Source organism: Medicago sativa, chromosome 8 (assembly GCF_051527215.1).
Source record: "Medicago sativa cultivar Bolivia chromosome 8, Bolivia_mono, whole genome shotgun sequence".
In the NCBI taxonomy this organism is placed as follows: Eukaryota; Viridiplantae; Streptophyta; class Magnoliopsida; order Fabales; family Fabaceae; genus Medicago; species Medicago sativa.
The window spans coordinates 5,052,380-5,124,468 of record NC_140756.1 but is presented as its reverse complement, the minus strand read 5'-3'; the positions used below and the strand labels follow the sequence as shown (position 1 = coordinate 5,124,468).

The window sequence follows — 72,089 nt, the reverse complement described above, 5'->3', positions numbered from 1 at the left end:
TAGTCATTTATCAAATTGTTTTGAATTTTTTTAAAATAAGTGCATTTAATGTCATTTTTCATGATTCATTTCGGTGCAAGGAGGCAATAGGATTAGTATTTCAGATTTTCTCAAGAGTAAGTTTAAAGATTTAAAAAAATTACTCCACATCCACACCTTTATTTTAGCTCGATGGACTAAATTATGTCTTAGCAACCATTTTATTTGAGAGAGTGGATTCTTTTGATCGAAAAAAAAAACTTGAGGAAATAATGTGGAGATTTTGACCATCAATGGTTCAAACCTACCATTAATTTTAACCATTGATAATGTGGAGATCAATGGTTAGGATCTCCACATTATTCTCTCAAACTTTTTTCCCAATTGAAAGGATCCATTTCCTATATTTGAACACACATAATTCTCAAATACTCGTTCAACAGTTCGTTTAATTTTTTCTTTCGATATATCTCTTCCTATCGCAACACTCCTTATTAAATGCGAGAATAAAGGAAAACAAATTCACTAATTGCTCTTTATAATCTAAAATATTAAAGAAGTTAATACAACTTACAAAACATGTATAATCTAAATTAATGGTCATAATGATTGAATGAAAATAATATTCAATGCTATATGTTGGTATTTTAGTTACTCAATATTAATGTAATTTGTCAACCCTGAATCCAAATTGTTATCTTGTCAAAAAAAAAATCTAATTGGTTATGTTTTTTAAGGACCAATTGGTTACGTTTGTTTGTCGTAAGAAAAAAAAATGGCCATAATATTAAAGAAAAGTAAATGTTTTATTGTTTTATAATGGTAATTTTTTAAAATTCAAATTTACAGATGGGTGTGTGTCACAATTGACACCGCGAACGAATCAAGTACGAACAAATGGAATGATTATGCTTCATGATCCCTTCACCAGTTTGATCTTAGAGGTGTTATCAGATCATGATGTCCATTATATTAAATATTATTATTTTTGGATATTAACAACACTATATGGAAGATAAAATAGTCGAAAAATGTTGTTTGATAAGATCCAAGATTTACAGCAACACCAAAGTTACTCATAGAGTAGCCTTACCCTCCTTCATGTCTTTTTAAAATTTGTAAATCAATGTTCTTTGCATAGTGGCATGAATTTTGTTTCCCTGAAAAATCAAATAATTCATTAAAAATACAAAACGAAATTTTCATTAAAGAAAACCTGAAAAAAAGGAATATGCTCACAAATGCATCCATCAGAACCATGTCAAGAGAAAATAAAAATGGGAGAAAATTTGTATCTTTGGTTCACTTTTGTTGAGATTAAAATACTAAGTAAGAGGATTTGTCAAATGTACCTTTTATTATTTTGATCGTTTTTATAAGCCTTATTTGAACGGTTATATTTCATTTATTCATGAATTTTCACTGTCATTTAATCCTTTCTTTAATTTAATTATACATTTTATTTGATGATATAAAATTTTCATTCCAAGCAAGAGAAGTCAAAACACGTTGGTTGATTAATTTTTTTTTTACATTAATGGTCGATTCATATTTAGAAACAACGGAAATGGAACATGTTATATCATTCATTTTTTTAGGAGATATTATATTATTCATGTATTGGTTTCTTTGACAATAATTAGTTATAATGTTATATGAAAATGTAATAAGAATCATGAATTTATATCTTTATTCCACAATAACTCGATATAGAAGGATCAATGTCATGTTGAACATTTTTACTATTAAGAAAAAAGGAACATTCTCAAATCAAATCAATTAAGATCATTATCCTAGCAATGTCTACAAAACCAAATAATATCTATTATTAGGTATGGTTTGAGTAAGCCAATTCACCTACTAACTCAAGATTATAGCATTGATGTTTGGATGTCAATGTTCTAAGCCCAAAGCTTTACCAAACTTCATCAACATGAACATGTCGAAGAAAAGTGTCCAACTTTTTGGAATAACGTTATTTTCTTATTTGAATATTTATGAAAAACAAATCTAGAAAGAAATGTCCCAAAAAAAAAAAAGCAATGTTATTGTTTAATGACATAATCGTAAAAATTATATAGAAGAATGTGATAACAATTGATCAAATTACTATTCAAAAAGAACATGAAAAGCATGATCATAAACTCTACTTGATCAAGTATTTTATTTTGATATTTGATATACAATAATAAGCATGGTTAGTGCCAATTTACATGATGTTCTTGTTTCACATAACGAACGAACCAAACACGTATAATCCGCGTGACTATGCTTCATGATTCTTCAACTGAATTGATTTCAAAGATGTCATCAGATGAAGTAATGAGATGAAACTGATGCAAGTTTGATTAAATATATATAGGGGAAAAGACAATCAAATTACTTTTGAGCCCCTAACCATAATTACTTTTGAATATATATATATATATATATATATATATATATATATATATATATATATATATATATATATATAGGGGAAAAAACAACAAATGTTAGAATTCGGTTGGCTTAAAATATCACCTGACACGTGTTATGATTAGATTGGTTTTATGATCAGATTGAAACATATGAAATAGAAGGTGTATATAGAATATCTTCCTCTGTCTTGTTTAACTGTGATATAAATCAAAAAAGGTATTGCTAGTTAATAGCATTTACACACCATAAACAATTCATTTTTAGTCAACAATTTTGTTTGGTTTTTTTTTTAAATGATAATAATAAGAATAATAAATTTTGATGAGAGGAATATGATGTTAGAATAATATTAAATGAGTACTATTGCTTCTATGCAAGGGAAATCTTTATAATAAAGATAATAAATAAAAAAATATGGGTATCAAATAAAGGCAAATAAATATCATCCATGTTGATGAGTGACTCAAACAACCATAAGTATGAGTTTTATCATGCAATTTGTAAAAAAAATTAACAAAGAAGTTTGAGTATATGTTGATGGCAGAAATAAATAAATATGGGGAAATAAAAATGGAATGTTTTGATTAGGTGTTAAAGAGTATTAGATGCATGTGAAATAATTTATCAAATGAAATGAATGGATGGGATTTGATGTCAACATAATTTATCTGAATGATATATATCAACGCCATGTTTAGTGAAAATGAGTGATTTTTTGTTTTGTTTTGATATCATAGACACACCAAAGTTTGACAATAGAAACGTAAAAACTTCATAAATTAAATCAGTTTTTTTTTTAATAGGAGCCATTGAAAATAATAAAGAAAATATAGAGGTTTAGAGAAAATTTATTGAAAAAAAAACTAAAATACTTTTTCTACATTTTCTTAGGGGTCTGTTTTATTTTTGATTTTTTGATAGAAGAAATGTAGGAGGAGGAGGAGATGGAGTCTGGTTAAACGCATGAAAGACATTCATACATAAAGAATGTTTAGAAAATATTTACATTTACATTTCTTTAAAGGAATTGTTATATAAGGAAAAGTTGGAATACGATTAGAGACAAAAAAATCATAAGTAGAATTTTATATTAATTTGATTTTAAAAAATAACTACAAAAAGAAAACGTGAAGTAAACTTTTTCAAAAGGTGTAAATATATATAGGAACGAAAACCCTAAAATTAACAGAGATGAGTCGACAGCTGAACCAATAAAAGTGAATCAAAATTCGGGAAAAAAAGGGGGCCTAAATCAATTTGATAATAATGAAATCAATAAAATTGAATTGGCCAGAAGGTCGAAATATTTGCATGATAAATAAATGATATTATAAACAATTTGTATGAAAGGGAGATGCATATACAAATGATGAAAGACAAAGTGACTATATAGGAAAAAACTCAAGAGTGGCTAACCCTTTTTTTTTTTTTTTTTCTAAACCAAAAGAGGTGCAGCAAAGGACTGCTACCTTAAAATATTATAGATAGAGAGAAAAACACAAAGGAGGGGGACATAAAACCTTCACCTCCTAAAAATTTACAACCCTAAAATTGGGTAACCCAAGTCTATCTTGTCTTGACCATGAAAGCTTTGAATGCAGGCAGGGAAATAGTGATACCCTGAATATTCAGACTTATTGAAGCAAGCTTATCAGCACATTTGTTCCCTTCCCAATAGGAGTGGCTAAATTAATATGATGTGGTGTTGATGAAAGACAAAGTGACTATATATATATAGGAAGAAAAAAAAACACATTAATAATGCTCAAATTCGATTGGTTGAACTTTAAAATCATGTTCATGATTGGTTGATGAAACGTTTTATTTTAACAATGAAAGCAAAAACGTTTTTGTTTTTAATACACTTATTCACACGTTATTATATGTTACTACTATTGTTTTACTCAATTAAATCATATGATTCACTATTTTTTTTTGAACTATGATTCACTTTTATATGAAATCAATACAATTTAATTGTATTAAATTGTGAGTTAAGCAGTTTCATCTAAAAGTAAGCATATTCTACGTGAATCATGCTATGAAAAATTGAGGTGATGAAAGTAAGCAAATAAATTTGTGCTGATATGGATGCAATTAATGAGAGCAATTAATGAGATTAAGAATAAAAGAGTGACACGTGTACTATCAAGAAAAAAGAAGGCAAATATATATAATAGAGATTATAGATCAACTATCAAGTATAAGCTATCTATCCGCTATTTTTTCTAAACGAAGCATTATTATTTCCCTTCTATCTTTATATAATATTTAATTTTCACAATTTTTAATTCGTGCCAACCCCACCACGGCTATTCTATTCCACCGCCGGGCGTTGTATATCCGTCCTCCTTATCATTTCATCATTTATTATAGCAACTTTAATTAGCTCCTTCTTAATCTTATTATAGAATGTTTAAAATATTTTTCACCATGCTGTGATCATGCCAGTTCTGCCACTACTATCACACAGGACCACAACGACGTACATGTTCCACCGGCGGTAATTGTATCCACATAAGCCTAACCACACATATTTGGAATTAACTGTTTGGTTATAGAATAATCCATGTTAACTTAATCAGAACAGGTGAACTGAAACAACTTTAACATCCAAGACAAGCATATCTGCGTGTTTAACACTAAGACAACTTTAAATAATGGTCGCGGTCGAGTTAAGGATTTTGCTATTATAGTTGTATGTTGTGTTATAGATTGCAATCGTCGTGTGAATTAATCACAACATTGCATAAATTTATTAAATGATTTACACTATCATATAATGTATTACCATAACTTAATTTCTTACTGTTTCTTCGTAATTTCATAAGTGCAAGTCTTTTCATAATTTTGGAAGAGACAAGGGCATACATAAAAATCAAATGCGACAATAAAGTTGTTCCTTACCGCTTGCACGATGTGCAGCTGTAACGATATTTCATCGAGGCGTAACGGTGTTTTATCGCGTTTGTTTCTGTGATTTTTGTTTGCTATGCTCAAACACAGAAAAATGGTAACTACCACAACCTAATACTTTTATGTCGCGATCGTTTTCACATTAACGGACCCGTAATTATAACCTTGCTATAAATATTCATTTAACAATTTTTTAACAAGTCAAAACAAAATTATATACCACGAAAATGTTCCCACTAACACAAGACAAGATGTTCTTTTAACACATTTAACACATTTTTAGACAACATTTTACCATTCTCCAACCATTTTAAATAAGTGTCAGTTTTTTTCTTTTATAAAAAAGTGTTGTTTTTTATAAACAATTTTTTTATTAACAAGAGTACAAGGTTTACTCCAAATTCATTACGATAAATCAAATCACCCAAATACAACGAAGAAATGTGTGAGCTAATCCATCAATTGGTGTGAAATATAGCCATATGTAAGACTCAATTACTCATATTAGGATAGCGAGCGGTTAGCTTAATACATACAAGTTATCTCGGGTAGCCCCGAGCAGGGCCGTCCCTGAGAATTCGGAGGCTCGGCTCTGGGAATGAAAAGAGGCCAGTGATAAAATCAAAACGTATTTTTTTTAAAAGAGCAATCTATTTATATTTTTTAAAAGATAAATACAACGTGCCGTATATATGCGGTACACCCATAGGTGAAAATAACTACCGTATACATGAGGAATCCCCACCTAACACCAAAAGCAAGAGGAAAATTAAACCTGCACAAAACAATCAAAAGTCATGCACTGTTTGCACCCCCTTTATTGCAGGATAGTATACTACTGGATAGTATACTACTGGGTATAATATTTTTTTTTGAGGCCCATCCTTGGGGGAGGCCCAGCTCGGTTGAGCTGTTTGCACCCCCTCAAGGCCGGCCCTGGCCCCGAGTATGGGTCGGAGGCCTAGGGGCGGACCGATTAAGCCACTATTTTTTTAAGGGTATCAAAATTATTATTTTTATTCAGTAGTTAGTAAAACATACATATATTTCTTTTTAACTCGTTTTAATTAACTCTATTGAATATATTTTTTAAAACACTTTATTTATGAATGACGTTTTTTACAACAAAAATAAAAGAATAAATACGTTTTAATAATAATATATAATGGAACAATAAGACCGGTCCCACAAACTATTATTAGCATTTGTCAAATATTTGGAGTCATTGCTTAATTTTGATATTTTTATCATGGACCCCATGTATGCCTATAAATACCCTTCTCACTTGGAAGGAAAAATGCAAGCCCTTCCAATTGTGTTCTCTCTTGAAACATAGTTAGTAGTACACAATATATATATAATGACTCCTTTCCTTTTATTTGTGTGTGTTTTGGCTAGTCAGGTGATTGGTGGATTCAATACAAAGCTACCACCCCCTGCTTATGGAAATACAATAAGTATTCTTAGCATTGATGGAGGTGGTATTAAGGGAATTCTTCCTACAGTTGTTCTTCAGAATTTAGAAAGCGCTCTTCAGGTCAATGACCTACTCATCTCTATTATATATATTTGCCTTAATTTTTTTGAAAAGTACACTTGGCACTCTTCTATGTTAAACTTCATTTAATGTATTACACACCTAAGCATCACTAATACACATGTGCACCTCATCATCTAATTGTAGCTTGATTATTGGCTATTGATAAATCATTGTTACAAATTAACACATGTTTGACCTTGCCATTTATCTCTATCTCTATTATATATATTTGCCTTAATTTTTTTGAAAAGTACACTTGGCACTCTTCTATGTTAAACTTCATTTAATGTATTACACACCTAAGCATCACTAATACACATGTGCACCTCATCATCTAATTGTAGCTTGATTATTGGCTATTGATAAATCATTGTTACAAATTAACACATGTTTGACCTTGCCATTTATTACAATTGATACCGATATGAATGCCAATACAAAAGTGGCATCCTATAAGAATATGCTCTCTATTGAACCTACAACCATTTCATTTTGTATGTGTATTTCCACTAATCAAACAATCACCCTTTAATGTCCATAAATGTCTTATAATTACCTGTGAAAAAAGTTCTAATTTAAGATCTGCATCAACAATTGTATTGCTCAATTTTTCTCTATAAATATTGATTCAACTTTCACCATTTCATATCCATTCAAAGAATTCAGAATTCTTTCCAAATATCGTAACGAAAGTTGTATATGATGGTGGTTCGGGTAAAAAGGTGTTTTCATTTATAGTATTTTCTGTTAGTTTTCTCTCATCGTATTGTTTTTATTTGATAGTATTATCTATCATTTTTTTTAATTCACTTATAAATTCTAGACTTCTTTATCAAAGTCCAGGGACTATGGATCTAATATGTAACGTGGAGGCTAGACCTAGCAATTAGACATCTAAATTTTGAACTCACACCTTTCAAGCGATCATTTGATATCAGGATCAACACGTAGTAGCAGTACAATTTCGTCCAAGAATTTTTGAAGAATATTAAGATTGGGAAGGATTGATAAGAATCTATGAAACATGGAGTTTTTTTTTTCTTTCTATGAAACATGGATATAAACACGTAATAATGTTCTTTTTAGTGTTTACTGGCATTATCATCAAATTGTTTGTTGATAATTTATTTTTTTTTTGGCTGAAATATATAATTTAGTTTTTTTTTGAAGGAATAATTTAGTTGTTTCTCCTTAGAAAAATAATTTGGTCGTTTCAAATTATAATTTTGCTACGTTAATATTGTTGGTTTTTTTTTTTGAAGGAATATTGTTGGTTGGTATTTATTGTCTTTGTTTATTTTTTCATATTTTTTAATTATATTTTAAAACAAAGCAATGTGATTAGATGCACCAATAAAACAAAGTGATTTGATATATCAATAAAAAAATTGTTGGTATATACAAGTTAACTCATTCACTATATACGAAATTACGAATCTATCTCTATTATATATATTTGCCTTGAAAAATTGTAAAAGTACACGTGACACTCTAAATTGTTAATCATCATTAATGCTCTAATACACCTAAAACTTCAAATTTCAACTTGATATTCCATTTGAAATTCAAATTTCAAGGCTTAGCGAAATAGGTAATGACAATCTGACCATTAAAAAAATTAATTTCATTTAAATTGTTTTAAGGTATGACTTTGATATTATTTTTGTAATTTTGAATAGAAATAATATTAATAATAATAATGATTTATCGTTATAACATTATTTAGATATCAAGTGTCTATATGCACAACAATTATTGAATTTGTTTTAATGTATAAAACTTATAAAAAAAATATGAATCTTTACATTTTTAAAAAAAAAATTTACTTTCTTATATTTTTTTGTAATTTAAAAAAAACCCAAAATAGAGAATAAAAAAAATAGTTTGCTTTAGAAGTTTATTAAAAAGGATGATGAACAATATCAATCAATATAAATGCTTGATGGAATTAGCACAAAGAGAGGTTACAAAATTAAAAGAAAAAGATTTCTAATGATATCGTTATAAAGACTCCTTTTTGAATGTGCTTGGTATGAAACAAAAATACTAAAATACCCTTGCAAATTGTCTATATAAATGATATTCGAAAGACCATTGCAAATTACATTGCTTCTTCCATGTATTCTCTTTTTCTTATTAGTTTCTTTGTTTCTTTTTTTTTTTGTCAATCGTTGGTTGCTAATTTTTTTTTGTGTGAATGAGAAATATTTTGTTTGCCAAACAATATTTGATTGTTTATGCAATTTATTTATTTTTGAAAAAATATGATCTTTAGTAATAATCGTTATTATAATAGTTTCCGTATTGTTGTGTTTTTTTGTGTCTTAATGATTATAACTATTTTTCTAACTATTGTGTTTTATTTATTTTTTTGAGAAAATCCATGTCACTGTTAGAGAACTCTCATAGTATGATAAGATATAGAGTTAGGATGAGAAGATTAACGACACTGTAATGGAAGATTATACATTTGTATTTTAGTTGTCATCTATTTTCATATTCAACCAATTCATTTTTTTGAAGGATCCAATTCATTTGTTTGCTTTACATGTTGTAGTTTGTAGCTATATTTTGTTCTTTTTTAATATGTGTTAGATACACTTTGTTTTTTCATATCATGTTAGAGAAATGAGTGTCATCTTTATAAACATCAAAACTCTTTTGTACATAATGTTTTGTATTATTATTTATTATTTAATCAATTCAATATATTTGTTTATTTTAAAAAATGCTTACCTTAAAATAAAATATTTACCTTATAAACTTTTGTGGTCAATTTAGTTTATTTGTTTATTTGATTTCAATATTGTTTTATCATATTACTCGAATTATTATTTTACAAATTTAATGATGATATTGTTTAAAAGAGGAACTTATATAATTACAAAACAATTTGAAAAATATATATTATCTAAATTTTATTATATTTTTACACAAAAAAATTTATGTATATTGCCTTTTTTTTGGTCACATATGTGTTTTTGATTGAAGTTAACACTTTTATATTGATTTATATTTAGAAATATCATAATAAAAAATCATTAATGTATTTGTTCAAAATAAAATCTGTAATAAATGTTTGTAAACATAAGGTCATAAGTTTCTCATTTATTTTTTTTAAGGAAGTTTCTCATTTATTTATTAATAAGTTTTTAATTTTTTTTTTGTTCAAATATGTTTTTAAATTTATTTATTAATATGTTTGTAAACACAAGGTCATAAGCTACCTTTTCATAATTTCACATTTATTTTTTAATATGTTTTTTTTTTAATTTAATGAAACTAAATATGCAAAAGTACATGTGTATTGTTTCTCCCTAATTAACTGCTTACGTAAAAAAAAAAAAAATCACAAATTAATATGACCATTAATACGCACATTAAACACAAATGGTATTCTTTTTATTTTTTTTTATCCCCTATTCTTTTTATCTTTAGTAAAACATATTCTTCATCACACATTCAAATTTGTCAATGAGATTATATATTTTAAATGTCCATCAATTCTTAATCTTTATGTTGCATAAAAAAGACAATCTTAACATTTATGAAATATTATACACTTTTTCTACTCAAAACTGAATCAAATTGTTCAGCGCAAATTATTAATGCGCTAATTAAAACATGAATCATAAGCTCCGGTAAAAATAAAACATGAATCATAAGCATTCAAAATTAAAACCAATTCAGAACGTGTATCAAAATTATTCAAAATGCACGTATACGGACCTAATCATTAAGGGGAAAATTAAGGTAATTTCTTTTTCATCAATCCAAAAAAATCGAAATTACTAAGTTAAATAATCTCTTAGCCATGAAAGTTGACTCAATTGGTAAGTAATTGACTCATCCAGATGGTTGAAAATTACTTTTGTAAGCGTTCTAGGAATCCAATTCACTTATATTTATTTCCAAAAAAAAAAATTTGATGTTAAATTTGTAAATTCATATGGTATAAACATAACTTTTTTTTGTATGATTTAAAAAAGACAACAGTATAATGTTTGCTTATATTTTTCCCTAATAAATACATTTGCTTATTGTGCCAAAACAAAATACAATTACTTATAGATCGTTTGTCAAAAAAAAAATTACTTATAGATCGTGACATTTTTTACTATAGGTAAATGTGTAGGTTCCAAAATTTTATACAATTTACTCATTTTTTAATGACATGTTTGGTTACCCGTCTATAATCATCCTTACAGTTTTCAAAATTTTATACAATTTATTTGTGATTGACTCATTTCCAATTATAAAAAATTTATACCTGTTATTCAAGGGTATTTGGATGGGATGGTAAGAGATTTTCGTAAGCTTCATCAAAAATCATATGTTCAAATATAGCCTAAAATATACATCAATGTTAAATCTCCTAAGAGAAACCTTTCCCATTCATTGTGGTCTTACTCGACTCCATTTATGCTTAAAGGATACACGGTAAAAAAAAATAGTCAATACTTTCTTGATTAATTTCCATGAATGGTAGTTACTATAAACATTGTTGTATGTTTGGAACATTAAAAAGTTGTCATCCAACAATAGTGCCTACCAGTTGGGTGGTTTATTGCCTATTGTAGTAACTTTACATTTTTCAATTTTTTTTTTTGTAAGCCGGGAGAAAGGACAAATATCAAGAGGAAACAACGACATCTCAACTAGGTTCGCATCCCGTATCCTATGCCGCCAAACTCAAAAAATTATTAAAAAAAGGGGAAAATATATACACAAGAGGGGGACTAAGCCAAAACCCTCAAAAGCTGAAAATAAAAGAGAATGAAAAATAAAAGGACAACAATTTCTGTTAAACTTTTAGCACGAGTCTCTGGAATTGCAAAAAGTCAACATCACCAGCAACATAGCTTTGATTTTCATCAAATCCACCAAAATCATCAATAAACATTCGGAACCTGTTCGACACCGCGAAAATCAAAGATTCCGCAATAATAATTAACAATGGTTTATGAGACGGAAAGCAACTCCTGTGTCCGAGTTGCCAATACCTTAAGCACTCCAATATAGGACAATCATTGGACACTTGGAGATGAAGCACCCCTTGAGCGGGTTCTATACGGCGGTTTCCCAAGTACATGTTGTTGTCTCAATTTCTGTTTTTGCTTCTTAAACAAAACCAGTGTGAATAGATATATATAAGTTTACATATATAATATATATTTAAAACAATTTTATAGTTTGAGAAAATTAGTCCTAAAAATTTCTAACTCAAATAATAAAAATGTCAAAATTGTTTCATCGGATGTTATGATTGATATTCGATCTCGGTCTCTTTCATGGTGTACACAATTTTTTAGGCGAGTGAAAACATTTTACATCCACAATAGAAATCCCATTTTATGTACCTAAGTGGATCTTAAATGTATACGCCGTCTATTTTATAATATACATCTAACTTACAAGAGTTTCAAAGTACAGGTTGCACATAATCTTGCTTTCTATCATTAGTTGCTTTCAATTATTTTTTTCTAATTGCTACCATTTGTTCATGTCTTTATTGCTTTAGTGGTCTATTTCTTTTTTGGTAATGATATCTTTGGTACTAATATTTTATAGAAGTTGTCGAAGTCAATGCAATTTTTTTTAATGTCTTCCCTTTTCACATTAAACGTATTGAATGCAAATAAAAACATCTGACAATAATTTTGCATTGATTTTGGGTACCTATTTTGTATTCAAATTTATAGTCATGTCTTCACTATATATACTCACGTTACTCGAATTATTTCTGTACTTTTTCTTTACTTAGTCTCTCTTCACACACATCCAACGAATTTTTATTTTTAATTTACAATTTTTTTATAGGTACAAAACAAGGAGTACACTTATAAAAACAATTTTTATATTCATGACATATGCAGAATTAAATAAAATATGCATAATTATTTTTCTTGCACATTATTAAGTATATTTTTTTAATCTTGGAAAATGTTTTGATAACTTTTCTAATTCTCTTAGTGTTGAATCATTCACTACACGATAGATTCAGCCACTTATCGGCGTTCACTCTGCAACTGATTCAACCACATATTAGCTCCTTATGTTTGTTTTGATTCATGTTGTGCTTGATTCTTAAGCCCGTGTGTGTGTGTGTGTGTGTGTGTGTGTTATTTTTTTCGTTCAACTTTTTGTGTGTATTGAATCAATTTATTTTGGTTTTTCCCCTATGTTCAATTGTTTCATAAGAAGAATGACTACAAACGATTGATACGAGTAATGATGAAATTAACACTGTTTTTCAACTATACAAAATTCATGTAAATTTATTATTCATTTCATCAATAAATTCTTTTAAGGTTATTCTACTATCTTTTGATAATATGCATATCCATGTAGAAGGCTCTTAGACCATCCACAATGGTGGGTGCTTCACCTATTTAGCACCACATTAAATAGGCACCCTCATTGTGGAGTATAACATATGGGTGCTTAATTTCTAAAAAAAAAAAACATATGGGTGCTTATGGAGGAGGGTGGTTATGGAAGCACCCTCTCTCTCTCTTCATTTTTCATGGGGGTCCCATTTAATAAATCTTAGTAAAATGAATAAATTTTGTTAAAAATGTAATGATATAGAGTTATTTGTAAGGGCCTATTTAATAATTCATTTTGAGGTGCTAGGTTGGAGAAAATTGGTGCTTATTAAGTATTACCGTAAAATTGGTGATATGGACATAGGGGACCCACTTAAGCACCCAATGTTGGGTGCTCTGTTGTGGATGGTCTTACATTCGCAAATATGGAATGAATTTCGATTAGAAATTTCTACCTCAGGTATGGGTTAAAGGATATGAATAAATATTTGTTTTTTCTAGCATTTGTTCTTCTACTTCTTTTACTTCCTTTTTTTTCAAAGCATTATAGTGTATCATTGATGAAAAAGTTCTTGGATGGTCACAAGGATTTAGACACTTCGTTTGGTCGCACACAAACAATGCTTATGATATAATCATTTAAAAACTAATGATTCTTTAATTATTATTTTTCTATTATTTTTGTTCTTTTTATGTATGTGATATCAAATGAAGTGCCTAATTCTTTATGTTCACACAATAATTCTCTCATAGATGTCATTAAAAAGCATTAACATGTATTCAAGTCAAAATTCAAAAAAAAAAAATTCATATTTACTTTCTATACCTTTTTTTCTTTCTAAAATATATTTTGTTGTCATATTTACCTTTTTTATGTTGATTTATTCTTTCTTTTATATAAAAAAAAAAAAAGAGATTCATTCTTCTACCAAAAAATAAAAGAGATCCATTCTCATATGTTTTTATCTCTTTCGATTATTCTTCGTTATCTATACCTTTTTTTACACAATCAATTTAATAAAAATCACACCTTATGAGAAGGAGAATATTACTAAGTGTTCCTGTTTTCTTGAACAATTGTTCTCTTTTACATGTTAAGGAGCAACATATATTTTTAATAGGAAATGACACTTCCAACCAACTGTTTTGTTCTTCATTATAGGATTGGTTGAATTTTTTTCTCAGTTCACTATTAACTTCCATGTGTATGATGATTTTGAGATATTTTGTTTTTAATTTGTTTAATAGTGTATATTTTTAGTTTAAATTAGTAGCTTAATGGATTTGGTTTTGAATCCACCTTTTTTTTTTGGGATTTCCTTTTTATTCGGAGTAAGTTGGTCTAAAAGAAGCTGTATTTATCGGATAATGTTAAGTTGTGTGTCAATTTTACAATCCTATATGATAATCCCTTCATGTATATTTGACTTCTTCTAGATTCTTTTTCACAAATAAAAGGTCTTTTGAAATTAGGAATTCGCCTCAAAAGACAACAAATAAGATGTTGATTTCAGGAACGAGTGAGCGATGATCAACAAAAAGTTATAAATGTGGAAAATTATCAAGTTACAGCAAAATTTTACTTTTGCAAAAATTTGCATCAACAAATTAATCAATCTATATAATTTGTTTTTTCTTTTTCATTGGTAATATTTTTTAACATATCTTTCTTAGTGTGAGACTATCTACGTTTGTGATTTGATGACATAGTCAAATAAGGTCAAGCGGAGGCCTAATATGGTAAAAAAATGTGGGTTAATGATGGTTTGATAGAGGTAGGTTTATGTTCCTATCCTTCATGAAAAGAGCAAAAGGAAGTATCAAAAATAGAATGAGTTACTGGTAATTTTGTAAGTTAGTTGAAGGAGTTGGAAATTTATGATTAATTATTTTATTAAAAAATAGACTTAATTAAAAAATGCCACGTTATTTTAAAAGAGAAATGCTTCTTAGTACGGAACGAAAAGCTAAGGGAAGAAAATGCATTACGTGGCAGCCAATTTTTTACCCCCATACTGCCTTTATTCCATCCAATACGGAATTATAATTCTCCCAGCGTGAAACACCTATGAGTTTCGTCTTTTTTCGTATGCAAAGCCCCGTACTATATAGCATAAATGATTTTAAAAATGTCTAATTAGCATGTACTTTATCAATTCAGCATAACATATCTACATTTTTTCATTGTTAGACCCCACCAAAGATCAAAAGTGAAGATATTTAAAACATGGAGGTTGGATAAAAAAATTGCATGAAAGCGAACAACATCCAAAAACTTATATTTAATATTATTTTTTTAGCAAATGACATCCATATATTAAGTAAATGGATCATCACACTTAAATAATAGAAACCCCACAAGTGAAATTAACATCATATATTCACCCAAAACATTAAGACATTAAGTGTATTGGAAATCTCACTTATATGTTGCACAATTTCTACTACTGCATCAAATGTAGATGTTTAACTCACACATGACACATTAACATCTTTATCTTAATTGTGTGACTCTTTGTGTCTGTGATCAGATGAGATAGCCAAATAAGATCAAAGAAACAACATGATAAAAATTATGGGTTGGTGACGGTTTCATCATATAGGAATATTTTTGTTCCATTTGTTCTTGCAAAGATAGAAAATAAATTAAAAAAGAAAAAAAATGAAAAAGTAATTTGAACATGATATCAATGATAAGGGAAGAATTTAAGGGGTGTGTATTTTACCTATGATAGTATATGGAATAATGAGTTTCTGTTAATTTTATGAATTTGTTGAAGGATCATTGGAGATTATTGGGTAATTATGTTACCAAAATATCATACTCATTTAGAAAATGCTAGATCAATTTAAAATGTCTAATAACTATGTATTTTTTAAGGATAATAATCATATATTTTGTCAACTTAGCAAAACACATATATATTTTTTCATTGTCTGATCCTACCAAAGATCGACGGTAAAAGAATTCAAAATAATAGAAGTTGAATTAAAATGAATGATATCCAAAAACTAAAATTTAAGATAGAAAATTAAACTAATGATACCTAAAAACTAACCATATAAATCATCATAATATTGAGATTTATGTGGGAGCGTACATTGAATTGCATCATCATATTCGGTTAAGAGTAACCACATAACTGAGGTAGCCATTACATCATTATTCACAGTCTTAAAACATTAGGTATATGGATCATCTATTTTCAAAGCCTTAAAAAATATATGGGTCATCTCACTTATATATTGCTCAACATCTAATCTTGCATCCAATTTAAAATTTTAACTCGACACATTAACATCTCTCCGCTAAGTGTTGAACTCTCCGTGTGTGTGGTCCACCACCAAGAACCACTCCTGCTCCCCCACAATGTTGAACTGGGATATGATACAACTGTTGGGCCTTCTTGAGGAGTCAACACTGTTGTGGATCAACACGTTGAAGAAAGAGAAAACACACAAGTGAGAATGATGCACCGTCTTATCCAAAATTTTAAGGCTTAGGTATGAGTTTTTTTCGCTTGATTTTGGTTCGACTTCCACTCTTTTATCCATTGTTGAGCTTTATGTGGCACTTGATAAATCACAATATTCTCTACCTTGAGTATGGCAAAATTCTAGCCCGTGCTTGGCACGGGTCTACATACTAGTTAATATAAAAATTAAACTCATTTATTTATTGACTAAACTCATAATGTTTCTTATGGAGTCCAAGCAAACTTTGCATTTTGAGTAAAAATAGATGCTTTAATTAATTGTATTTTTTATTTTTGGTTTGATTCATTAAGAGGAAAAATTGATGGACACCCCATCCTCCCAACTCACACCTCTTCTCTCTTAGTTTTGTGTTAAAATGACGAAGTTGATTTTTTTTTCTTTTGTGAGGTTTAACATAATTTTTTCTCTCTCTTAATTTTACATTTTTTTTTCTCTAGTGGTGATGGTTCACAATTCTCATAGTCCAAAACCATTTTGTTTGTGCATGTTAAACAAAACCTCATAAATTATATTAACATTTTGATTTGGTTGTTCAGAATGTTTCAAAAGATAAAAAAGCAGCACTGGCAGAATATTTTGATGTTATAACCGGGACTAGTACTGGAGGACTCATTGCTACAATGCTCGCTGCTCCTCACCCAAATGACACCAATCGTCCAGCATTTTCTACTCAAGAAATCTTAAAATTCTACTTTGACTTTGGTCCTACTATATTCAATATAACTACTCCTAGATATAGGTATTTTACTTAAAACAAAACAAACGAATTTACATTATTAGATCAATATAAACTTAAAAATTTGGTTCTCTTAAAATCACAGACATTGGAGTAAATATTTCCATTGGACGAAGTTTGATGGCGTGTTCTACCATAACAAAACACGTGAGATATTGGGAGAAACAAGATTAAATGACACATTGACCAATCTTGTAATCCCAACCTTCGACATCAAGAAAGCCCTACCAATTATTTTCTCAAGCTTGAAGGTCAGTATATTTTCTTAAACATATTTAAATAACTTTTGTTAGATACAAGAATGAAAGTCAAAAAATGAAAGCTTATATCTATAACCGCGTGATAATTGATTCTATTTATCAGTGTGTTGTGAAACTTTTTTGTTCATACATGCAGCTTCCGAGCTTAAATGCTAAATTGTCGGATATATGCCTTGGGACTTCAGCTGCACCATCTGAACTACCACCCTATTACTTTAAGGATGGTGATGACGAATTCAATTTGGTTGATGGTGTTTTGGTTGCAAATAGTCCAGTAAGCTAATTAATTACTCCATCTTATCTTATAAATCTTATTATAAGGTGGCTAATTTGAAATTGAGTCATAAAAGATTCTTATACTTTGTTGTGGTTTATCAATGCATTTCTTTATTTTATTTTTTTTTTTGGAAAAAAACATCATTCATGTTGTATATGAATACACATTAATATTCTATGAATTTGCACATGATAAAAAATGTATTTTCAGGCATTGATAGCAGTGAGTGAAGTGATACAACAATTGAATGAGAAGAATCCTAAGTTCGTTAATTTGAAGGCAAATGAGCCTACCAAAATCGTGTTGTTGTCATTAGGAACTGGAGGTACAAATGAGCCTCCAGCAACTAGTATTAATGCTACCCAGGCAGAAGGCCTCTCGTTGCTTGAATGGGCTCCCTTTATACTTGGGGATTTTGCTGTTTCTATTGGAGCAATGAATGACTATCACCTTCAATCAGTGTTTTCAGGTCTTCCATCTTCCGACAATTATTACCTTCGAATTCAGGTATATATATGCCTTAATATAATACTCTATTCGTCCCAATTCAAGTGAGTTTTTTGCTCATTTCATATACTCATTCCATTTCAAAATACATGTCGCAAGCACTACACATATACTACATTATCAATCTATAATATATCTTTTATCTCTTTCTCTCTCACGGTATATACACCCACTAGTGTGTAGTGTGTACACAACATTTTCCATATATATAATAGTATATGTAATAACGCGCAGGAGTATAACTTGGACCCATCCCTTACCCCTGAAAACAGTACCAAAGAAGGCATGGACAGTCTTAAAAAGGCAGGAGAGGACTTACTGGAAGAAACTGTTAAGGTCATGAATGTAACTTCTTTTCTCCCATACGAAAAACCAAGTGAGGGTACAAATGCTGAGGCTCTTACAAGGTTTGTACAATTTTATACATATGCTTAATTAATATGGTAGATTAATAATTTGGAGTTGTCTAATATGAACCCGATCCAACCATAGGCCCTCCGTTTTTTTTCCTCGTCAAGATAATTTTTCATTTAAAAAATATAAACATGTTTTACACAAATTAAACTAAGTTAGGCAACGTGTTAATGTGTATTGATTTTTTTATTTAATCAATAAGAAATGTTAATTATGTTATGATATTTTATGAAGGTTGGCTGAAATTCTGTACGAGGAGAGGCAGTTGCGTTTGAAAACGAAATCAATGGAGAAAATGAGACGACCATTTATTGAAGCTGTTGTGTCTGGAATGAAGTAAATGTCAAGTTCGTGCATATATGATTAAGCAGGCTTGTACTATATAAGTTGCAAATTATCTATATATGCATGGTGTGAAATAAATAAAACAATGGATATGTCTTTAATGAGTGAATATTTCTATTTTGTTGCTTTTCTTTCAAATGTATTCGGTCTTCTTATGTGTTGTGTGGGTGTGACTTTGTTTTACTAGAATAAGAGTAAGGATTCGACTACAATTTGTATTCCTTGTAATACTTTTCTTATAAAAAGAATTTGGTTATTTCCTTTATCTTGTGTGTCTTTTATTCAAGAGGTTGTGATATTTGAACGACTATTTACATAACAACTTAAAAAGCAATCATAAATTTACAAATAAAAATAGATATTAACACAAAGGTGACAACAATTAATATAAAAGTCCTTCAAAAAAAAAACAATTAATATAAAAGAATCATCCAACACCCTGAAAACCGGAAAAAGGCCAAAGGTGGCAACAATTTTGTCAAAGAAAAGGTTTTGTAAAGTCCAAACAAAATCAAACCGATAAACGGCAGGTTGGTTTAGATCAAATTGATCGGGAATACTAGTACTAAGAAATAAATGTATAAAACCTTTGAGAACATATTTGAATATATAAAAAAAAAAATCTAAACTTAATATACTTCAAAAAACTAAATCTCGCATCAATTTTTTTTTTTTTAAAAAAAAAAGAGTACAACCAAGTCTTACTATGAATTAGGGCTGACAATCAACCGAACTAACTTAAAAAAAGTTCGAGACTCGATTCGATAATGGATTCGTCGAATTTGGTTCACGAACCAAATGAGTCGAACTTGAGTTGAAAATTAGGTTCGTTAAATATAAATGAATTGAACTTGAGATATGTAAAGTTCGATTCATTTAGGTCATGAACCAGCTCGATACACACACACACACACACACACACACATATATATATATATATATATATATATATATATATATATATATATATATATATTGTATTTTTTATATATAATAAAATAAACGTGGAAGTAATCCTTCCATATACATAGCACATTTACATTAGCGAGGTTAGCTAGCCTTCAGAGTTAAAAAAAAAAATAGCCGTGAAAGGATTAGTCCCACATCGAAGAGTTTGAGAATTGCAGGGAGCATAGTGCCCATAAAATATGAGCTGTGACTAAACGTCTTGAGTAAAAATAGATAGATTAATAATGCTATGACAAATTCATAGTATAGCTTTTGTTTGTGCTATGACATAAGTGGTGTATGGTCTATTTTTGTTTGTGCTAGGTAAAATATAAATTGAATTTTTGGTTTTTTTTTTCATTTGATTCTAGCTATCGAGTCGAACCGAGTTTTTTACGAGCTTGAATCGAGTCGAGCTTGAACTAAGAAAAAAGTTTGTGACGAACGTGAATCAAGTTTTGAGCCGATCCAATATTTAAGGAAAAAATTTCATCATGCATGCAAAAATTCAATTCTTATTGTTCCTAAACAAACTTAAATTAAAAGAGACTATAAAAACTAATGAAGAATACAAATAAAGTCAATCTGCCATGCTTAAATTGGATGTTGTCCTCAATGTTTAAGTATTAAAGCTCACGAAAGGGGTTAAGAAAACTCATAATTTAAGTAACATTCATCATTTAAATTAAAGTCATTTAATTTCCAAGTAAACTCAACCTTAAACCTTTTTTCAGTCAATTTCGATTAATTAGTGAGTTTGCCTATTAACTTGTTTGTCCCACAGTTGCACTAGTAATATTTATTTGTGTTTTGAATTTGGTTGACTTTTCCTAGTCCAAAAATACTCGTTAACAACAATCTATCTATCTATCTATCTATCTATCTATATATCTTATCTTTGAATTTGAAACCTGCTTCATTCCTATACTTGGACTGTGCCTATGTGGCACATCTAGAAAAGTGATGACATGTTGTCATTACGTAATTTTTAGGACTTATTTTGACAATTTGATAGAGTTCTCAAGCAAATATAAGGATCCAGGAGTGTTAAAGAGCAAGAAAACATCAAAGTATCAAAGGCTTACAATCGTGGCGCGTTTGTTCATAGCGTGACGCGATTTGGAGGAACAGAGAGACATGATTTTCAAGCTAGTCAAATCGTGACGCGTTGGTATCTGGCGTGACGCGATTAAGAAGAAGGATCCAGATGGACTCGAGGTTTTCAAGTCATCGTGACGCGATTGGAAGGCAACGCGGCGCGATTGAAGCTTCAGGAAATATTTCCTATATAAACAGAAGTCAGTCTAAGAAACAGGGGTTACGATTTTGGAGAACAAAAGTGCGATTTTGAGGCCTGAAGACTGCTGGAAGGGCGATTTCATCATCCTTTACTCAGTTCATGTATAGTTTAATTATTTCATTGATTATGCTATTTGTAAACTCGATTATGAGTAGCTAAATCTCTCAGAGATTAGGTCAGAGATGAATCTATGTAACCCTAATTGTTCCATTTTGCTGTGAAACTCTATTCGTTATTAATGAATTTCTAGTTTTTATTCAATTCAATTGTTCTTAATGCTTTTTATATCTTGATCAAATATAAACATGAATTTGTGAGAACGAATGACTACTGACCATAACTTTCGACTTAGACCTAATTGAATTGTTCTAATAAACATGGTTAGTCTAGGAATGGATAATCGTTTGTTAGTGATATTAGGTTAACGTGCTTAAACCTTTGATGATTATTAGACAACCTAAGGAATTAGGGGTTGTAGTTTAAAAAGAGGGTCCTAACTCAAGGGATTGATTAGGGCTAATTTGTTAACTAGCGTGAAACTAGAGAATCATTAGTAATAATAGGTGCAGTAACCAATTAGGGGAACATAGAGGATTTGACGGACCTAATCTCATCTCTCTCCATATTTTCTTAACCAATCTTTATTTTCTGTTATTTGATTTCATAAAATCAAACCAAATCTACTGCCTAGTGGCAAATCAAAAATAACCTTTATACATCCTATTTTTATAACGCAATTGAATTATTGAGATTAAAACAGTCCTTGTGGGATCGATATTTTTACTACTTCGATAGTTATTGGTACACTTGCCAATCTTCTATCAAAAAGCTTGATTTCTACTCTCTTATTCTATCTATCTATCTAATCTAATCTAATCTAATAATAATAATAATAATAATAATCTAATGGTTATAGTTATAATAAAGTATAAATAATGTGCAATTAAGTTTAAGTTACATAAATATAAAGATAACTTTTCACATTATCTATATATCTTTGAATTAGAAACTTGAACTATTCTTAGGCCTCCATTGTGATGATGTGGCATCTCTAGAAAATCACATCACTCTGTGCTAAAACCTTACTATCATCTCTTATATTAATTAATTAATTAATTATTAATATCTTTCACTAAATAAATTGAATGTTTATTCATCACTAATTCAATAATTTGCCCGTTCATTTTCCATCGGTTTTCAAACTATCCAATATCTTCACTTCATGTATGTTGCATATTGAATCAAGTCCATTTTCTTAAGATCAATGGGTCACTTTAATGATTGCCACTCTATTCATTTTCCCTAAAAAAAAAAAACTATGCAACGTTTATCAATGGAACATTTTATTTATATAGGCCATTTGTTACATATTATAATATTTTATTAAAATACTATAGTTACGTTTGTTTTAGTGATTATTCATATATCTTTATAAGACTCTATTGTTATGCTATAAAAGAAGGAATTCATTCACCAAGTTATGCATCACTTCGCTCACATTCTGTTTTCATTTTCAGTGGTAAAAATTGCTATTGAACCAAAGCTATTAGTTCTTGCATGGTGAATTACTTTAGTTGCTGATATTGAATATCATCAATCTCAAAATCCATCACTGGTTTTTTCATCATCAACTTTTCTAAGCAAGTTGATACCTCTTCAATTTTGTCCCATGGTTCCCCCACCCACCACCACCACCTTTTTACTCTTCATCCCTTGATTACTCATTAGTTTCCAATCTATCGGTAGAAACTCAAATTACTTTTAGATTAAGAAAAATATTTGAGCTCTACTTTTCTTTATTGATATAATATTTATTAGTTTTCATTTCCATTCCTTATGTTATGCATCATCTCCCTTGCATTCTATTTTCACTTTCAATTGTAAAAATTCCTATTGAACAGAAACCGTTCTTGCATAGTGAATTGCATTAGTTGCAGAGGATTGTACCTATTTTATTTTCGCTGTGTTTTGTGAAAAAAAATAAAAAATTGATAGTGGTATATAGTATTAATATAGAAACCAGTGGCATCTTTAGTTAAATGCTATGCTTATATTCATATTCCATTGTTGTTACATAACTACACATTTAGTTTCAGTTAAATAATATAATTTTTAACAAGCAACCCATATACACTACAATTATACCTTTAGCACATATTATTTTAAAAACATAACTTTAGCACATCAATTATACCTTTAAACTACAATTTGATTCATATTCTTTAACTTCCATTCCTTAAATATTACTATTCATTCACTCATTGTATTAATACAAAATTTTAATAATAAGTTAGTTAGTTATAAATGCATATTCATAGTCATGATCATTGTGTGTACAAATACGCGCTAAGACTAAGATCTTTTCATCTTACCCTTCATCCCAACAAAATGAGTGTCCATAAGAAATTAGAAGAAAAAAAATAGAGCAGGAAAAATGGGCTCAATGGTGAAGTTTTGGATCATCATCACTTTTTCCAAATGATTTTTGGATGATACTCTTAAATTTTGGATGATAGTTTTTGTTTCTCTTTCTTACTCTTCACATATTTCTTGACTATTTACTAATTTTTATGGAAAACAATTGTGACTCAAGTTACTCTATTATATAGATATAGATTTACCAAATATTTCACTTTTTTTTCTTATTGTTGAAATAATATTTATTAGTTTACATTTCTATATTCTTTCTTATTTTATTTTATCTTTTAATATGAATAATTGTTTTGTGTAGGCGAGGAGAAGAGAATAAAAGAGACTTATATTCATGTTTTTGGTGCATCAATTGTATTCACGCCAATTTAATTTGAATAATTTTTTCGTGTAGATGAGGAGAAAAGGATAAAAGAAATTTATGTTTGAGAAGCCTATAAAATTACAACTCATGTAAGTGTATATCTTTAACTCTAATATTTGCACCAGTTAAAGATCAACTTCAATTTCGTTTTTAATTTTAAAGTTTGTTTATATTCGTGTAGTGTTAATTGTTATATTTTGTTATACATTAATTTTCACATTTATATTTTCTATCTATTTATCCATTTTATATTTCTCTAATTTAAATTTATTTATTCAATTACTTAGTTTACTCATTTTAAATTATAGGTAGTACTTTGAAGTTTCACTATGATTCAAAAGAAAATAGTTGTTGGAGACATTCAATCAAAAGAGAACAATTTAATGAGTTTATGGATATAGATATGTATCTTATTTTTATTGTTAAGTTATCTAAAAGATGTTAATGATCTACTTGGATTTCATGAGAATGATAGAAACAAAGTCAAAGTCGGACATAAAGATTTTGAAGTTTTCACATAAAAAGAATATTATTGATGTAACTCAACTTAGAAGTTGTCCAAATACGTTACATTTGTACATGTATTAAGGGCCTAATCATGGTTGGTTTAGTAGAGTTTATATACCTCCATCGAATGATTGTCGAACAATTTTATCTAATATAAAATACTACTTACACATGACAGAGTTGATTCGAAAAGCTCTTTAAACATTAATCTATTTCGCTTATTCAAAAGTTTGGATGTTGATTTCATATATTTACTTTTACTTTTACATTTTACTTATTTGGCCTAGATAAAAAGAATTTTATTTTCTAAAAGATGTTAAGATTCAACATGTCATCTTATTCTTAGAAATATCTGGCTCTTGCATTTTAAATTGTGAATCAAACATGATGTCTTATGTACTTAATTTTTCTTATAATTACATTATTATTCAATTAAAATTCTATTGTGAGAATATTTTATTTAAACCAAAGAATATATGAAATTTGTATTATAATTCACTATTCAACTACAATTTTATTGATTTCTATATACTTATGTCAAAAGAAACTTTTTACTAACTCACTTACTTGACAATGACAACAGTTTAAAATATTTAAATGGTCATTTTTTTAAATTAAAAAATTATTCATGAACTACCAAAATTGTTATTTCCAATAAATTTATAAAAAATTCTAATAAACCCGTGCAACGCACGGGTTATATACCTAGTATATATATAAAAAAATGTAACATCTCACCACACTAAATTAATATGTAAACCAAAGAGTTAATTTTACGGTTACTCTACATAAGCTTAATTTAAAGATGCTTTTGATATTTCCCAAAAAAAAATGCTTTTGATATGCTGTAATAATTCCATATGTTCACATAAAATACTTATACACTATTCAAATTCTTTTTTGTTTGGTTCTACAGACTAATCAAATTCTATATCTAATATAATATAACATAATATATACACGTCAAAATGAAATGTTTTGGAGAAAAAAAAAATGAAAAGAACACTAAAAATGATTAATGTGCTACCCAAATAAATTCCATTCATAATATTGGAAACTCTAAAATTGAACGTTCTATTTTTTCTACTAAAATCTTGCCCCATGTTATATATATGTATGATTGCAAACATTTGCATATCTATGATCGTTTATGTGTTTCTCCTTTGCTAAGGTGAGGTGGTTCTCCTTTTTCCTTCCTTTCCTTTTATTTTTGTGTTTGAATGTACATTTTCAATCCATAAACTGGTTGATATATTCTCTAAAAAACAAGTTGATGTATGCCACATATATAGTGTAGAAGATCATATCTAGAGAGCACATTGTTTTCTTAGACTAATGCAGTTTTGTGTTTTTGTTATTTTGTTTTCAGGTTTTATCCATAACACTAGAGAGAGACACGTGATTACTAATGGTGTCAATTTTTTATGTCAGCGACGCTTCTCTAAACTATATGTATTATTTTATCTTTTTTTTAATGCATGTCTTATGCATAGCATACATGCATGCAAACATTTTTCACATTTTGTCTTCATTTTCAATTAGTGCCAAATAAAATTATCAATCAAACATTGCAAAAATGGAGCGATATTTAGCAAGATTTTTGTCTAAAATAAAAATTCATCACCTTGAGTCAATCATCTCTTCAAAACTCTTACTAGAGTATATAGTATATACACTATCTAATCATAAATATTTAATTTCAATTTTTCCTATTGTGCTAAATATTTCTATTATATATAAATTTTTATTTTGAGTTATCATCACTTTATCCAAGCACCTCTTGAATGATGCTCTTCAATTTTGTAGTATGATCTTTGTTTCTTTTCTTACTTTTCACACATATCTTAGACTATTCATTGGTTTTTTAGGAGAATGGAGATTGAAGTTACTCTACAATAGAGATTTCTCAAATTCTTATAGCCCTATTCTTTTAACACCATCTTGCAAACCATCTATCTATATATCTTTGTAATGGAACCTTGGATTGTTGCTAAACCTCCATTGTCATGATGTATCGTCCTTTAGATAAGCTTTTTATCCCTCATTTAACATTATGGTTAAAAAAAATTAAAAAAATTCGATATTATACCATCAAATGTCCATTCATGTATACTGATATATATATATATATAGTTCCAATTATGCTTTTTTTTAAAATAAACTTTTTTGTAACGAAGCATGAAGGAAGTTCAATGGCAATTTGTAAGTCACGAATAACTTAAATCATTAATGGTACAATTTTTTTATCACTTTAATTTTTTCTCATGAAAAATGAAAAGTTCACTCTCTTTTTTTCCATGAGAGCTTAATTTCATTTGTATGGTAGATTTTAATTTCACATCAACTTTTTAGTTCACATATTTATTGCACTAATTGAAAACCAAAAGTTGTGATTCTTATAGTGTTCTATTTCTTTCACCTATCTACCCTCCATCTTAAGTTGTTGTATCTTTGTAGAAATCTACAAATAAGCAAATAGACACAGAAAGACACCATAGATCAGACAACATTATTTTAAATTGTAAGATAAGCAATCACGAAGTCCTTTGTATTGTTAGCTTTGTGTTATAGGTAAGGTAACTTTCATTTCAAGAACAATAAGGTAGCTTTTGTGGTAGTGATAACATAAATTACATTTGTTGCATGTTTTATTATCTAAGAAAATTCCTACCTCTCTTGCTCTATCTAAGTATCACAATGTATAGACATTCATACAATTGAAGAGATATACAAATATTATGTAAAATAAAATACAGAATGACAAAATAATTTTTTGTAGAAAAATGTTACAAATGAACAAAATAAAATGATCACTCAAATAATATATATATTTAGCCAAAAAATAATTATATTTCTTAAAATATCAAGAACATTTGAATAAAGGTTAATGAAAGGTTGTAAGTTATAAATTAAAATAATTATATCAATAAACTCATTAGTTACATTTTTATTAATTACTAATGTTTTATTATATTTTTATAAAGACTTTGTCACACCAACTTTTGAACTACTACTTTTCATATTCCTTAGCTATGATAATTTACTCACTCATTATATTAATGAAATTTTTTAATGAATAAATTGGTTAATTAGTTACAAACTTACAATTGTTTAGTAAGTTTCTATTTTCATTTATAACTCTTAGATTGACCACGTATTCTACCCCTACTTTTTTTATTGATGTAATGTTTATTAGTCTACTATGCTAATTTTCTTATTTCTTTTTGTTACTTGATTTGGATGTGAAAATATTTTCTTGTGAATTTGGAGAAGAGGAAAAAAAATTGAAGGAAGGAGAAGAGGATAAATGAGACTTCTATTTATGAATTAAGTATAATATATTCAAAAATGAAAACTACAATATATTTAAGTAGTCTAAAGTTAGAGTCTTTATGTAAATATCAATAATATAGAACATGAAGTAAAAGTTCAATTCATTTTTATTCAAATATTTTCAATTGAATATGGAAGATTGTATCTTACATAAAAACAATATTTTAGTTTATAAAGATGAAGACACAAGTGTCTACCATTTTTTCGTTTAAAAACAATAACAAAGATATTATAATATAATTAAGACATGAATAGAGAGAACGCTAAAGGATATGATCCAAGTTACACATTTGTAGCATTTGCTTATGAAAAACACTAAATGAATTTATACAATAAAATTTTAAATTTATTGCACATAAATTTAAAACAATTCATTGAGAAAAAGGATTCAACAAAAATAAATTTAAATCATTAACTACAATTGACTTGAAAAATTCATATATATGAAGGTGGTTAAAGGAAAAATAGGATCTCATTTGCACGTATTATAGCTCCGACTAATGAAGAGATTGTGCTAAAATCTTATTCCATATGTTTTTTAAATTCAATATTTTTATTTTAATAAAAAAATTGTTTTGTATTTAGCACCAAAATACTAAATATAATATGCATCCTTCGTATATGCTGAAATTAAATAATGAAACTATATTATTCAAATTAAATTTTAATAAATAAATTATTTGTAAAAGGGAGGAGGAGAAGATGAATAATTATTTTTTTTTTATCTAAAAACTATGTTGTCATGAAGTGTTTGAATGGTACATATGAAATGAGTCATTTAATTAATTTATTTATTAAAATTGAGTTATTTCCTTCTATTTTCTCTAAGTAAGATAATTTCATTGACTCAAGTTAGAATATAATTTATAATTATTTTTTTCTTTCTAAAATCCACAAATGTATTAAAATAAAGGTAAACAAAGAAAATATATTAAAACAAATTTTTATTAATTTCTATTGATTTCTAACGAGGTGAATGACACACTGTTTATATCAAAAGTAATTTTTATCTACTCTATACTCTATATTCACTGAACGAGAGAATAATAAGTTTAAAAATATTTTAATCAAACCCGTGCAACGCACGGGTTGAATATCTAGTTTATATATGTGGTGTGAGTTTGTTCTCATACTCACCAATTTTAATTCTACCAATGTTGAATATGTATCGATGTTTCTCGTTGATGCATGTCCTTTCTCCTAGTTTAGCGGGAAAAAAAACATGTATCGTTTTCTAATAATTTGAATGAATGAATATTTTTTTAGTAAAAAGAATTATATTTCAAGAAGATATACTTTTTTTTTGACGAAAAGAAATACTTTTTTGATAAAACTTTCAAGGACATACCATATTGTAGCCAGGTGATTGTAAATATGCAGACTATTTAAATTGTTTAACTTATGAATGATGTAAAAAGTTAGTTAGAGATACACAATTTGACACAGTGATATATTGATAAACGTGTTGGCATTTGTTTTAGAGGATTAAAATTGGGTGATTTTGGTGGCTTTCTTCCTATCTCTCTTTTAATCAATGCTTCTCTATCATTTAAATAGTTTATTTTAATCATTTATTTATCTTCTAAATACGGTAAAATCACCAAAGTTTTTTTCTAACATCTAAATAGTTTATTTTAATCATTCATTTATCTTTTTTTTTTGTGGTGGCTAGGGTTTGAACCTCGGACCATGCATATTTTTATGTATTGTTCATACCAACTGAGTTATACTCACGAGGACAATCATTCATTTATCTTCTAAATATACTACAATCACCAAAGTTTTTTTTTTTTTAAGAAGCTAAGTTATCCTTTAAATTGGTACCATAGTGAATCGAACTTGATTAAGACGTTGAGATTGAGCACACTCAAAAGTTCCTAACCAACACCACTAAACCAACCTAAGTGGGTTTTAAAATCACCGAAGTTATTAAATATTAAAGTCATATATAATCCATTCCTAACTTCCTACTAGATTCTTTGCCGAGGTTTGTTGCAGAAGCTAGGTAGCCACATAATGTACGTAGCCTGTATTTTCTATTTTGCAGTGGTTGAAATTAACATGCAACCATTTGTTTTTTTCCTGCTGTTTTGCTAAGCAGGTTTGGCATTATCGAGATGAGTAGTTGGTTGTAGGGTATCCAAGATGTGTGTGTTCAACATGGAAAAAATCACAAAAGGAAGGAAGGAAGGGAGAGTGCTATTTAATAATTTGGTTGACACTAGTTTGGTAAATCTTGTCAATGAGGCAGGTTATTGGGTTCAAAGGCGGGAGTACATATAAAAATAGGATAATTTGTTGTGAAGAGTTTTGTATTGGATGAGACAAAGTTTAAATATAAATTTATAAAAGGGTTATCTACACAACAAATCAGTTTTATAAGAGTTGAGTTATGTCCAATTCAAATTTTAAGACAATATTATAGTTTATTCAAGATTCTTTGGAGAATCACCACCTTATCATCGGTCAAATTGTAGTATCATTGTTCTTGTTTATAAAAAAAGATTGTTGATAAAGATAAAACTGAAAGCCAATGTGAATTAGTTGCAAGATTTTCACTTAGGCAAATAGATTTATCAACCACAATTCTACATCCTAACTAATTCGTTACCAACCTTTAAAGACTCCATTTATAATTCTATTTGTTTTTAGTTTTTACACAAACCAACAAACATGTGAGAATACCTAGTATTGTCATCATTTTTTGTTTAATGAAGGCAAAATTAATTATATTTATCAACCAAACAGTCCATTCACCACAACATGTGTTAGAGAGACGAAGAACGTCACAAAGTTACAAAATTAAAAAATATGAAGACAAGAACAGAAACAAGAAAATTAAGAAACAACTACACAGTAAAGAGTGCCAAGTCTCCAAAAATATAATCAAAATCGAATCTAACATATTTCGATTTCAACCACCAATATGACCGAAGCTTAACCTTTTCACTTAAGTTTTGTAATTACTCTTCCTTATACTAAAATATTTGTATATTTTCCTCCTTCCAAATTACCAAAACTACAAAAAGCCAAATAATATACAAAGTCAAGCGACCACGCTTCGAAAAGCCACCTAAGTTGTCAAAATAAACCAGGTGATCCTGCAAAGAGCCCTGAGTTACCGTTGAAAAACCAAGCCAATTTGCTACCAATAACCAAAGCCTACCATAGAAAGCACATATGTTCTCTATCTTCGTTCTAATCACGAGCACATGTACAAATCTGATAAAAAAATCGAAAGCATCTGTCGCCGCACCAAATTGTCCTTAGTAGGGATGCGATTAAGAAGTAGCCGCCATAAAAAATATTAATTTTTAAAGGAACCGCTTTCAGGTGCAAAACATCACTATTGACCTGAATGTTACCACGATACGCCGCAATCAAGTAATAACACAATCATTCTTATTAACCTGCAAAATTCGATGTTAACACTCTTCCACCAACTCTTCCTGCCAAGCAAACAATATCCTATGCAACTTTCATACTTCCCCCATTCGCCCCCACCCTACCATATTCATATCTGCTACTGTTGCCTATATATTTTCAGATAAATCATAGAGCCTACCGAACCTAATATGTAATGGTACATCATAATCCCTCCAAAACAGTTAACCTATCGCCGACCTCTCGTCTAATATTATCAAACAACCAACCCCCTCTTCCATACCAACTTTGTCTCTAACCTTATTAGTTATCCGATATTTTTACCAAAGAGAGCCTAATTATTTCCCTTCTATCTTAATAAATTTAATTTTCGCCATTTTTAACTCGTGCCAACCCCACCAGAGCTATTCTATTCCACCGCCAGGCGTTGTATATCCGTCCTCCTTATCATTTCATCATTTATTATAACAACATTAATTAGTTCCTTCTTAATCTTATAGAATGTTTAATTTTTCTTCACCATACTGTACTCATGCCAATTCTGCCACAACTATCACACAGGTGACAGGACCACAACGACGTATATGTTCCACCGCCGGTCGTTGTATCCACATAAGCCTAACCGCACACATTTGGAATTAATTGTCTGGTTATAGAATAATCCATATTAACTTAATCAGAACAGGTGAACTGAATCAACTTCAACACCTAAGACAAGGATATCGGCGTGTTTAACATTAAGACAAATTTATACAATGCTTTTTTCTAAAATTGGCACGTTAAAAATATACTATAAATCAAGGCTTTAAATAAGTGTCATCCATATTTAAAACCTTGCTACGAATGATCATTTAACGCATTTTTTAGACAACGTTTTACCAAACTTCAACCATTTTAAATAAGTGTCATGTTTTTCTTTTATAAAAAAGTATTGTTTTTTATAAACAAATTTTTTTATTAACAAGAGTATAAGAGTCACTCCAAACTTTTTTTTTGGTTAGGTAGCTTAATGGTTAGAATTCACCTTATAAGGTGAATAAAAGAATGATAAAAGAATTGGAATTTTGAATTATTGTAAGGGTAAAATTGTCAATTTGTATGTTTAACCCCCCCCCCCCCCCCCAAAACCCCCCAATTTGGGGGAACTTTAAAAGTGGACAAATCAAGCCCTTTAAAACCCCCCAAAACCTTTCCCTATTTTTTTAAAACTCACAATCAAGGATTTACCTCTCCATAAGCCTTTCCTTCCCCTCTCTTCCCCTCCAAAATCCAACTCACAAACAAAGCCTACTAGCCACATAATGCAGCTGTTGTCTTCTTTTATGCATGTGGTTTTTCTTAAGGCAAATATATAATATATGGAAAATTCTATGGTGAAGTCATAAGAATAACTTTTTTTGGTGAAGTTAACACTATAACATCAAAAATGTAATGAATAACACCCCACTGTTTGTACAATGAAATCAAAAGTTCAATCATCATAGTATCATCAATTCATCAGATTAACAAGACTACACTTAATCTAATTTTATCCTACCTTGTTATAAGTGTAACACTTCAGACTATCACATAATATCATCAACTCTATTTGCATGTTAAAGATTCCAACGATAAAATAGTACATGTAAGTCCAAGATGTTGCAAGCATTACTAGACGAATTACTATTAATCATTAATCAGTAATCAACAATTTAAAAATGAATCAAACATTAAAATCAAAAATTAACTTTTTCAAAAAAGTCAGTTTCCTGACTGCACCGTAGAAGCTCCCTAAATATATATATCCTTAAAAGTATCTCAGAAACATTCGTTAGCATTTTTCATACATATATAAAACACAAGAAAAAATAACATATGGAGTGTAGTTGGGTGGGCAGTATACATATGTACACCATCCGGTCATTATTGTAACAAAAAAAAATATTTTTTAGATTCGTTCAATAAATAATGTATATGATCTATTATATCATATACATAATTTATTGAATGAATCTAGAAAATAAATTTTTGTTTATAATAGTGATCGAATGGTATCTACGCATACTCCTAAAATATGTTTTGGTAATCAGGTTTTTCCTGTTTTACACGTGCGTTGTTGAAATTAACATGCAAGCATTTATTCTTTTCCGGCTGTTTTGTTTACTAGTTGTTGGTTGGGCATTTAAGCTACTAGTAATGATATTTTGACATCCATTTAATGACAATTTTGTTGACAACTTTGGTTTTCTCACTTCTTATTGGTCAAAAACAATGGAGAGAGAAAAAGAAAGAGAGAGGATAACAACATCATGTGAGTATGAGAGAGAAAGTTGTCCAAAAATTGTCATAAAATGGTTATCAAAATATCATTTCTCTTAAGCTACATACTATGTCGGCAGTGTGCCTAGTGCTTGGCATTGAAGATACATGTCTGTATTGTCAGTGTACGTTGTGCTGGGCAGTAAAGGTAGGAGAGTAAGCCTTTACTTTTGTTGCTAGTAGTTTGGTAAATCTGGTTAAATGAGGTATGGTATTGTATTCGAAGGCAGGAATACATATAAAAGTAGGATATTTATGGTTAAAAGTTCTATATTGAATGAAACAAAACTTGAATATAAGTTATTAATATATTTTTTTAAACGGCAAAATTTATTAAAAATTAAATCTATGTTTAAGACAAATAGGGTCATGTAAGATTGTGATGAACATAACAAAGGACGACGTACATAGTTGAAACACCCAAAATAGAACTCATATATCCAACACATCAAAAACACCACTCAGCAGAGGGCTACCGCTTAAAGCAATAAAAAACTAAATTCCAAAACCAAAGCCAACTTTAATACCAAAGTCAAACCCCCACACAACATAAACAAATTATCTATCAAACTCTCAAACTCCATTGCAAGCGACCCCCAAAAACAACTTTCATACATAGACGGCTCGTCCCTAAACCCCTCCAAAATAACCATCAACCTGCCTAAAAACAACTACAACATCACCTCTGCTTCTCTTCCCACAACTAAACAACCAAAAATCACCTATTAATTCGAACAACTTCGGATTCCAACACCAATGGAAAAAACAAAGAAAGGTGGTCCCCACTCAATAACAATAGAATATGAGCATGCAATGCATAAGCATCTAAAGAGCCGATGACGGCTAACACATTCCACCTAAAAAACAAAGACTACCTAAAGGTCCATTGTGGTACAAGCTACTCCCTATAACACCCTAAACCAATGCAATTTCGAGACACCACTCAAACCACGATCTGTTGGAGAAGACGCCATAATAAGCTCAAAAGTTTGAAGCTAGACTCTAACTTCCAATTTCGAATCAAAAGTCATCGACTCACCAAAACCCATAAAAAAAAAAAAAAACACTAAGGCAGTCAAGGGCAAAAGTGGGCTATGGTCCATCCCTAAATTAAAAAATCACATAACTCAGCTGGGATTTTAAACCATTTACAGAGATTTTTAAACCCCCATAAAATGGTTTATGAGTTTGTTTTTAGTCTCCCATGTATCGTATGATAATTTTGCACAATTTTTTAGAGGTTTACAACCCCCTCCCTCTATTTTACAGGGTTTCTAACCTCACTTGTATAGTTCTACGCAAAAAAAAGTTATCCCTTATTCATAATTCTACTATGTGAAAAGAGTTATCCCTTCTGATATTCTACAATTTCATTATTTATAGCAGTCGTAAAATATGTATTTTGTTTTATCAAGTATTCGAATTTTCATTAAAAAAATATAACCATTGTATGTAATAACATATATACATGTATTTCAAACATCTAGACTTCAAACATCAAATGTGGTAATACAACTCAAAATTTATAGTTGCTTCATAAAAGTCTTGTACTAAAGAAACCTAGAATATCTAACGTAGTTAGAACTATATTTGTAACTTACAACATCAATTTCTTCAAAAATAAAATAAAGGAGAAACAATAATATACTTTTAAGATATTTTTAGTAATTTTTTTTGTATACCATATAATTTGCATATTAATTTATATATTATAGTTTATTTTGATATGATGATCTACCTAAGATTTGTCTTTTCTAACTTTGCCGCTAAACAACCTTATACAGGTCCTGAAGTACTCGACCACCATGTTTGAAGTTCATGCTAATCATAAATAAAATCCCCACTAGAGTTGAGAGAGCAGCAACTTTTGTTTCTACGTCTCCAAGCAACAGAAGAATGATGAAAGATATGAGTACTTTTATTACCCATATTGATCCCAAGTTTTTTGGAGATACTTAAGTGTGTCATTAGGAGAGGACAAATAATTATATGTTTTCTGCGGAAAATGTTGTCTAAAGTATCTTTATTCCATCAACTTAGATTATGGTTGGTTAAGGCGTTGAATGTTGAGGAGGCAAAGGGTAAACCTTTAAAAAAAATAGCAAACCTTACTAATGTTATCTCAAATATGAACATTCTATGTAGATCTTTACTAGTTTTAGGGAGAAAAAAATATTTTATTGATAAAAATGAAGATCAATTATAATATTTTATTATAATTTACTAAAATAAATAGTAAGGTCTTCATTTGGAGCAGATGTCATAGTTGTTTTTATGTTAGCATACGTTCACAAGTGTTAGTTCAACTTATAAAAATATCGATATCGCAAGACTGGACAACGACGCCATGTCCTACGTTTGAACCATGACTCTTCCACTAATGTGTGAATTTTCAATATTTATTATCATTTTGGCTACCTACAAACAAAAGAAAAGATCAAAGAACATAGCGTCCAAGCGCACACACACTAAAAGTTTTATTTATTTTATTTTTTTTAAAATATTTTAAGGGTTGAAAAGTAAAAAAATGTGAATTTGAACCAGCATTTTCTTTTATAGGGAAACCAGCATCTCTATAGCCTCGATCTTATCATCTATATATCTAATCTAAGTATATTAATGTTTATGGTTCGATGTCATTGTCTTTTTCTTTCTACGTAATGATATCATGGTCCTATACATATAAATAACTTAATTTTTAGAACACTATGCACGTATCTTCGAGCATGCACACATATGTCTACGGTGGGTTTTGGTACCAGGGCCACAAAAACTTGAGGGTCAAAATTCCTTCAAAAACATTAAATAGAAATATTCAAGGTCCAAATTTTAATAAATTTTTCGCCTAAAAAAGTCCAAATTTTAATAAAATTTAAAATAATGAATTTTGCCTAATAAATCACCGATCTCTGTTCGTCTTGAGCAGGGATCTGATTTTTAAATAAAATTTGTTGTTTTAAAAAAAAAATCCTAAATTTTTAAGACATCGAAATTGTTTAAGCAAATTCCTGTATATACCAAATTTTAAGAGTTCAAATTCCTATGTATGCTTTAGTAAAAAAAAAAAAAATGGCATATACTAATTTCGGCGTCCGAAATTTTGAGGGTCCAGGGATCTGATTTTTAAATAAAATTTGTTGTTTTAAAAAAAAAAATCCTAAATTTTTAAGACATCGAAATTGTTTAAGCAAATTCCTGTATATACCAAATTTTAAGAGTTCAAATTCCTATGTATGCTTTAGTAAAAAAAAAAAAAAATGGCATATACTAATTTCGGCGTCCGAAATTTTGAGGGTCCAAAAATAGGACATGACCTCCAACATGCATAAGACAACTCTCAAAAAGACAAAAAAAAAAAAAAATCTAATTTTGTATAATTGAAAATATCAAACTTGAATTTTAACTATCATGTCTTGATCAAATAACCACATATACCGAATAGGTGAATGTGTGAAAAATCTCATGCATGGTGAGCAGGATTCCAAAGATTTGGGGGTCATTGCGTAATTTTGATATTTTCATCATGGACTCGAAATTCCTATAAATACCCTTCACATTAACAAGAAAAAATGCAAGCTCTTCATACTGTGTTCTCATATAATATAATGGCTGCTTTTCTTTTATTTGTGTTTGTTTTTGCTAGTCAGGTGATTGGTGGACTCAATACAAAGCTACCACCTCCGGCTTATGGAAATACAATAAGTATTCTTAGCATTGATGGAGGTGGTTTTCAGGGTATTATTCCTGCAGTTGTTCTTCATCACTTGGAAAAGGCTCTTCAGGTCAATGGCCTACTCATTCATATAATAATTACACGTATCTAAACTTTGATCTTATAACAAAAATTACTTTTTAAATTAATTTTATTTTTTCATATATTAAAAAAAAAATATTGAATTGGTTGATCAGATTGTGTCAAAAGATGAAGATGCAGCATTGGCAGATTATTTTGATGTCATAGCAGGGGCTAGCACCGGAGGACTCATTACTGCAATGCTCACTGCTCCTAACCCAAATAACACTTCTCGTCCTCTACTTTCTACTTCAGAAGTCTTACAATTCTACTTGGATTATGGTCCTTCTATATTCGACGACAATTCTATATCTGCTAGGTATTTCATATTAATTATGAAATTTTTTAGGATAAATCATCAATCATTAATGTAGTACTACATACAACTATTTCATATATATTTTGTAAAAAAAAAAAAAAAAAAACTAATTCATATATATATATGTGTGTGTGGGTCATTGTTAACTTGTGCCCTAAGGAGTTTAAAATATAATTAACAAATAAATTTTATATTGAAATGATAACTTTTGAAACTTTCAAAACATTGAATGCACAACTTTTAAAAAAAACTTTATACATTTGGTTCATTAACTTATGCTTCAAGGACACAAGTTAACATTTCTCTTTATGTATATGGTTTGGTTTTGAGAATGGAATTCAAAATTCAATCCAAATGATTGTTACAAAAGCTCATCAAATAAATTTTGGTTGTGAATTTTTTTTGGATCGATTTAAATGTGGACAACCCTACTATGTAGTAAGGTTGAAAGGGTACATTTTAATATATTCATTTTATACTCATTTTTTAAAATATATTCTTTTTTGCTACTAAACAAATTGTAGTATCTGGAAAATATTTGGAAATATATCGTCTCTTATTCTCCCGTTTCCAAAGTATGACGGGACGTTCTTACAAAATAAAGCACATGAGCTAATGAGAGAGACAAGATTGCATGATACATTGACGAATGTTGTTAATCCCAGCCTTCGACATCAAAAAAGTTCACCCGGTTATTTTCTCAAGCTTTAAGGTCAGCATATTAATAATTTGCATATATAAATATATAATAATGTCTGGGATTTGAATCACGGTCCCTGTACCGTGGTTTTTGTATTGGCAAATTCTACTGTGTATAAGTAAATGAACATTGATTTATGTGCATGCAAGTTCTATTACATTGCTAAATCAATACAGTAAGTTGAATGATGCAAAACTTATCTAACTTATGTACAGTAGATTTGACTCTATTTATTTATAATTAATGTTTGTTTTTTTAACAAGCAAAGTATTTTTTTTATCGGCCCAAGCATAATATTGTTACTCCCTCCGTTATTATAAGCAAATTTGACTTTTTAGGTTCATTCAATTAATGATGTATGTGGTTCATATTATGGACCATATACATCATTAATTGAATGAATCTGAAAAGTCAAATTTGCTTATAATTAGTAATAGAGGGAGTATTAACTACACCCTCCGATCACTATTATAAACAAAAATCAACATTTTGGATTCATTCATTTAATGATGTATGCGGTTTATAATAAAGATCAAATACATCATTAAATAATGAATCTAAAATGTTGTTTTTTGCTTATAATAGTGACCAGAGAAGGTAGATTACATGCATATGATGACCGTAAAACTTTGCTCATTCATGGATGCAGGTGAAAAAAGTTCCCAGCCTAGATGCAAAATTGTCGGATATAGCCATTGGTACTTCAGCTGCAGCAAATACTCTACCACCCTATTACTTTGAAAATGGTGGTGATGAATTCAATTTAATTGATGGTGCTATTGTTGCAAGTAATTCGGTAAAGCTAATTGCATATGTGTGACAAATATTATTATTATTATTATTATTATTATTATTATTATTATTATTATTATTATTATTATTATTATTATTTGAAAGGATGTGTGACAATTATTATTAGTAGGAAATTAACTGTGGGTAGAAATATAATGCATAATATATGCAAGGTCCGGGGTTCAAACCCCGGCCACCATAAAAAAAAAATATATAAAAAATACCACTCATTGCCTTCGCCTAATTGTTTAATCTTTTAATCGAGATGTTCTTTCATTTGTATGAGAAATGAAGACTCCATGAAGAAGAGAGACTGATACAAATAACAAATTAGAGATCGGTGTATCATGTTTTTTTATTTAGTTTTTTGAATTAATTAAAATCATATAGCGTCTAATATAGACACGATTTACAGGCAGACCTATGTAAGGGTTTGGCCCTTTGTTATTGATGAATGCAATGAAATATAACATAAAAAGTGAAACAACTTTGTATTGAGTTCACTAAATTACAAAATACAAGAGAAATTGATGGAATGCAATGTAAATGGACAACTTAAGAAACTTGTAGAAAGATAGAAGAAAACTTAGTCCTGCGATTAAATTATTACTCTACTAGAGAGTACTAAAGAGGGATAGGAGAGATTTTCATCATTTTTCTTCATGCTCTATTTTTTTTCTATTTCTTTTTTTTTCTTAATGTTCTATTTAGAATCATAACAACCTAATCATTTTGAGTAGATTTTAGTAAAATATTGGTGAGGTCTTAGGTTGAATTTGAATAATTGTGAGTAAAATTACTCAACAATCAATGAAAATTACCACTTGCAAATTGACTCATGAGACAAATTTTCGTTGATTGTTGGATACATTACTCACAATCCTATTTTCATAACGATTTTTAGAATTTTTTTAAAGTCAATTCATGTGTATCATTAATTTTTTAAAATAAATTTTTACAAAGATGTTTGAAATATTATATCAATTTCTTCCACAAAAGTTATATGATTTATTTAACAAAATGTGAATTTTTAAGTGCAAAAAATTAAAAATACATATCTAATTCATCCCTTGTTTAAAAATAATAATAATTTCAAGAGATATATTCATAGTGTACTAAACATGACTACAAAAAATAATTTTGAATGATACTCATCAATTTACTTAGAAGCAAGGACAAAAAGTCATGACGAAAAATATTTGAGGGACCAAAATTTGTTGAAATTTTTTGGAGGAATTAAAAACAAAATTCGAAATATTTATATGAACCAAAAACCCATTTTTAAAACGACGATATTAAATATTTAAATTGACCCTTAAAATCATTGTAAACATATCTCTTTTAAATATAGTCTTCTGTTTCTTTTTTTACAAATGGAAATGGTCTTGACTCATTGTATACTATGTAAGTTTAATTTCACACCATAAAAAATTGTTTATATACAGGCATTGCTTGCGGTGAGTGAAGTGATGCAACAATTGGAGGAGAAGAATTCTGATTTAATTTCTGTGAAGAAGGAAAATGAGCCTACAAAAATCCTGTTGTTGTCGGTAGGATGTGGAATAAAAAATGGGGAGGGTCAAGGGGTTGATGCTAAAAAAGCAATAAATGACATAGGAATAAAATGGATTAAACGTATACTTACAAGTATATACGGTTCTGTTGAAGACATAAATGGATATCACCTTCAATCAATATTTCCAAATCTTGAGTCTTCCAACAATTATTACCTTCGAATTCAGGTACATCATACATGCCTGCTCCTAGGTCGATTATTTAACCCTAAAGTCTGAGCCATTTTAAACAATATTATAACTTCTAATATTTGATATAATGTGCAGGAGTATGACTTGGATCCATCCATAGACGGCAATAATGTTACCAAAGAAAACCTAGAAAAGGTTGTAAAGGCAGGAGAGAAGTTACTGGAAGAAACAGTTAAGGTCATGGATGTAACTACTTTTAAACCACAAGAAAAACCAAGTGAGGGTACAAACGCTCAGGCTCTTGAAAGGTTTGTGTACTTTAATCAACATTATTAATGTCATACAGCATGGTAATTAAGGATTAAATTAACCATATAGTAATTAAATTGGCTTATTTAATTTTTTTTTAAAATGAAAAAAAAATGTTAATATTGGTTTTCTTCAAGTTAATTGTTGAGGTGATGAAGCTTTCTTTTGTGAAGTGTACGTCCTTCATTAATATATATTTTTCTTCAAAAGTGTAAACATATTCTAGACAAGTTAATCTAGGTTAGGGATAAGCACGTACGTGTCTAATAATGCTAATTATGTGACGATTATATTTTATATGAAGGTTGGCTGAAGTTCTGTATAAGGAGAAGCAGCTGCGTTTGAAAACCAAATCGATGGAGAAAATGGGACGACCATTTATTGAAGCTGTTGTGTCTGGAATGATGTAAATGTCAAGTCCATGCATTTATAATTAAGTAGGCTTGTACTATATATGTTGCAAGTTCTCTATCTATATATGCATGGTGTGAAATAAATAAAACAGTGGATATGTGGTGTCTTTAATGAGTATTTCTAGTTTGTTGTTTTCCTTTCAAATGTATTAGGTCTTGCTAAGTGTGTGGGTGTGCCTTTGTTTTTGTTTTACTAGAATAAGATAAGATTAAGGATTTGACTGTACTTTGTATTCCTTGTAATGCTTTTGCTTATTAAACAGAATCTGGTCATTCCTTTATCTTGTCTTGTTTGCCTTTAATTGAATTGTTTCCTTATAATTTCTTTTTGCAATTAACATAAGAATCATTCAAGCACTCTTCCTTAATTCTGATAATTTGGTATTTTGTTTCCTTATAAAAAGGCTTAAGGTAATATAATTCCATGAAATTCTTACCATAACTTTGGAAAGATATCTCTACAAAAATTTAAATCTGGATCGGACCACCAACCGAGAAAGAAAGTATTGAACCAGTGTGGGCGGTCTGATTTTTCATGTGTTTTTAAGAAAGTTCATATATGTAAAAAGCAATTTTCTAAGTGAGGGATAGTTTGGGCTGTAAGTTATCAATTGGGCCTAAAATTAAGGCCGACCTTTTGAATAGCCCAAAGCTAAATTGAAAAAGCTATTACTTTTCACACCCTATTATTTTCTCACGCGCCCTATTTTTATTTGCCAAAATACCCTTTGCTCGGCAAATATAATATGAACCATTGTTCGACAAATATAATCCGAACTGTTATAAAATTGCTCGTATCTATCCAAAGACTGTAAATATACAGTTCTAATTGTATTTGCCGAAACTTTGCAAAAAATTTTGACAAATAGAATCTGGAATCAGTTAAACCCCCTAGAAGATAATGTTTAGCGGTACATTGAAGTGTAAAAATTGACACAGTTTAGATTATATTTGCAGAACCTTTAACAAACAGTTCGGATTATATAATCCGAACTATATCAGCATGAGCTAATGACCGCACACACAAAATCCTCTCAACTTGAAGTTGAAAAATTGATTTTCAAGATAGTAGTCCGATATCTAAAATAAAATATTAAAACACATAAGTAAAATATATTTTTCATGATTTACTCTCAAAGCACTTTATAATGACAAAAATATCATCACATACATGACTTCACAATACAGGAAGGCTTATGTACATGTCAAAGGCATGCAAACTATCCTTCAACTTCTTTGATACAATTTAAAAGTCAAATTTAACATAAACTTTGGCAAGACAAAAAGAAAAGAAAATGCAAGGATATGTGAGGAAATGCACTTACTATTCATGTTTAGAATCAGTAAAAATGACAATATATAGTCCCTTGGATCAGAAATATTCAAATGCCTTCTATTTATACGTGAAAATATTAAATCGTTTCTAACCAATCCATACCTAACATTCAACAACTACTTTTATGCTTGTAAACGAATACATTTTTAATAGAAACTTGGATTGTTTTCATTTCTTCCAAAGTGATTTGTATTTTGTAGTCTTCCCAAATTTGTTTGTTTGTAAGAAGCGTCTACCATGGGTTTCAGTTAGAATGAACCATATATGGAATGAACATCAATATATAGTAGTAAGTTATAAACATCACTAAAACCCACAAAAAAGTGAAAAATTAAAGAAACAAAATTATAAGAAGCACTTCACATTTTCTTAGAAGTAGAAGACAAATTCATCTATGGCCCAAAAACATGCACAAGATCTCTATCAAATGGAGAATATAATGAGTAGTGAATAGTGAGAATTTATCATACTTTGTTTAGAATTAAACAGTCAATAATTATTTTAACATTATACAACCCAACTGAACAAAGTCAGAAACTTGAGCTTCAATAATTTGCTTTCAATATGATAGGGTTATGCTATAGTCACAGAGGGAAATTAAATTTCCAATTCAAATTGGAAAAGTCTTAAGAGAGAAGAGAGAATTTTTCATAAAAGTGTTCTGTCTTTTCATTCATCATTGGTCCACTTATACTGTTGTGCAGAATACAAGATCAGAACTTTCTAGGCCTAGGACACTTGTCCACAATTCATTGCTTAAGACAACAAATAAAGAAATTGTAAATAAATTTAAATACTCTTATTCTTATCTAGTTCCCTAACGGAATACTACAACTGTATCCAGCTTTGTCCTACTAGCTCTTGTCCTGGCTCTAATCTTTGAACCTGTCTGGTATCCTGATTGTCCTTTTGGGCCTGGATGTTTCTGTCATGATTGGGCTTTTGATAGCAGAAGGCCTTGTATCATTACCTACCCCATGGAGACCAATCTTGTCCTCAAGATTGAAGCTTGGGAATTTCATTTTGAAACTGAGCATTGCTTCCCAAGTTGCTTCAGAAGCTGGGAATCCTTCCCACTGAACGAGGACTTCTTCAATGTGGCGGGGAGAGTTTGCTGCAGTGTGGTGACCGAGGATGGCAATAGGATTGGCAGTAAGTGGGGGAAAAGATGTTGGGTCTGGTATTGGTGAAATTTGAGTGGATGGTTGTCCTTTGCACAACTTCAGCATAGATATGTGGAAAACAGGGTGAATGCGAGCTGTAGTGGGAAGGTCAAGCTCATAAGCTACTGCTCCAATGCGTTTGATTATGCGAAAAGGACCATAAAACCTTTTGGAGAGTTTGTGGGATGAGCGGCGGTGAATAGAGATTTGGCGGTAAGGTTGGAGCATAAGGTAGACCCATTGTCCCACTTCAAAAATCATGTCTTTACGATGAAGGTTAGCTTGTTGAATCATGCGGTTACGAGCACGGCTGAGGTTTTGTTTGAGCTGATTGATAATTTGAGTTTTCTTGGTGAGCAATTCATCCAAAGTATCAATTTTGCTCTTACCCGAATTGTAGGAGAGCAGAGTAGGTGGCTTGCGACCATAGAGGGCTTCAAACGGTGTCATCCCAATGGCTGAATGTTGAGAAGTATTGTACCAAAATTCTACAAGGGAGAGGAATTTGACCCAATGTGTTGGTTCATCACTCACAAAGCAACGGAGGTACGTCTCTAGGCAGCGGTTAAGCACTTCGGTTTGTCCGTCAGATTGGGGATGGTAAGAGCTGCTGAAAGCTAAGGTTGTCCCCAGGGCCTTGAAGAGGGAACGCCAAAATTGGCTCACAAAAATTCGATCGCGGTCACTAACAATGGTTTTAGGGGCTCCATGAAGGCGGTATATTTCGGAGATGAAAATTGGAGCGAGTGTTGCAGCAGTAAACTGAGTGGGTAAGGCAATGAAGTGAGCAAACTTTGTGAGGCGATCTACTACCACCCAAATGACTGTTTTGTTGGCGGAAGAAGGAAGGTGGGTGATAAAATCCATGGAAATCTCTTCCCAAACTTGGCTAGGAATTGGCAGAGGCTGAAGGAGGCCGTAAGGGGCTTGAGTGCTGTATTTGTGTTGATGACAAATTTCACAGATGTTGACATACTGTTTGACATCGTGATACATCCCGTTCCAATACACAACAGCTGAAAGTCTGGCGAGAGTTGCTTGAATACCAGAATGTCCCCCTGAAGGCGAAGAGTGGAATTCACGCAGGAGGGATGTTGTAAGGCCAGCTTCTTTGGGAATGAAGATCCTGTCTTTGAAGTATAGTAGTCCAGCCCGAAAAGAAAAACTTTGCTGCATCTGAGAGTCCTTCTCCAACTTGGAAACAAGCTGTTGACCTGCAGGGTTAGAGGAATAAAATAATTGCAATTCAGAAATTAAAGGGGAAATTGGGGAACTGATCGAATAGCATAACCCAACATCTGGACTCTCATCTATCCGGGAAAGGGCATCGGCCACAACATTGAGTTTGCCGGGTTTGTAATGGATTTCATAATTGTAACCGACAAGCTTGGTTAACCATTTTTGTTGTTCCGGGGTTTGAATTGTTTGGGTCATAAGGCTTTTGAGGCTTTGGTGGTCGGTATAGATTTTGAAGGTTGAGCCTAAGAGGTACTGCCGCCACTTTTTAATAGCTTCCGTAATAGCATAGAGTTCCCTCACATAGGTGGAAGCTGCAGCCAAACGTGGGTTCAGTTTGCGGCTGAAAAAGGCTATAGGATGGGAGTTTTGGGATAGGACAACTCCTATGGCTATAGTAGACGCGTCGGTGGTGACTTCGAATGGTTGTTTGAAGTCAGGTAGGGTGAGAAGTGGTAGAGTTTGCATTGCTCCTTTCAAGTTTTGAAATGAAGTAGCTGCTGCATCATTCCAGACAAAAGCATTAGACTTGAGGAGGTCAGTGAGGGGACTTGCAATTGAGGCATAATTCTTCACAAACCGACGGTAGAATCCCGTAAGACCAAGGAAAGCCCTGAGTGCCGAGATGTTTTTGGGAGTTGGCCAAGATACCATTGCCTGGACTTTGTTTGGGTCAGCTTGAACACCTTGTGCAGAGATGATGTGGCCTAAATAGTCAACGGAAGAAACTGCAAATTGGCATTTTGACAGTTTAGCAAAAAAGCTATTTTGTAATAGTAGGTTAAGGATTTGATCAAGGTGTTTTAAATGAGTCTCCCAAGAGGGGCTGTAGATAAGGATATCATCAAAGAAAACTAAGGCACATTTACGTAGGTAAGGTCGTAAGAGGTCGTTCATGGCGGATTGAAAAGTGGAGGGGGCGTTTGAAAGGCCAAAGGGCATGACCAAAAATTCATAGTGGCCATCAAGAGTGCGGAAACCGGTTTTGTGTATGTCCTCCGGGGCTAGGCGGATTTGGTGATATCCGGAACGGAGGTCAATCTTGGTGAAAAAAGTGGCACCGTGAAGCTCATCTAGCAGTTCATCTATTGTTGGTATTGGAAATCGGTCTTTGATGGTTAAGGTGTTTAGAGCCCTATAATCGACACAAAATCTCCAAGTGCCGTCTTTCTTTTTTACTAATAGGACCGGTGAGGAGTAAGGGCTTGTGCTTGGTTGAATGATCACTACTAGAAATGTTGCATTTTGCTAGGGATCTATGCCAGGAGCACTTGGTCCTGGCAAATTTGCCAGGAGCAATGCCAGGGATACCCCTGGCAAAATGACTATAGAAAATGTGGGACCTAATTCTATATTTATTGATTTGGTGTTCCATAGGAATATAGACACGTCACAAGCTTTTCTTTCTTTTCTTGTATCACTTGTTCTCTCTCCAAAAACACAACCATGTCCAAAGCAAACACACACCACACGCGTACCATCCTTTCTTCTTCCTTCACACAACCACACCACCTACCACCATTTTTGGTTCCATTTTGAGCGTCCTTTTCACCGATCAAACAAAGTGAGACCGTTTTCTTCATCCTCTCTACGAGGGCTTTCCATTGGTCCCTTCCGTTTCACCAAAAGAGGAACTTTTTTTGCTGACCCATTTTTCTCCCGCCGCGTATAGTTAGCCACCGCGCCGGAGTTTACAACTTCAATGTTGTGTTCTCTTTGTTCATGTTAAGTCATGTATTATTTAGCTTACTCACCAATTTCTTTTCTACTAACACGCCGCATACCTACCCTCTTCCTCCGTTTGCCTCATCGGTTCCCATCGCCGTCCATCGTCTCCGTCTAAGGTATGCTACTATCTTCTTCTTCTCTCGTTGTTTTTACTCTTTTTTTCCTTCTTCACAACCTTTGATTTTTGATTTTTTTTTTGTTTCTACAGAAAATCACTGTGAAATCGCTTTCATTTTTCTATTTATCTTTGTTTAAGACCAAATATAATGCCGGGGGTTCATTATTTCAGTATTTCTTTGCATTAACTTTTCAGTGTGAAATGTAGTTTTATTTTTTATGAACGAAGCACTAATTTTTAAAATATTCTGTTATGGATCTGTTGATTAGTTTAGAGAATCAAATAGATCAAACTACATCGCAGCTAATTTCGGTTTAGAGTATCAAATAGATCGCACTACATTGCAGCTAGTTTTGATATTAGAATTATATACCTACATCTGTTAAGGTTTCAAAATATTGTACTGACCTCTTACTTTGAATACCTATACGTGCTCCCTCTTTAGCTTACTCACTTAGAGCTTTCATTTTTCTATTTTGTTGTTGAAGACCAAATCTTTTGTTCTTTGTTTAAATTGAAAAATCTGTTGTTTTTGAGAAAAATCTGACAGCAAGCTATGTTTACTTTAAATGTACTCACGCCATTTTCATACTTGTTGTTGATATTTGGAACTTAATTCTCAGGATGTGACCAAAAGCATGAAGAAGAGTTTGATTCTGAAGCAATTTACAAGAATTTTGTTCTTCAGGTAGTTCTAGACTTAGAGTTTTATTGATTTTGGTTTTGGTCATAAAAAGGATTAATTAATAATGAGTAATGTGTAACGAGTATTTCTCAAATTTGTGTTGGATTTTCAGGTTATGACAGCTAGAAGCCCCAATGTTCGGCTTAGAAAAGCATTGAATCGAAGGGAAAGAGAAGCGAGGTAACCAACTATTAACATTCTTGTATCATATAAGTGCTTAAGTATAAGTCTATAAGCCATACACCATTTATATGACAAAAGATGAAATAAAGTCAAACTGTGTTCATATAATCTATATGTTGTTTGCATAATTTATCATGCAGATCTTATGGAAATAAGCTGAAAATAAGCTGAAAACAGCTTATGGGCATCCTGAGGTCAGTCTCCTAGAGTCCGTTGCCGCCTAGCAGGACATACATCCCCGTTTTGTTTACGGTACACCGGTAAAAACTCATGTAATCATCTTGTTAATGTATGGTAGTGCCAGATTGTGTACTCAACTCAATTAAATGGGAACTCCCTTTTGAGAGTAGTTCAATATCTCAATACAACATTTGTGCCTTCATCAATCCAATTTTATGTGGCACGTCTCTGATGTGTAGACTGCCATTTTAATCACTTTTTTGGCATTAATTTATGTTAATTAACTTCAACATTTTTTTTCCCTTGGTCAAATAGAATGGTTGCATGCATGCTTCCCACTCTTTTCAAAATGCTTACAGCATAGGTACCTAACTTCACCGGCCAACCAATTCCAATGGTTCAATTTATTATTATATTTTCACCTAGTGAGCCTTAGATAGTTAAGCAACAAGCCATTTTGATATCTTCCAAATTCTTCACAAATTCAGACTCATACTTTAAGAGAGACAATTTTGGGCACAAGATGTACACTTTCCTGTGCAAAGTTCCTTTCTTAACCTTTATAAAGTGCTTCAATATTCACTGACTTCATGTTCATAATCTACTATTAGCCTTGTTCTCTAATAGTTTTTTAAGACTGCTTTATCTAGGAATGATTTCTTATTTCTTACTAATGTGACTCTTCAAACTTAGTAACTATGACTTTTCCCTAGGTAATTCATTTTTTGCTGCTATATATTATTAATTTTAGGGGAACATTGATGTAGGTGGGCACTGTAATTGTAATAAGCGCTATATAGGATCATTGTATTTATTTCTTTTCCTCAAATGCTAGCTTCAAATATTTGCTCTCTATTTGCAGGGGTTAAAGTGAAAATGCATGTTAGTCTCGCAGTTTGAAGAATGTTGAAAGAGTTTGTTCTAAGAATGTGGCAGAAGCTAGGGCCGTGGTGTGGGGAATTATGAAGCAAATCTTTGCAACGCATGTGTCCAGAGTCTGTTATAAGAATGTTACGGAAGCTAGGCTCGTTGCTGCCTATTATGGTACTAATTTCACTGAGTGTAATCAGAAGTTTTGACTGTAATGTCTTAGTGTGTTTGTTTTTTTACTTGGAGAGAGACTGGTGAGGTTTTGATTGTAATGTCTTAGTGTGTTTGTTTTTTTACTTGGAGAGAGACTGGTGAGAGAGTGTGATGATCTTGAAATTGAGGTATGAAATTTATAAATGTTTAGAGTTTTGTTTTGCTGTTGTATTGATTGAAGGATAATTTATAAATGTTCCACAACTTTAAAATTATTTTAATTATTAAATTTTAATATTTTGATTTTTGAAACAATTTAAAAACGTTTTTTTTTTTAAAAAAATCGTACGCATTTTGCCAGGGGTTAACCCCTCACAAATCTCCTGGCAGTGTTTGATTTGATCTCTGAAAAGTGGGCCAGGACTGTCTGCACGCGTCAGAAAAGTTGCCAGGGGTTGTGCCAGGGGTTGTGCCAGGAGCGCATTTGCCAGGAGCTAAAGCCCTGGCAGGGTCATTTGCGATGAGCGGATTTGCTAGGTATCCTGCTCCTGGCAAAACTCCTGGCAAACGTCAATTTGCCAAGGCTTTCTGCATTTTGTCAGGGCTTCTGCCCCTGGCAAAATGCAACATTTCTTGTAGTGGATGCCATCTTTAAGCATTTCTGTGATGAGTGTGGTCATGGCTTCCTTTTGGAAATGAGGGTATCGATAAGGTTTTATGTTAACAGGGGGGCTGAAGGTTGGAGGTGAATGTGGTGGTCGTGAGGTCGTGGTGGAGGTAATCCTTGAGGTTTTGTAAATACAGCTTGATATGAGTGTAGCAGGTTTTGAATATCAGGATGGTTGTGAGAAATATTATCCTCGTCAGCAGGGGTAAGTGTGAGAGGAGGAGTGTTACTGATGTGGGTGGGTAACATGGATATGCAGTGAACTGTATCAACAGCATGGGTAGTGATCATACGGCTCAATTGGTGAAAAGAAGCATGGGTTATGGTTGTGGTTCTGGAACCGGTTATAGTGACAAGGGAATTGTTGTAGTAAAATTGCATAGAGGGTATAGTGAAATCAGAAACAAATGGTCCCAATGTTTGTAACCATTGAACCCCAAGGACAATGTCTGCACCTTGTATTGGGAGGACATACAAAGAAATAGGGAAGGACTGGTTTGCTACTGATAGTGGAACAGGGGAACAGAACCCAGAACAATGGAGGTGTTATCCGTTTCCTACCATAACAGAAAAAGATGAAAGGGGTTGGATATTGAGGTTCAAAAAGGATGCAACTCTGGGTTGAATGATATTGTGTGAACTCCCTGAATCCACAAGGACAGTAACGGGTTGGCCTTGAATGGCGGCTTGAAAACGCAAAGTGCGTGGTGAAGGGTGGCCGGTTGCTGCTTGTAAGGAAAGGTGAAAGTTTTCTGTGTTTGGGTCAGGAAGGTTGTTGGTATCTGTGGGATTGAGAGCTAATAGTGAAAGAGATGGGTCAGGTGGTGTGTATGGAGTAAGCTCCAGCTCTGAGGTAAGGAGGGAATCATCTTCAGTTTCATCACCTAGAAGTAGAAGGAACTGCGGTTTACAAAGATGACCGGTGTGAAAACGCTCATCACAGTTAAAGCAGAGGCCTTTGGCGAGGCGTGCTTGCATTTCCATGGGTGTGAGTCGTTTGATTGGTATGGTGGTTGAAGGTGAAGGTAATAATTTTGGAGAGGGGGTTGGTAACAGTGGTGGCTTTGGGCCTGGATTTCTGGAGGCGTTGGTTTGGAAAGGTCGTTGAGCTAATGTTTTAGACTCGATGAGCTTCGCGAGCCCAATGGCTTGAGATATAGAGGTTGGTTGGTGAATGGCTAGTTCATTTTGGATGTTGAATTTCAAACCGGAAACAAAACAGTCGACAATGGCAACTGGTGAAAGGCTAGTAACACGATTGCAGAGCCGCTCAAATTCTTTTTGATATTCAGCCACAGATGCGGTTTGTTTAAGTTTGAATAAGGCTTGTTGGTGGTTGTCATAGGCTGAAGGGCCAAAGCGGATCTCTAAAGCTTGCACAAATGATTCCCAGGTGGAAACCAAGTGGTTATTGTACATCCACTGATACCAGCTTAAAGCATCACCAGACATGTAACCGGCGACGTGTGCGAGTTTCTGGGTGGTTGGAATATTGTAGTGGGTGAAGAACTGCTCAGCTTGAAAGACCCAATCCATAGGATTTGAGCCATCAAAGGGGCTGAGGCGCAGCTTGGGTGGTTTGGGAAAAGGGTTGTTGTTGTTATGAAGTTGTTGCTGTGGTGTTGGTGTGGATGAGCTGCCTGGAGATTGTTGTGAGACAGTGTGTAAACGGCTGTTAAGATCTTCAAGGGAAGAGGAATAAAGCACATGCCTTTCATCTTGTGTGTTTTTAAAATGGGTAAAAGCATTTGTGAGGGCAATGATGGAGTCATGAAGTTGTTGGGTAGTGATTTGGGGGTTGCTGTTGGTGGGGTCGGCGCGTGGAGGCATGGGTGTGGAAAACGAGAGCACCAAATGATAGGGTTATGCTATAGTCACAGAGGGAAATTAAATTTCCAATTCAAATTGGAAAAGTCTTAAGAGAGAAGAGAGAATTTTTCATAAAAGTGTTCTGTCTTTTCATTCATCATTGGTCCACTTATACTGTTGTGCAGAATACAAGATCAGAACTTTCTAGGCCTAGGACACTTGTCCACAATTCATTGCTTAAGACAACAAATAAAGAAATTGTAAATAAATTTAAATACTCTTATTCTTATCTAGTTCCCTAACGGAATACTACAGCTGTATCCAGCTTTGTCCTACTAGCTCTTGTCCTGGCTCTAATCTTTGAACCTGTCTGGTATCCTGATTGTCCTTTTGGGCCTGGATGTTTCTGTCATGATTGGGCTTTTGATAGCAGAAGGCCTTGTATCACAATATCAAGTGAGAATACTCAATGAAGCATCCTTTTGGATCCGAACTTCCAAGTCTAGTCCCCTGCATTCATAGTTTTCAAACATTCTTAAGTCAACCAAACAGGCAATCAATTGAAACTTAACGGTTAAGAACAACACTGAATGGAACATAAGATTGATTGACATTGTTTTAATTTTATGTTATATGTGTGTATTGTTTCATATGGTATCAGTCATTTTTTTCTTATAATTTGTTGTGATGCAAAAGTTTAAATCAATCTTGAATCGTCGATCAATTTGACAAGAAAAAAAAAAAGAAAGGTTTCAAGCGGTGAACACATTTTGCCTCTGTATGCTGACACAATTCGGCAAATATAATACGAACTATTTGTTAAAGTTTCCCAAATACAATCCAATCTGTGTTAATTTTTACATTGCAATCTGCCTCTAAACACGGTCTTCTTGGTGGTTTGACACATTTAAGATTCTATTGGCCCATCAATTTTGCGAGGTTCCGGCAAATACAATTTGAACTGTATATTTAAAGGCTTTGGATAGGTATGAACAATTTTATAACAGTTCGGAATATATTTGTCGAAATATGGTTCAGATCATATTTGCGAAACAAAGGCTATTTCGAAAGAAATAAAATATGGCACGTGAAAAACCAATAGAATGGGAAAAGCAATAGCTAATTGAAAATAAACAGTTTTTTTAAGTATCATTGATGTCTCCCAGTCCCTCATAAAATTCGGAAAATAACTATCAAAAGTAGTTTTTTTTTTTTTTTAATATATATTTGGTAGATAACTCCTGAATAACCCTTTTTCAGTATCAGATATTAAGAGAGTTTAAAAAAAATATTGATACTCTATTATCCATTAAAAATATCGTATCTATCCATGGGAATAAAAGTGACCCCTGTATTATTTTTAAATACATTAACGATCAATGTCATCATCCAATGATAAAGAAACTTTATTAAGATAATGTTAGACATCTTTTGCTAGAACGTGTTGGTGTATGAGTTGTACTTTTCATTAAATAATTTTTTTCTTTCTAAAAACTAAGATATGGTATAGAAGTAATGTATGATAAGAGGGACTACATTAACTTGTATTATTTATAAAGTCCAAATGTTAGCCATACACTGAGCTATTATTTGATTGGAATGACAGCTCAATTTTATAATCCTCTGGCTGTCACATAGCCATTTTAAATTTATAAACTATATCTTAGTTATATATAACACCAAGAAATATACTTTAACATACTTGTTTAATGATGAGATGAGTTAGTTGAACTTTAACATTTAAATTGTATATCTCATTCTTTAATACGGTTTTTAATATTAGGAAAGTGTTAACTAATGCACTAGTTATGATTTTTTATATTAAATTTTTTAAGGGACGGTTTTTTATATTAATAATTCTTAAAATAAATAATAGTATATCAAAGTATTATGATTTCTTTCTTAGGGGTAAAGTATAATGATCTTAATAACTGAACATGGAGGCGGCTGCATGTGGATAGTAAGTCTTTGGTCAACTTTGCAATTCTAAAATTCTAAAATAATGTTGATAATGATTTGATGCCAGATGTATTGTGACCCGCTGACCCAATAGCACAATGTAATAGGTGATACTTACATGTAATTACATATTTTGAAGAAAAAAAAAATACTCCTTCCGTTTTAAAATGAGTGTCACTTTAGTTAAAAAAAATTGTTTCAGAATGAATGTCACTTTACATTTTCAATACAACTTTAATTTTTTTCTTCCAACTTTACCTTCAATAAATACTCCAATTTTTCTCTCACACAATTTTCAATTCAATTTTAATTTTGTCTTTTTCTTATAAAGTAAAGGCAGTTTAGTAAAAGCGTTATATCTAATGATTATTTCATTCAATTTCTTAATTTATGTGTCAAAGCCTAAAACGACACTCATTTTAAAATGGGGGGAGTATAAGTTACACTGTTTGAGTTTGAGTAAGTTGAAATCAAATTTCAAATGCACTAGGGGAAAATTAATCTTCCAAAATAATTTATGTAAAGCATGTTTCCCGGAATAACTTTTTGATGAAGCATGTAGCTAGAAATTATTTTAATCAAACCGATGTATATGAAAGAGTATATTAGAGCATCTTCAATGCTAGAACAATGTTAATGTTCTCAAGTTAATCTTTGTGGGCCAATAATTACCACATAGAATTTAAGAACACTCTCTCATTTTCACTACAATGCATTTAAGTTTTTAATTTGTTTTATATGGGGTTCACCATGAACTTCACATGTATTTTCTTTTCATTCTCTCTTTTCTCTCTCCTTGTTGTTTGCTTTCTCTAACATAGCAACTGCAAGAACAAGCTCCCCCCTGGGAGAACGATTCTCTAATCTGTCTGCCAAGTCATTCTCCTCCAATGGCCTAGAACAAAATTCTATGTTCTTATGTTTTAAGAACAATATGAAGAACCAGCGGTGTTGATGCTCTTAAGAGATATCAACTTTATAAATAAATATGATCTTAGTGCTAAATAAATATGATCTTAGTGCATGTTTAGAATCTCGATTAATTCGACAAAATCCCCCGAATATTATAATTCTTTTGAACTCAATGTTCATCTAAACATTTACTTAATATGGGTTTGGTATGTCGTCACGTTTTACAAAATCGTGACAAAAAGCCGGGTCACCGTGAAAGTTAATTGGTTTGGCTTCTATTTTTTCACGGACATGACTTGTTGGGATGTGGGTTTGGCATTTCAACTGCCAAACCAAACATATGCTTAATATTTTGAGCTATAATACTTTGTCGTTGAAGAAAAAAAATGTATAAAGTGGTACATTTCTTCTAAGAAATAGAAAAGTTTTCCTAGTAAATTCTTATTTGAGTGAATATATAGTTGTTTCCATTTCAATTATTGGCAACCAAACAACAAAAGGAAGGAATTATTATACACATAAAAATGCCTAAAAAAGAAGAAATGTTTTCTTTTTTAATTAAAGGCTCATACACATCAAGATGAAATGAAATTCAAGCAAATTCAACAAACCAATAGTACATAAATTATGGTGATTAACAATAGCACTGTCTCTTCCCTAGCCCATCAAACCCAAAATCATTGCTGAAACAAAGAAAGAACCAATCAAAAGACTAACACCATTGGCAACACTAACAGCTCCATTATCCTTTGGTGGTGATGGAGAAGTTGAGTTTGTCTCTGAAGGAGCTGATGGTGTGGTTGATGGAGTAGTTGATGGTGTGGTTGATGGAGATTTTGTTGGTGGGGGGGTGCCACTTGGAGTTGGGGTGGTGCTAGCAGCAACAACATTGACTTCAAGCTTCATGCCACCAGTACTAGTACAATGACCTGGAGTAGGGCATATGAAGTAAATTTTTCCTGCTTTAGTCAATGCAACCTTAGAATTTCCATCAGCATAGTTCTTTATGGCGTTGCTTGAAGTGCAGCTTTTGTAGTCACTTTCATCAACTTCATCCACTTGGTGGAAGGAGCCATATTTGAACACTGTTTTTTCAACACACAAAAAAAATTGTTAACTCTAATGTAGATTGCAAAATACTTTTACATTATTTCTATATTTAAGATTTCATGATGTAATAGTATTTTTAGACCTCAAATTTAGCATTATCAAACGTTTTCATTTTTTCCAAATAAGAAAAAACATAATATGCATATTTCAGTATATAAACAAAAGGCAAGCAGACAACAAGCTGTGCGCCGTTAGAATGTATACATACCTAAGTTATCACCAACTTTGAAAGTTTTTCCAGAAGCCCATTTGGTGTAATCAACTCCTTGATTCCATCCACTGGCATCACCAACAGTGAAATCAGTTGCAAATGCATAAGGAAAGGCCAACAAAAGAACAAAGAAAGATGCTATCATTGATGTATTCATGCCTATAAACTTTAGTTCTCAAAATGAAAATGTTTGTAAGAAAGAAAGTGTTTGTAAGAAAATGTTTCTAGTATATAAGAATTAGAACTTGTGCCAATGATAGATGAGGTTATGGAAGGAGGGGTATATATAGTACTAAATATTCCTTTGTTTACTATGTCAATGTCACCAACAACTCCATGTTGAATTTAAATTTAATTAATATGAGAGTAGTTATGCACCCAAAAAAGAGAGAGAAAAAATAATAATGAAGTGGTTATTGACAATTTGACATTGTATTCTAATTTCTAAAGGCAGCTTCTACCTAATGCATTGAGATTCTTTTACCATAAAAAAATTGTGACTTGGCAAGCTAATAGACATGGAACAAATCGACAAGTTGTATATTACACATTTACCAGGAAGCACGTGTGGTATTTAATGGATAACTATGACATGATTACACACAACGTACGCGGAAAAAAAGTTAACCAATGCGGACTAAAACTTATTATTGGTGGGATCCTTAAAATTGACACTTCTTAACAAGATTTTTTTTGATAGGATTTGAAATCCGGACCTTGCATATATTATATATTGTTTTAAGCTAAATTCACGAGTACATTTTATAACAAGACTCTAAAACAAATATCCAATTTACTTTGATACTCTTGACGTTGAAAAATAAATTAGAAAAGTGATTATTTTATATAAGTATTATGTACATTTCTAATCTAATGTTTATTCTCTCCGTTCTAAATTAAGTGAGTCTTTTACTTATTTCACACGTACCAAGAAAAATGCATAAGTGAAAGTGAGAGAGAAAAATTGTTTTAAATATTTTTGTCAAGTATCGGTGCATTCACCATTATCATAAATGCAAAATAAAAGATATTAAATTTATGATAATGTTGAATGCATCAAGAGCACTTAAAATAATTTTCTTCAAAGATTTCTCATCACTAGAGTTAATCATATTCAAGACGTATCGGTACTAAAATAAAAATATACAAATGCTAGTAATTTTTTGATAGAGTATTTGTGATAGTCTCATTTGTCCAACCCTTCCGTAAGTTTGTCAAAAAATAACTTCTTTAACAATGTAGGAGTAGTTGAAGACTTTAAGGGGGTTTCAATTATGAAGTCAATTATTTAATTTATTGGAATGTTTGTTTCTGGAGAAGGGAATAACTAACTAGGAAAAAAAACTAAAAGCAAAAAAATTATCATTTATATTTTTTATTCTTATCTCGCGTCCATGTCACAAAGGTTGGCCTCTTTTTCTTTGTTCCAAAGCCTCAAGGTTGAATAGATTAGGTAATCTTTTGAAAGAAGCATATGATGTGGCATGTATGTGATGACCAAAACAAGTCAAATAAACGTAGCCAAAAAAGGCACGAATAGTCAGTTGGTGTGTGCTTCAAATTATTACTATCATCTTACGTGTGGAAGGCTCCTAGAAGATCATGAAATATATATATATATTTTTTTTTATTGGATTATGAAATATATTTTATAAAAATTAAATTAAAGTTTGATTTTTTAAATTATTTTTATTTTCATATTTCACTTTTGTTCTCAATTTTTTCATTTGTCATGGTCTCTTTTCATCCTTCAGACATTTTTGTTCCTAAATACGTTCGTTATATGTTTTAGTTATTTCTATTGATTTTTTCCTTGAGTTTGTCATGTACTCCTCTGTTTTAATCATATGGTAATGTATAATTTTGATATTTAACATCTTTGATTATTTATCGGCAAAAATCATAAAATAAAATAAAATAAAAATTGATAATTTAAAATATTCATCGATACAAAGTCAATATCATCTTATGTTCTATATTTTTTCCATCTCAATTGATCAAAATGAAAATTGAGGTCGAGCAAAAAAACATTTAAAAAACGTAAAACATATCACGGCCGTATGAAAATAAAGTGTTTGTTTTTGTGTTCCTCAATCATTTCTACATTTCTTATGTTTCCTTCTTTTTGCTACGGCAAGCGCCTTATAATCAAAATTCAAAATGACATTAAGAGACCAAGTGTTCAATGTATGTAAACCGTTTATCATTGTTTTTTGATCATCTAGATCCCACAAAAAAACTACCGAACATGTGCTTCTAATTAACTTATGACTGCATACCTAAATATCACATGCACTATCCTACATGTTGTGTTACACATTTGGAATTAATCCAATTAGTAGTCATTGGCACCAAATGCTCGAATACTTTACATCATGGCATGGTAGTATAGTATTATTTCTTTTGCTACAAAATGTTTTCATGAGTTGGATTGCAATGCATATTAGCGCAGATATTGCTTTCTTGCTATTCAAGTAATCTTAATAATGGATGAATATTGAGAGAAGGAGAAGAATGGAGAATGAGAAAGTGGTTATGGAGTGAGAGAAGAAAGTGTTATGGTTTTCATTAATGAATGAAAAGAGATTTTACACGTTATTTATATACATGACTTGAGAGTAAGTCATCTAGTAATTAACTAACTAACAAACTTATCCACAAGTAAAACGAATTATAAAACTAACTCTACTAAATGATTATGGATTAATCACATCTAATAAACCCCATTAATTCATAATCCTAACAATCAATGAGACCTAGCTTGTCCCTTAAGTAAACAAATTTGTCAAGCTTCAAAAACTTGGTGAATCTATCAACTAGCTGCACTTCAGTTGGACAATATATCACTTCAATCATGCCCTTTGTCACTTGTTCCCTGATGAAATAGAACCTAGTTTCAATGTGTTTACTTATCCAATGTGTTATAGGATTCTTAGCAAGATTAATAGCTAATTTGTTATCAAGTTTCAGCTTCAAAGGCTTTTCCACTTCACAGTCTAGTTCTTTCATCACCGTATCCAGTCAAATTGCTTGACAAGCTACAAATGTACCTGCTATGTACTCAGTTTCGCAATAAGATAATGCAGTAGTTGGATGCTTCTTAGTACACCATGATATTGCAGCATTGTTGAACTTGAAGACATAGCAAGATGTGCTTCTCCTATCACTTCTATCTTCACACCAATCTGAATCAGAGTAGCCTATCAGTACAACCTTTTCTCCATTGTGATAGATAATTAGCAAGTGTACTAATTTATATCGAAGTAATAATTTAATTCGTATCCACAGGGACTGTTCTAATCTCTACTTGGCAATTTCATTAACATTTAAGAGGTAAGTAAATAAGGGGGTTGCCTTAGGCAAATTGGTTTTTGGTTGCAATGATAAATAAATAACTGAAATATAAACTTGGTTTTGAAATAATTTTAGAGAAATGACTAGGTCATTCGATTCATCTATACATCACTCATTAGTAACCTGTTTCTTAAGTCTACGAATGTCACAAAGTCAACGACGAATTAACAAATTAACTTAGGTCAATCCCTTGATCCTAAGTCCTCTCATCTAATCATAATCCCCTAATTCCTTAGGTGAACCTATAATCATCAAAGGCTATTTAGTCCGTTAATTCAATTATCACTATCTAACAACGCTCCATCCCTAGATTGTCCGTTAGATAGAACAACATAAATATTTCCGAGATACACGCTAGTATCAGTAGTCATATAATCTCTTAAAACAATTATATTGGGTCAGAATCATAAAAGCATTAAGAACAAAATATACTGAATAAACTAGATTGACATTGATAAACGTAAGAGTTTCAGGTTACATCACATGAGCTAGTACAAAATCATCTCTTGACCTAATCAAAGAAATTAGCTAGACATAACAAATGAATAAACAACACGAATAAAAGAAATTACAAACATAGATGTTTTGCTTCTCTTCGATCCTTGTGCCTTCTATTTCTTTGTGTATGCGCAGCTTCCGTTTCTGTTTCTTCCTCTCCAAAACCGTGATTCAGCCTTGTTCCCCAAAACGTGAATGAATATCCTCCTTTTGTGTTGTGACTTTTATATCATTCATTGCCTTCAATTCTTCTCTCGGGTCAAACAACTTTGCTTTTGGTCAAAAGCCCAAATTTTCATTTAATTATGCATATAAGATATTTCTTCTCATACCTTTATTATTTGCTAGGCTAGACAAATGGTTCAGTACTAGTTGTTACTCATTAATATGTCACCTTATTGAATCAACAAATAGTAAAATATACTACTTGACTCAATAAATCAAGAACGACAATTTATTCAAAATGACTCTAAATTAAATACTAAAATAATAATAATAATAGACTAAAAACTTAATTAAAAAGACTCTAAAAATAGTGAATGACTGACTGTCATCACATTGCTTTCAGTTGGAAATAGCAAGTCAAGCTTCATTGCTCCTTTCACATATCTTAGCACTCTTTTAGCTACAGTGAGATGAGATTTCTTAGGATCATTCATGTATCTACTGATGATACTTACTGCAAAGCATATATCATGTCTGCTATTGCATAGGTATCTCAGAGATCCAACTATCAGTTCGAATTCTGTAGCTTCTACTTTCTCTACATTGATGCATTCATCCAGCTTAGCATTTGTTTCAGAAGGATTTGTGACAGTTCTGCAATTTGTCATATCAAACTTTTCTAGTAGTTCACCAATGTACTTCTAATGATGCATAACCATTCCCATTGCAATAGCAGTCATTCCTAAGAAAGTTTTCTAAATCAGTCATTTCAAATTCCCACTACATTGTGTGTTTGAACTTCGCAATCTCGCTTTGATTACTTTCAGTTACCAATAGGTCATCCACATATAATTATATCGTTGTGATATCACTTTCACTCAAGTTCTGAACATACATACCATATTCAGCTTTGCATCTTTTAAATCCAATTTGAATCAGGAACTGGTCAATTCTCTTGTTCCATGCTCTAGGATCCTGCTTCAATCCATAAAGTGCCTTATGCAGTTTGTATACCATATGCTCCTTTCCTTTTACTTCAAATCTTGGAGGATGAGTAACATATACACTTTCTTCTAATAGTTCATTTAAGAATGCAGACTTCACATCTAAATGAAACAATGACCATTTCTTACTGCTATCTAATGCAACAACCAATCTCACAGCTTCTAGCCACTAGCCTTGCTTTGTGTTTTGAAATCGTGTCATCTAGATTCAATTTTACCTTCAAAATCCATTTCACATCAATGGTTTTCTTCTTCTCTGGTAATTCAACTGATTTCCAGATGTTAGTCTTCTCAATAGCTTTGACTTCTTCTATCATAGTTTTCTTCCATACACCTATTTGCATTGCTTCTTTGTAATTAAGTGGTTCAACATCAGGTAGAAATGCAAAGTGAATGAGCTCTCCTTCATCATTCATTGCAGTATCAGGTAGCACCTCACAATCTTCAAGTCAAGTGGGAACTTGTCTAGTTCTATATGGTCTCACTACAGGTTGAGCTTCTTCTTCATTCTCAATTACATTATCTGTCTCATCAATATCTTCATCTAAATCTTCACTTTGATCTGATTCAGCGGATATATGTGAATTCACATTTCTGATTTCATATATGTTTTCCCAGTTTTGTGTTTCGTTTTCGTTCACTATCACATCTCTACTTATTTGCACCTTTTGAGTTTTGGGATCATACAGTTTGTGTGCTCTAGTTGAATGATAGCCTATCATTACCATTTTCTCACTTCTATCATCAAGCTTGCTTCTCTTTGCATCAGGAATGTGTTTGTAATAGATTGAGTCAAATACTTTTAAATGCTTCACATTTGGCTTTCTTCCATTCCAAGCTTCTTCTAATACTTTTGTTTTCAGCTTCTTTGTCGGGTAGTTGTTTAGAATATAAGCAGCAGTATTCACTGCTTCTCCCCAAAACTTGTGAGGCTTGTCCTTTTGCTTGAGCATGCTTCTTGATGTATCAAGTATGATTCTATTTCTCCTTTCTACTAAGTCATTGTGTTGGGGAGTGTAGGGAGAAGTGACGTCATGAGTTATACCTTCTCTAGCAAAAAATTCTTCAAAATCTTTTGAGGTATACTCCTTAGTCCTTACCACCATCAGTTCTCAAAATCTTAATTGATTTTTCACTCTTTCTCAACTACGACTTTGAATTTCTTGAATACTTCTAAAGCTTCACTTTTAATTTTGATTGTTTAAATCCACAACATTCTAGTATGCTCATCTACAAAAGTGATGAAGTATCTGCTCCCTCCTATAATAAGTACCTCAAATGATCCACGTATATCAGAATGTATGATTTTTAAAGCAGTTTTGATCTCTTTTTTAATTAAAGGCTCATACACACATGAAGATTAGATATAAATCTCACATCATTAAATAAAATTCAATCAAATTCAACAAACCAAGAATACATAAATTAAGATGATTAACAATAGCATTGTCTCTTCCCTAGACCATCAAACCCAAAATCATTGCTGAAACAAAGAAAGAACCCATCAAAAGACTAACACCATTGGAAACACTAACAGCTCCATTATCCTTTGGTGGTGATGGAGAAGTTGAGTTTGTCCCTGAAGGAGTTGTTGATGGAGTAGTTGATGGAGTGCCACTTGGAGATTTTGTTGGTGGGGGGGTACCACTTGGAGTTGGGGTGGTGCTAGCAGCAACAACATTGACTTCAAGCTTCATGCCACCAGTACTAGTACAATGACCTGGAGTAGGACATATGAAGTAAATTTTTCCTGCTTTAGTCAATGCAACCTTAGAATCTCCATCATCATAGCTCTTTATGGTGTTGCTTGTACTGCAGCTTTTGTAGCCACTTTCATCAACTTCATTCACTTGGTGGAAGGAGCCATATTTAAACACTGTTTTTTCAAGACACAAGAAAAAATTGTTAGCACTGTAATGTAGATTACAAAATACATTTACATTATTTCTATATTTAAGATTTCAAATTTAGCATTATATCAAACTTTTTCAATGTGGAATAAGATTTCATTTTTTTTCAAATAAGAAAATGTCGATGATGCCTCTTGATGTTTGTCCTCTCTCCTTCCTTATAAAAAAAATAAAATTAAGCAAAGATGCATACATACCTAAGTTATCACCAACTTTGAATGTTTTTCCAGAAGCCCATTTGGTATAATCAACTCCTTGAGTCCATCCACTGGCATCACCAACAGTGAAATCAGTTGCAAATGCATAAGGAAAAGCCAACAACAAAACAAAGAAAGAAGCTATCATTGATGTATTCATGCCTATAAACTTTAGTTCACAAAATCAAAATGTTTTTAAGTGTTTGTAAGAAAATGTTTCTAGTATATTAGAACTTGTGCCAATGACAAATGATGTTATGGAAGGAAGGTTATATACATAGTACTAATTATTCCTTTGTTTACTATGTCACCAACTACTCCATATTGAATTTAAATTTAAATAATATGAGAGTTGTAATGCACCCAAAAAAGAGAAAGAAAAAATAATAATGACAATTTTACATTGTCTTCTAATTTCTAAAGGCAGCTTCTACTTAATGCATTGAGATTCTTTTCCCATAAAATATGGTGACTCGGCAAGCTAAAAGACATGGAACAAATTGACAAGTGGTATATAATGTATATATTATGATATTTTTTTATGAATAATGTTAAATGTTACGAATAACTCACACGAAAACCACGAAAGATTATAGTTTTCGATGTAGTAGGAATTGCAATTAAGTTAGTTGGTGTCTTGGTGATGCTCAATACTTATTTTTTTCAGGTAGTTTAGTGGCTAGATTCACACACATATGTGTGGAGAAGTGGGGAATCTGATGTTTGAATCCCGACCCCTACACATAATATCTCTGGTAACTACCAACTGAGTTACACTTACGGGACAAGTATCATGTACAATTATAAGCTGATGTTTATTATTTTTGTTGTTAACACCAAAAGAACAAATGTTTTTGTTGTTAAAAAATTATTGTTCTATAAAATATTGATAAATGGTCTACCCTTTTTACCTCAACCAATAAAGAGTTATTTTGAACTAGTAAATTGTTGATTCCCCCACTACACTTTTAGTTGAGATGACCATCTTTATCAACTTTTTTAATTTTGGTTACCTTATTTTAGAGAAAAGGTATTTTCGGAACATTTTTTAAGAACCTTAAATATTTGGTTTATATAAAAATTTGTATATTGATGCATAGGAAATTAAGTATTTAACCTTTTAATTGAATGATTTTTTTAATTTAAAATTCTTAAAGATTGTCCCAAAAACATTCGTTAACAAAACTCTATCTTTAAATGATCATATAGATCACATCATTTTTTCCCCTCAAAGTAGTAGTCATACTCAAGACGTATCAGTACCAAATGTAAATATATATTTTTTTAGTAGTAGTCAAGATTTGAACATGATCAGTTTGTCACGTTGTAAAAGTCTAACTCATTCCGTTAAACCAAACAATGTTAATCATTTATTATATAATTTATTTAAGAATAAACGAGTAAGAACTCGAACCACTATTTGTATTAAATTTATAAATACCCCGTCCACCACTTTTTATTAAAATTGTTGCTTTTACTTACATATATTAAGAAAAATGGATGAAAGATTTTGTGTTTATCGTCTTAAAATTGTCATTTATATATTATTGTGTTTAAATTTAACGTTCCATCTTTCAATAAATATACTCAAGCCAATCGATAACAAAACTAAAGAATTTCTTTACAATGAAACAAGATCTCATATACAAATTAGCAAGTGTCTGTTTTTTTCTAAACACGTTTGTATATAAATGCGAGTATTTTGTATGAGATCTTGTGTTAATGTGGATGGATCATTTGGTTATATTATCATTTGAATTGAATACTCGTTATTTGTACATGTCTATATTTTTTTAAGAGTAATTTGGAAAGAAAAAAAAGCAAAGTGATTTGCAAGTGAACTTATATTTAAAGACATTTTTTTCAAACGGTATTTTTAATTATTGCTGATAGAGTATGTCCAACCCTTCTATAAGTTTGTCAAAAAACAACTTCTTTAAGAATGTATGAGTAGTTGAAGACTTAAAAGGGGTTTCAATTATGAACTCAATTATTTAATTTATTGGAATGTTTGTTTCTGGAGAAGGGAATAACTAACTAGGAAAAAACTAAAAACAAAATAATTATCATTTATATTTTTTATTCTTATCTCACATCCACGTCACAAAGGTTGGCCTCTTTTTCTTTGTTCTGAAGCCTTAACATTGAATAGATTAGGTAATCTTTTGAAAGAAACATATGATGTGGCATGCATGTGATGACCAAAACATGTCAAACAAACGTAGCCAAAAAAGGCACTAGTCATTTGATGTGTGGTGCAAATTATTACTAGGCTTAATTGCACTTTTGCCTCCTATATTTTGTCAATAGTGCGATTTTGCACCTCATTGTTTCAAACAAGCGATTTTGCACCCTATATTTTGCCAATTGTGCGATTTTGCACCCCATTATTTCAAACGAGAGATTTTGCACCCCATAGTTTTCCCCCTTTCTGATTTTGCACCCCAAAAAATCAAAAAAATATTCAGTTTTTTCCAAAAAATTTAAAAAATTAAAAAAAAATTAAAAAATTAGAAAAAAAAATCAGAAAATATAATCAGATTTTTTTTAAAATTCTGGAATTTAATTTTCAAAATACAAAAAAAAGTAAATTTTAAAAAAAGGTCAGATTTTTTTAAAAAATTCTGGAAAAAAAATTAATTTTTAAAAATCTGGATACCAATTCAAAAAAAGGTCAGATTTTTTTAAAATTTTGAATATTTACTTTTTTTTGTATTTTGAAAATTAAATTCCAGAATTTTAAAAAAATCTGATTATATTTTCTAATTTTTTAAATTTTTTTCGATTTTTTAAATTTTGTGGAAAAAAAACTGAATATTTTTATGATTTTTTTGGGTGCAAAATCAGAAAGGGGGAAAACTATGGGGTGCAAAATCGCTCGTTTGAAACAGTGGGGTGCAAAATCGCACAATTGGCAAAATATAGGGTGCAAAATCGCTCGTTTGAAACAATGGGGTGCAAAATCGCACAATTGACAAAATATAGGGGGCAAAAGTGCAATTAAGCCTTATTACTATCATCTTCCGTACGTGTGGACTGTGGAAGGCTCCTAGAAGATCATGAAATATATATTTAATTTGGGTCAAGGATCATGAAATATATTTTATAAAAATTAAATTAAAAGTTTGATTTTTTAACTTATTTTTTATGTTCATATTTCACTTTTGTTCTAAAGTTTTTCGTTTTATTATGGTCTCTTCTAATCCTCGAGACATTTTAGTTCTTAAATTTGTTCGTTCTATTTTAATCTTTCGAGTTTTGTTTTTTTGACTTGGTATGTTAACAAATGTCAATGTACAATTTTGATCATAAATATTTTTTATTATCTATTAGCAAAAAATATAAAAAGTTTATAATTATATATATATATATATATATATATATATATATATATATATATATATATATATATATGCTACCATTTGTCTTTCCACTTCAATTGGTTAACACAATAAAAATTAGTTCATCCAAATTGACATCGAAGAAGAATCGATATTGAGAACCTTGAGAGAAACACATTTCAAAATCTCAGACCAACATCACTGATTCAACCTAAGTGGTCGAGCAAACAATATCTAAAAAGTGTAAAACATATGCCAACCGTATGAAAATAAGGTGTTTGTTTTTGTGTTCCTTAATCATTTCTACATTTCTTATGCTTCTTCTTCTTTTTGCTAAGGCAAGTGTCTAATAATAAAACGTGATGAAACATAGAAAATATTTGACAAACTCAAATTTAAAATTAATAGAAGTTAAAAAAAAAACCAAAGTATCTAATGTATGTAATTTAAAACAGAAGAAAGTGTCTCATAAGTTCTAGCTTAATTGGTAAAAATGTCGAAATTGTTTGTTAGGCCGGACGTCATGACCTGAATTTGAACCCCCGACACCTCCACTTTGTGTGTGAGTTTACGATGACTTTGTCATTTCGTCTATCTATCCAAAAAAAAAAAACAGAAGAAAGTAAATTTAGAATGTTAAAGTGAAATCTAAAAATAATTTAAGAGGCGAAAATTGTAATAAATTTCTAAAAATCAATTTTGCAAAAGGAAAAACTCCATTAACGTTTTCGAGTTTATTTCTTTTCTCTTTATTAAAGTACTCAAACTTAGATTGGAAAAGACAAATATGGAACTAACAATGATTTCTTTATGAACAAATAAATCATTTTCTAAACTTTTTACTATATAAGTTGTACGTATGAGGCTGTTTAAAGAGCTTTTATATAAAACTTTATTAATCATATATTAACTGAGTTCTCTAAGCTAGATTTAAACTTAAACCAACACCTTTCTAAACTCTAAGTTGCATCTTTACTAACTAGACAAGAATTTCTTTGGGTAGAGTAGTTTGAAATATGATGAAATAACATTATTTTCCAACGGTATGACTAAAAAGACATTCAAATAAAAAAATATTATATCCCTTGCAAACTTAACTAACTAGGGTCACGTTTCATAAATCAGCATTAACTCGTTTATTTGCTATAAAGTCAGTTGTTAGGATAATTTGTTAAATCATATGCACATATATATTCATACGAGATAAACTATTTTGAGTTTTGACACACAAAAACTCAATCGATATCATATATATATGATAAAATAATGATAAAGAAATTGACATTGTAAGTTTATATTGACATGCTAGCCCTTCGAAATACATTGTTTTTTAAATTCAAAAGTGGTAAGTAGAAGACAAGTTGGATTAGGTTAATAGTTTGACAGGTCGATTGCATATAATTGATAGGACCACACTTCATTATTCTAATTTTAAAATGATGAATGCATTAATTAAGAAAACAAGTTATAACTTTATGTCCTTCAAAAAAAAAAAAAGTTATAACTTTATATTCCTTAAAAAAAAAGTGATAACTTTATATATAGGATCAACGAAATTTTTTTTTTTGAAGGAAAATAGGAGCTATGATAAATATGATTTGATAAAAAAAAAAAAAAAAAAATCATGCAAGGCTAACTTGTAAGAGAATGTTGAATTACATTTCCCTCCCCTCTTATGTTAAAATTTACACTTTCCTCCCTCAATATTTTTTTATATTTCTAATAATCAAGCAAAAAAATAAAAAACAAACAACTCCGAAGAAAAAAAAATAGTATTGCGGATCAATTTTAATACAATCAAAATTTGAATACGTATTTTTCGCTATTTTTTATTCACAATTTCATTAACGTGTAGTTTTAAACCCTATAATAAAATATCAAATAACCCAAAATAAAATTAAAATATGTGAAAAATTACTAAAGACAATAAGTTATTTAAAAGTTAATTTTATACTCTGAATTATAAAATCAATAGCAAAATATTGAAATTTAATTATCATTGACATTTAAATTTTAAATAAATGAATTTATTTTTCTTAAATGGTAGTTATTTTTTTTTTGTGGAGTTCGGGATTCGAACCCCGGACCTTTGCATATATTATGCATTGTCCATACCAACTGAGTTATGTTCACGAGGACAAATCTTAAATGGTACAAGATTAATATTTATCATAAAAAAATTATTTATGTTAAAATATATTAAAGTGTTGTGCATATTTTATTATTAAGGGAGGGGTTGTAATTCAAGCATTTTATAAGAAAGGGGGGTGTATAAATTTTTTTTTTCAAGGGAGGGGAGTGTATATTTTAACATAAGAGGGAATGAGAGTGTAATTTAAGCTTCTCTTAAAGGAGTGGAGTGTAATTTACTCATAATTTTATGGATAAGTTATAAATTACGTCATTTACCACTTGAAAATTAGAAAGAGAAATGATATTCTAACAACCATTTTGTGACAACCTATGTGACAACTTTATATCTCATACTCACATTATCTTTTTACTTTCTCTCTCTATTGCTTTGGTTTCCATGTCACTATCTACTTTTCCTTTGAAAATTGGTGGTTGTCACAAAAGTTATTGATTTTTGGTTGTTAGAATATCATTGCTCAATTAGAAAAGGAATATCAACCGCAATAATTAAATATTGGGTCTCATTTTTTTCATCTACTCTATATTGGATTATGAGAAACACCATTATGTTTAACGATGACTTTGGAAATGTGGAGAAGACCTTAATTGGTATTAAGACTTTGTCATGAGTTTGGTTTATGCATAGAGTGAATAGGAATCATGCTATTGTTTTTGCAAATTGGTTTAATAAACCCTTTGAGACCTTGATTGTATTTTGATGCAACTTTTGTATGTGGATTGGAGTGTCCCTTGTACTTCCATTATTCAATTTTGCTTATAAAATAAAAAATAAAACATAATTGAAATATGCTATTATGTAGGATACTAATCTCTCAATTTTTTTTTACCATGCTATAACCTAGCTTAGGCTTTGTTTGCGAGTTTTGAGGGGAAGGAAAGGAAAGGAAAGACTTAGGAGGAGAAGGGAAGGAAAGGGAGGGAGGGGAGAAAGGAGGGAAAATCTTCCCCTTGTTTGGGAGTTAAAAAACCAACAAGGAAAGGAAATGGAGGGCTTATGTTATAATTTTGCTATTTTACCCTTTTTTCTCTTAAAAACAATACATTGTGTTATACTTTGTAATTTATCTTGAAATTTATTCAAAGCAACTTATCTCATAAAAAGTAAATTATTAGGATCTATTTTTAAAAGACAGATTATTTATTAAAAAAAAAAACTTATTACGATCTCTTTTTTAAAAAACAGCTTATTCAAAACAACTTATTTATACAAAACAACTTATTATGATATCTTTTTCAAAAAACAACTTATTACGATCTCTTTTCAAAAAACAACTTATTCAAAACAACTTATTTATGCAAAACAACTTATTACGACATCTTTTTCAAAAACAAATTATTCAAAACAACTTATTTATCCAAAACAGCTTATTACGAACTCTTTTTTAAAAACAACTTATTTAAATCAGCTTATTTTTACAAATCAGCTTAATACGATTTGTTTTTCAAAAACAACTTATTCAAAACAGCTTATTTATACAAAACCGCTTAATACGATCTCTTTTTCAAAAACAACTTATTCAAAACAGCTTATTTATCCAAAACAGCTTATTACAACCTCTTTTCAAAAAACAGCTTATTCAAAACAGCTTATTTATGCAAAACAGCTTATTACCACGTCTTTATCAAAATCATCTTATTCAAAACAGCTTATTTATCCAAAACAGTTTATTACAACCTCTTTTCAAAAAACGGCTTATTCAAAACAGCTTATTTATGCAAAACAGCTTATTACGATCTCTTTTTCAAAAACAACTTATTGTAAACAACTTATTCATCCAATAAGCTGCTTTGCATAAATAAGTTGTTTTGAATAAGTTGTTTTTAAAAAAGAGATTGTAATAAGCTGTTTTGGATGAATAAACTGTTTTTAGAAGCTGTTTTTGAAAAAGAGGTCATAATAAGGTATTTTGGATAAATAAGCTGTTTTGAATAAGTTGTTTTTGAAAAAGAGATTGTAATAAGCTATTTTGGATGAATAAGCTGTTTTCAATAAGTTGTTTTTGAAAAAGAAGTCGTAATAAGCTGTTTTTGATGAATAAGTTGTTTTGAATAAGCTGATTTTGAAAAAGAGGTCGTTAAAAGCTGATTTGCATAAATAAGTTGTTTTGAATAAGCTGTTTTTTGAAAAGAGGTTGTAATAAGCTGTTTTGGATAAATAAGTTGTTTTGAATAAGCTGTTTTTGAAAAAGACGTGGTAATAAGTTGTTTTGCATAAATAAGCTGTTTTTTGAAAAGAGGTTGTAATAAGCTATTTTGGATAAATAAGCTGTTTTAAATAAGTTGTTTTTGAAAAAGAGATTGTAATAAGCTGTTTTGTATGAATAAGTTCTTTTCAATAAGTTGTTTTTGAAAAAGAGGTCGTAATAAGCTGTTTTTGATGAATAAGCTGTTTTGAATAAGCTGATTTTGAAAACGAGGTCATTAAAAGCTAATTTGCATAAATAAGTTGTTTTTTGAAAAGATGTTGTAATAAACTGTTTTTGATAAATAAGCTGTTTAGAAAAAGTTGTTTTGAAAAGAGATCGTAATAATTAGGTTATATCTAAAATTGTCAATTTGAATTATTATGAGGGCAAAATTGTCAATTTGTATGCTTAACCCCTCAAAACCCCCCAATTTGGGGGAACTTTAAAATTGAACAAATGAAGCCCTTCTAAACCCCCCAAAACCTTTCCCTTGTTTTTTAAAACTCGCAAACAAGAGTTTACCTCTCCATAAGTCCTCCCTTCCCCTCCCTTCCCCTCCAAAACCCAACTCGCAAACAAAGCCTAAAAAAATATGTATAATAAATTAATGTGTTTTTTTTTTTTTTTGATGGGCGAGGTTTGAACTACGGACCTTGCATATACAATGCATTTTCCATACCAACTGAGTTAAGCTCACGAGGACAATAAATTACTGATATGTTTACTGATGCGCAAAGCACTACATTTTGAATAAAAATTAAAAATACTAATTTCATTTTTTTATTTTATTAAAAAAAAAATAAAAAAAAATGCTAATTGAAACAGGTCAAAATCGAACAATTGGATAAGCATTATTAAGCTTAAAAAGAACAACCTTGATTATGATATCTCAAATGGTTCTGGAATCCATGAGCGTGCATTGGTCTGTCGTGCAGGTTTTTGTTGTTGAATTTATCATTGTATTAGTGTGTGCAGATCCTGAAACCTGAAAAAGGATGTGACAACTTTATTCTTAGGGAATGAATTGTGTAGAAGGTACCAGGTAACATGTTTTAATGCTTGCAAGCTTGTCTTGATTTGGTGAAGCATTCTGGTGCGCGATAAGGAGTTAGAATTCTCTCTATTTTTATTCTTCATTACTA

General features: G+C 30.7%; 3 protein-coding genes, 2 long non-coding RNA genes and 1 pseudogene across 6 annotated transcripts; 4 read left to right on the top strand and 2 right to left on the bottom strand.

Moving 5' to 3' along the window:
• The first annotated feature begins 6,617 nt into the window (after positions 1-6,617).
• Positions 6,618-19,487, top strand: LOC146896353 (patatin-like protein 4). Its single transcript, XM_085732254.1, has 7 exons — positions 6,618-6,853; positions 17,220-17,422; positions 17,505-17,670; positions 17,816-17,953; positions 18,167-18,463; positions 18,698-18,870; positions 19,112-19,487. Exons 1-7 carry the CDS (start codon positions 6,677-6,679, stop codon positions 19,215-19,217), a joined length of 1,260 nt encoding a protein of 419 aa, XP_085588380.1. The 5' UTR covers positions 6,618-6,676; the 3' UTR covers positions 19,218-19,487.
• Positions 19,488-37,359: 17,872 nt separating this feature from the next.
• On the top strand, positions 37,360-42,099 carry LOC146896352 (patatin-like protein 2; annotated as a pseudogene). The gene is made up of 7 exons (XR_015021355.1): positions 37,360-37,568; positions 37,696-37,898; positions 38,423-38,610; positions 39,248-39,394; positions 40,836-41,132; positions 41,232-41,404; positions 41,710-42,099. The product of XR_015021355.1 is annotated as a patatin-like protein 2 (transcript).
• Positions 42,100-46,993: 4,894 nt separating this feature from the next.
• Positions 46,994-48,797, top strand: LOC146896351 (uncharacterized). Its single transcript, XR_015021353.1, has 4 exons — positions 46,994-47,397; positions 48,023-48,087; positions 48,197-48,264; positions 48,408-48,797. It is a non-coding gene; the product is annotated as an uncharacterized LOC146896351 (long non-coding RNA).
• A 552-nt stretch (positions 48,798-49,349) lies between these two features.
• Positions 49,350-49,745, top strand: LOC146896350 (uncharacterized). The gene is made up of 2 exons (XR_015021354.1): positions 49,350-49,519; positions 49,577-49,745. It is a non-coding gene; the product is annotated as an uncharacterized LOC146896350 (long non-coding RNA).
• A 5,597-nt stretch (positions 49,746-55,342) lies between these two features.
• On the bottom strand, positions 55,343-56,396 carry LOC146896349 (mavicyanin-like). The gene is made up of 2 exons (XM_085732253.1): positions 56,136-56,396; positions 55,343-55,902 (listed from the first exon to the last, which is right to left on the bottom strand). Exons 1-2 carry the CDS (start codon positions 56,293-56,295, stop codon positions 55,475-55,477), a joined length of 588 nt encoding a protein of 195 aa, XP_085588379.1. The 5' UTR covers positions 56,296-56,396; the 3' UTR covers positions 55,343-55,474.
• Positions 56,397-62,519: 6,123 nt separating this feature from the next.
• On the bottom strand, positions 62,520-63,656 carry LOC146896348 (mavicyanin-like). The gene is made up of 2 exons (XM_085732252.1): positions 63,267-63,656; positions 62,520-63,035 (listed from the first exon to the last, which is right to left on the bottom strand). Exons 1-2 carry the CDS (start codon positions 63,424-63,426, stop codon positions 62,617-62,619), a joined length of 579 nt encoding a protein of 192 aa, XP_085588378.1. The 5' UTR covers positions 63,427-63,656; the 3' UTR covers positions 62,520-62,616.
• Positions 63,657-72,089: the final 8,433 nt, after the last annotated feature.

Coding starts and splice junctions, on each gene's coding strand:
- LOC146896353 (XM_085732254.1), top strand. CDS start 6,677: ATGACTCCTTTCCTTTTATTTGTGTGTGTTTTGGCTAGTCAGGTGATT. Junction 6,854..17,219: donor ATTTAGAAAGCGCTCTTCAG/GTCAATGACCTA, acceptor TTGGTTGTTCAG/AATGTTTCAAAAGATAAAAA. Junction 17,671..17,815: donor TTATTTTCTCAAGCTTGAAG/GTCAGTATATTT, acceptor TCATACATGCAG/CTTCCGAGCTTAAATGCTAA.
- LOC146896349 (XM_085732253.1), bottom strand. CDS start 56,295: ATGAATACATCAATGATAGCATCTTTCTTTGTTCTTTTGTTGGCCTTT. Junction 55,903..56,135: donor CAAAGTTGGTGATAACTTAG/GTATGTATACAT, acceptor TTGAAAAAACAG/TGTTCAAATATGGCTCCTTC.
- LOC146896348 (XM_085732252.1), bottom strand. CDS start 63,426: ATGAATACATCAATGATAGCTTCTTTCTTTGTTTTGTTGTTGGCTTTT. Junction 63,036..63,266: donor CAAAGTTGGTGATAACTTAG/GTATGTATGCAT, acceptor TTGAAAAAACAG/TGTTTAAATATGGCTCCTTC.